Here is a 72,089-nt window from a genome sequence, read left to right as displayed (position 1 = left end):
ATATCAGCAGCAAAAACAAAATTAAAACAAACAGTTATAAGGAGTTAGAGATCTTTGCAACCACACACCTCAAGTCAAAACACCCTCTGACTTTGCAGGATTTCACACACACTTACAAGTTTATGAAAGTACAATTACAAGAATCATTAAAGGAATAGAAAACACCTGAGATTACAGAAATCAGGAAGTCCTATGATGAGATCTTGTACTAGTGCAAAGCTAAACAACAATCTTGCAAACTTTGAAAAACTTCTTTCAAAACTAATCTCAATCTCACTTTGTTTGATTTCAAACTGTGTACAAAACTTGTGTATTTTGTTTTGAAAGAAAGACTATATTTATAGCACTTAAAAAGTGGTCGTTCAAAGCAACATTTATGAGCCAAAGCGGTTTTGATCACACCCAAAACATATTAATAGGTTTTCAAAAATCTGGTAGGAATGGTTGAAAAGTTGTTTTAACTTTCTCTTTACTTAGAAAAACTTTTCTTTTTAAAAAAAGATTGGGCAAACTTTGTGCAAGGGTTTACGTAGATTCTAAACCAAAAGCAACACAACTTCAAATTTTATCATGGATTTAAAACTTCAAAACTCTCATGCTTTACAAATTATACACGAAAATTTGAAAAGTAAGATTATTAATGAATAATGTAAGACTAAAAACAAATGTTTTGAGAGAAAGTTGTGGTTTTGGATTCTTGAAGTGCCATAAATATATTTGGGTGATGCAATGATTACTTGAATATGATGTAATTTGATGAAGTGATCCAGCACGTGCTCTCAAATCATGATAGACAACCCTAGTTGATTCATCCTTAAGTTATAGATTAGTTGGTTCCAACCAAACGAAAAGAAACAAAAAAAGAACAACAATATCCATATAAAAAGAGGATTTTATACGGAAAAGAGAGAATGGACTTACCCAATTTAATTAAAACCATTGATGTTTTATCCACTTCAATATCACATGCAAGCTTAAATTGACGAATCAGTACTTTAGAGGGTATACTATTTCAACATCACAATGTTTTATGCACATATAACTTATAAGATAAAATATTAATTTATTGAGAAAATGGACGAGTGAGAGTTTACTATTTAAATTTAATCAATTCAAATTTATAATATGTAATTCAATGAATTTATATCAAATGCATGTTTTACACGTCATTATAAATTATGTTTGGAGCAAGATACTACATAATGTAATCAAAACATTAAATTAATTATCCAAAAGAAATAATTTCTACAATATAAAATAAATAATTCAATAAAATATATACTTAAACAATGGTAATGGTGAAATAATTCATTTTACTGCAATGTCAGAAGTTTATGAGGTTACAAGAAATAAAGGCATGAATGAATTAGTTTCAAAGTTTAAATTTGAGTAAAACAAAGTTGTATTTTGTGAAGATTTGGGCAAAGATAAGCTTTTTAAAATTCTTGTATTTTTAAAATAGTAGAAAACTCACCCACATAAATCTAGAAAATATACGAGATGTCAATTCTTTGTTAGTTTTACGAGACAATCAAGTCAATTCGTTGTTAGTTTTACGAGATAATCAAGTCAGTAGAGCTTACTAAAATAAGATAAGTATTCAGTTTCTAGTACTAAAAAACAACATTCATTTACCTGAAGTCTTAATCCCTTTTATAGTTTACTTGTTTAATAACTTTCACTCATGAAAATATAATCTCTACTAAAAGCATTAAATAATAACAGAAAATCACTTATCTTCAGGTGTTAACAGAATAAGAACATTATGTTCAACATATGCACCATTATTCTCAGATGCTCCTCTTTTATTCTCAACAACTATTAACTAACATGTATAAATTAATATATAAATAACTTGCATATTATCACAAGAGATAAAATATCTCTTTATCTTTAGAATAATATGATAACAAATTTAAATAATAATAATTATATCTTTGATCTTCAAATAATAACACAATAGATAAAATATTTCTTTATCTTTTATCTTAATTACCTTTCCTGGATCGATCCCTACCTGGATCGAGGTCTCGAGCATTCTTGTCCAATAGACTTTCAAATTTAATTAATATTTTTCTTGAATTAATATTATGTTTTTATAGTAAATACCGTTGTGATATAATCAAAATCAATTTTAAAAACTTAAATGAGTTTTATTTTGAAATCTTTAAAAATACTTTTCCTTTATAATTGAAAATCACTATTTTTAATTCCTAGTATAATATGCGATATTAATTAACTACTTAATATATATATATATAAAACAAAGATAAATAATAATTTTAAGTGATACATATTCTATTGTACAATATCGATATGTTCTAGGTGAGTTGAGAACCTTTTAGATTTCTGGATCGAACGATACTCCAACCCCCTAACCAAGTATACCTTGACAATTTAGGATTAAAATAACTTAAGCAAGAGGTTAACAAAGAATTTATATTTTATGTCAGACTAATACAAATATCAATTTTGATATTCGCGCTAATCTAGTCCCACCACCATGAAGACTTAACTCATTTATAAATAGATTGACCAATGTCAACTAAGGTACACATTACTACTATTTATTATTTTAACAAACAAATTTTAAGTACTTGAGAGTCGGAGAATCTTTTATAGATACTCCCTCCAACTTTGATCAAACACTAAATATCAAAAAATGTTAAGAGGCAACATCAATAAATTTGAGGAATAGGTATAACGTTGGAGAAATAACCTTCTTGACCCATACAAAAAATAATGTTAACATTGAAATATAATATTAAGATGTACATCTTAAAAAAAATCCTAAACTCAGTAAAATAATTATATGTTTCTATAATAAAAAAAATATTATACATTAAAATTAATGATTTGAAATTTTTGAGAGGCGAAAATCAGAACTTTTTCAACAAAAAATTGGAACTTTTAAAGATTACAAACAATGATTTTAAATTATAGAAATAAAAAAAAATGTAAAGTGTAAACTTAAAAGTCGGTAATTTTACATAGACTATAAGATATTTAAGTCAAACTTAAATAGCAAAGTTGATTATTAGAAAATGTAGTTGAACAATCTTTTCAATTCATAGTAGTATTAAACTGGTATAACCAATATATGTGTATAAAGGGAGGTAAACGCGTGTGACTTACTAGGGCAAGAAAAAATTGATAATATTCTTTTCATGGGTTTTAACAGACGATCTAAAAGTTTTAAAATTAGAAAAAATAATACATTTATTTTTAGGATACAAAATATTGATATCAGTAAACTATATTTAACCAATTTTATAGGAATTAAATTAATACTTTTATAGGTAAACATGTATACATTGTATAGGTAAATATTTTGATTGAATGTGGATTAATTTTACATATCAGTGTATTAATATTTATGCATATTCAATCTTTACTTCTCACTAAAATAAAATATTATATATAGATAATTTTTTTTTAAAAAAAAAACACTTTTCTTTCTTATATCTTATTTTTGCCTTTTCGTTTCTATTTTTCAGATTTACAACAGTTTCATTCGAAGTTTCTTCCATTATTTTTCTAAATCTATAGACAATTATACACTCTTTTGATTTGGATAGTAATTTTAAAGATTAAAATGCTAATATTAGCATTATATATATATATATATATATCAAGTTTCGCTTCTAATCTGTCTTCTCCTGTTGCACTGGAATAATTAGAGACTCTACCTGTTGATCACACTCTGACGATCAAGTCAGTGAGAGCATGCAAAATAATAATCAATTTCAGTTTCTAGTACTCAGAAACAACATACCTTTACTAGGGTCTCAAGCCCCTTTTGTAGTTATCATTTTAACAGTTTTCTCTCATGAGAATATAATCTCAACCGAAAGCACAATAGAAACAATATTTTGCCTATGTAGAAACTAATTGAAGAAAATAACAGAAGACAAAAAGTTGTAGAAACTGATTGAACGTAATTGCACGAAATTGCAAAACTGTTGAAGTGATATCTCCATTTTGATTTACTTCAATAATATATATAATAAAATTACAATTACTGGAAGTTATAAAATAGGAATACAACAACTCTGTAAACCGACCACTAATGCAATACTAACGATAAATAATTTAAGACTAATAAAATCCGAATTAATAACCAACATCCTCCCTTAATTCTGATTTGGAACAACCTTCATGCCCAATAGATCTCTTAACTTGATGAAAGCATCGATCTTTAATGGCTTATTGAGAATATCTGCAATCTGATCTTCTAATCTGGAGTATTCCAATTTGATCATGTTCTTCCCAACTTGGTCTTGCAGGAAGTGATATCGAATATCAATGTGTTTACTTCTTTGATGAAAAACCGAATTCTTTGCAAGATTAATTGTAGAAACATTGTCAACATAAATCTTGATTGGAACATCTAGATTAAAACCAATTTGAGTCATGATATTGCTGAGCCAAACTAATTGACAAACACTTGTTATTGCTACATACTCAGCTTCACAAGTAGATAATGCAACAATTGACTGTTTCTTTGATGACCACAAGCAAACAGTCTTTCTGATCATAAAACAATTACCACTTTTGCTTTTCCTCTTGCCTGAATCTCCACCCCAATCACTGTCTAAGTATCCGACAATCTCAATCTTCTTAGATGAAGAGTAAAATAGATCAAAAGTTGTAGTACTTTTGATGTAGCGCATAATTCTCTCTACAGCTTGTAAATGAACTTGTCGAGGTGACTCCATGTATTGACTGACCAATCCCACAACATAACATATGTCGGGTCTAGTACATGTGAGATATCTAAGGCTCCCAAAAATCTGCTTAAAGTATGTTACATCTACAGTTCGCCCATCACCTTCCTTCATAAGCTTAATTCCAGTTTCAATTTGAGTCTTAACTGAGTTTGAATCCTCCATCTTAAACTTCTTTAAAAACTCACCAGCAAATTTCCACTGATGAATGAAGATTTCATCGTCTCCTTGGATGACTTTAATGCCCAAAAGGTAGGACATAAGACCGAGATCAGTCATCTCAAATTCCTTCATCATGATATGCTTGAAGTCACTAATCATTTTGATATTACTTCTTGTAAAAATCACATCATCAACATAAAGACATAAAATTAGCAAATCTCCATAATCATTAGTCTTTACATAAAAGACCATGATTTGAGGCACATTTTTTGAATCCAATGGCATGAAGAGCTAAATCAATCCTTTTGTTCCAAGCTCTTGGTGCCTGTTTAAAAACATATAAGGCCTTAGTTAGTCCGTACACCTTCTCCTCTTTGTCAGATTGTATGAAATCCGACGAATGCTTTACATAAACCTCTTCATCAAGTGGGCCGTTTAGAAACGCAGACTTGATGTCTATTTGGTGAATTTTCCATTTCCTTTGTGCAGCTAAAGCAATGATTAATCTCATTATTTCCATTCGAGCTACAGGAGAAAATATTTCTTCGTAATCATAGACTTCTCTTTGCTCAAATCCGTTTGCCACCAACTTTGTCTTGTATTTATCAATCTCACCATTTGCTTTCACTATAATCTTGTACACCCACTTCACATCAATTGCTTTGTGTCCTTTTGGAAGATCAATGAGCTGCCATGTATTGTTTTTCTCAATCACCATCAATTCTTCATTCATAGTCTCTTGCCATTTGGGTGTTGAATGGAATATGCAAGTCTCACGGGTTCTGAATCTGTAATAAAAGCAAAGTGAACCAATTCTCCATTGTCATCAACTTCATCATCAAGATTTACTTCGTAATCTTGAAAGTCTACAAGTTGTCGTTGCGGCCTTCCTGGTCGCTCCATCATAGTTGCAATTGGAGTTGCAACTTCAGGTTGAATTACAACTTCAGGTTAAAATGCAGGTGCTTCAAGAGTGACTCCATCTTCCACATTATCGTTCAAAATGTAAATATATCATTTTTTCGAATCCATTTCAGTTGTTGCATTCCATTGTTATTCCTCATCTTCGACAAATGTAACATCACGACTGACAATCACTACCTTATCATCCAACTTCCATTTTGCTGCCTTGGGTACATGAGCTTAAGTAATTGACCCAAATACCTTCAAGTGTTGCACATTGGGTTTGAATCTGCTCCATGCCTCAATCGGAGTTGTGTTAGGAACACTTCGAGTGGGTGATCTGTTTATCAATTATACCGCACATGTTACAGCCTCAGCCCAAAAATAATTTGGCATACCTTTTGCTTTAAGCATACTCCTTGCCATGTCCATGATTGTTCTATTCTTTCTCTCGGCAACTCCATTGTCTTTAGGTGTGTAGGGACAAGTTATGTTATGTTGCAACCCAAGTTCTTCACAGTGCCTCTTGAACTCATTAAACTTGTACTCACCCCCTCCATCACTACGCACCATCTTAATTAGTTTGTCACTTTGTCTTTCAACAAATGCTTTAAATATTTTAAAGCAGTGAAATATATCATCCTTGCTTTTCAATAGATAAATCCAGGTTTTCCTTGAAAAATTATCAATAAAGGTTAAAAAATACTTATTACCTCCAATTGACGATATGTTCATCGAGCCATAAACATCTGTATGAACAAACTCCAAAGGAAATTTCGCACGCCAAGACTCCTTAACAAATGGTATCTTGTGATTCTTTCCAAAAATGCAAGCCTCACACAATTGATCAAGGTGATGAATATGGGGTAAATCATTCACTAAATTTTGTTTAGAGAGATTTTCTAAACTCTGAAAATTTAAGTGTCCAAAGCGTAAATGTCATAACCACGATTCATTATTCACTATTGCATTCAAGCTCTTGAAATCACCCATATGAAAATCTACTGGAAACATGCGGTTTTTTTATAAAAAGGTTTTAAGAATCAAACTACCTTTTTTATAAAAAAATGATAATTGACTTTCGACTATGTGCATCACGTAACCCTTTTCGACCAGCTGTCGCATACTCAACAGATTACTTTTCATATGAGGTACATAGAAAACATCATAGATGTACCTGTGATCACCATTCTTCAATGTGATAAGAATTTGCCCTTTTCTAGTCACTGGAACGAACCTGCCATCATCGAATTTCACTTTTGTGCGAAATGAGTAATCCAAATCTGCAAACAGCTCCTTCTGACAACACATACGATTCGTGCAACTTGTATCCAAATACCAAGTCTGATTGTTTGGAGTTTCATTAGATGTGGCTGCCATTAGTACTGCATGATCCTCTTCATTTCGTTCGTGATTGCTATCTTCTTGAGCACAATTGGCAGCAAGATTATCACCTTTTGATCTGCATTCATTTGCATAATGGTCGTTTTTATGACAGTTATAACACTCCACATTTGATTTATTATACATGCTTCCTCATCCTCCACAACCACGTCCTCCGTGCCAAGAGTTATTTGAACTTGGATTGTGATTGGAACCAATGTTGTTTTGCTCAACGCCTCCATGATTCTAGCCACCACGACCTTTGCTGGAATAGCTATCACCACGTCCCCGTCTTCTGCCTCATGAACTACCATGTTTATAATAAGAGCTACCAATTGAGGCTTGTGCTTGTAAAGCCTATTCAATTGGTTTTTCAATCTTATTGTCATCCATCCGCTGTTCATGCACTCGTAGGGAACTTGACAATAAACTTATTGTCATTGTTGAAATGTCATTGGCCTTTTCAATTGCGGCAACAACATGTTCAAATCTGGGAGTTAAAGACCTCAAAATCTTGTCCTCATTTGCCTGCTCTGAATGTGTTTCACCATTGGTCTTCATCTTATTTGTCAAGGCAAGAACTTTATTTATATAACATCAACAGTCTCTGTGGTTTCCATCTATAGCATTTCATATTGGCATCTTAGGGTTTGAAGACGAACCCTCTTGATCTTGTCATCACCTTTATAATTGGTGGTTGACAAAATGGTTCAGGCCTCACTTGTAGTCGTTGCTCCTTCTATCTGCTCAAACGTCTCGTCATTCATCCCTTGATGGATGAGATACAAAACCTTTTTGTCCTTCCTCTTCTGGTCATAATGCGCTACTCGTTGGGCCTCAGTTGCATTATAGCTAATGCAAACACTCCACTCTCAACAACATACCATAACTCATGATAATCAAACAAAACTCTCATCACACCACCGATAGTAATTTTTTCCATCAAGGATGGAGACCGATAATTGGGTTGAGTTCATGATAACAAACTGACTCTGATACCAGTTGTAGAAACTAATTGAAGGAAATAACAAAAGGCAAAAAGTTGTAAAAACTTATTGAACGTAATTGCACAAAATTGCAAAACTGTTGAATTGATACATCCATTTTGATTTACTTCAATAATATATATAATAAAATTACACAATTACTGAAAGCTATAAAATAGAAATACTAACAACCCTGTAAACTGACCATTAATGCAATATTAACGATAAATAATTTAAGACTAATAAAATCTGAATTAATAACCAATAGTCTATGAGCACCTTTACTCACAAATCACGGTGCTAACGACAAAAGAAAATTTCATGCATCTTTATTCTCGAGTGCTCGTCACTTAATTGACAGAGCTTTGTATATTCAACTAAAAACTTTATGCATATATTTATTTAACTAACCGCTCTTTGTATATTCACATATATTATATTATAACAACTTAATATATATATAACAACTTTATATATTAACATATCACCAAACTTATTATTTTTTCTATTTTAATTATTATTCATCAGATTTACCAATGAAATTGGACCGAAGATTCGTCTTTTGAACCCAAAAACCGAGCTTACCATAACGAGATATCAACACACGAATACTCTTGTTCAGTTTATTTATATATATATATATATATATATGTTCCGTCCGGTTGACATGGGACGTCTTCGTGCGCGACCTCAACCGTCAGCTAGGGACTCCTTCCCACTGGTTACCCGTGGATTCCTGCAAAGAAGGACAAAAGGGCGCCCTAGCGGCCGTTTGCACTCCGACGCTCAAGTCAGCCAGCAAGAAACACCAAAAACTATGCACCTCCGTATCGGAGCACCGCGTATGGCACTCTGAAGGTGGTAAAAAGGAAACTGTATCTAGTGTGTATTTCTCCCTCTAGCAAAGATCTTTCCCTAGTCCCTTGTGCGTAACCCCAAGGCTCGAGCAAGCAACTAGAGAGTTTCTGGGAAATTTGCCAAAAGTTCGAACCCTGCTCTCAACATTCTCGGTGCTATTTAAACTACCCTAGCATTTAAAGTGCCTTAAAGCGCTTTTAATCATAAAACGTAACGTACTTAATTAGCGCGTCTAATTAGAAAACATAGCGCATTTAAGACGTTGAAACGCTTGGGAGCTTTTATAGTACCTTAAACGCTTAAAACAGAAACTGTATTAAATGACTTTAATTACCTGGTACCTAACTAAATGGTGTTTCTATTCCGACCTGGTTGTCGTACACGTGGAGGGTCTCACAGCGCCATGACCCCATCTGGGGACGTCTCTTCGTGTGAGTCCTCCTGCTTGGGAGTGCTACTGCGCAAGGGGTGACCTTTTGGGTGCCAACTCATGCCCCCAATCCTCTAGTCACTCACTTTGAGGGCGTATCTGCCTTCCTCTCGTACCCTGCGCCTGGCTACCCTGGGCGTGACCCTCCTCTTGAGTCGTATCTGTCCCAAAGGCGTCTCTGGGGCGGCAGGGGTACTTCACAAGTCAGGCTACCCTACATTGGCGCTGCCACTATGGCCTTGAAGCCACCTTTCTCTTCTCTTTATCACTATCCCGGATCATCGGGACCTGAGGCCTTCCCACGGCGTTGCTCCCTCCATGGTCTTTCCTACCCATGGGTATCGGGGAACCACACTGTGATTGCCTCGCCTTAATGATATTTGATCTTGGCGACGCCCTGGTGGGACGACGCCTTCACCTAGGCGACGCCTCGCCTTGGCGACGCTTCCTCTTAACGACGCTGGTACTTGGCGTCTCTTCACCTAGGCGACGCCTTGTGTTGACTTTGACTCCAGGCGTTGACTTTGACCTTGACTTTGTCAACGCCCAGATACAGGACGGTACAATATATATATATATATATATATATATCAGCAATATAGCAGTATATATAATACTATGTTTTAATTTCCGACTAATATCATCTCCCTTTCTGTCCCTTGTAAATATAAAATATAAATACATTAAATTTTGATTGACTTAATAAATTGAACGGTTTTTTCGAAATATGGAAAGATGATTTGTACCAAAAAGTATAAAGTAATGTAGAGAGTTTTTGTTTTATATTAATTATCAATAACAAGTTATTTTTTTTACATTAACGAAATGCATTAAAGTTAAATTCTTAGAATATTGATCTACGCAATTAGTTAATTTAATTTAATTGACTGCAATGGCGCTTTCTCTTTCTTCCTGGCAGCGTGTAAGCCGTACACACGTGGCTCGTGTAACTAGTTTCCCTACATGACGTAGATTTAAGAAAGGAAGAAGGCGTAGGATGAGAGCGTGGTTTACAATCGCTGATCCATAAGGTGTGGGAAGAGGAGAAGTTGTCCTCCCCAGTACTTGAAAGGTTTGGACCAACCATTTGCTCTAACTATATGTATCCAGACCTGTTATGGCAGTTTTTAACACACACCCAGGGAGAAAAAACCGTTGAACCATTCCCATTATAATTTCCCTCCCTCAGTCACTCACCCCCGGCGGCGCCACCGTCACCGCCACCCCTTCATGACCCAAACATCAGCCCAACCTTACCATAACCTCTGAGACAGGAATCTCGTACAGGCAAATAAATTTATTGATCAATCCCAAATATTGTTTGGTCTCTAGCGAGCGCGTGAGGGTCCGCTGCAACCATGTCGAGCATCGTCAAGGAGATCCTGGCGAGCCCGATACAAATGGCGGACCAGGTATCCAAGATGGCGGAGGAGGCCCAGAATTTCCGACAGGAATGTCTCGAGGTCAAATCCAAAACGGAGAAACTCGCAGGGCTCCTCCGTCAGGCCGCGAGGAACAGCAACGACCTATACGAGCGTCCCACGCGCCGCATTATCGACGACACCGAACAAGTCTTGGACAAGGCCCTCGTACTAATCACCAAATGCCGCGCCAACGGTCTCATCAAAAGACTCTTCACCATCATCCCCGCCACCGCCTTTCGCAAGACCAGTATGCAGCTTGAGAATTCGGTCGGCGACGTCCAGTGGCTCCTACGCGTATCCGCGTCCGCCGACGAGCGTGACGACGAGTACCTCGGGCTCCCCCCCATCGCCGCCAACGAACCCATCCTCTGCCTAATATGGGAACAGGTCGCCATTCTCCTCTCTGGCGCCTCCTTGGATGATCGCTCCGACGCCGCCGCTTCCTTGGTTTCGCTCGCTCGCGACAATGACCGGTACGGGAAACTGATCATCGAAGAAGGTGGTGTGCCCCCGCTGTTGAAGCTTCTCAAGGAAGGACAAATGGAAGGGCAGGAGAACGCTGCCAGAGCCATTGGGCTTCTCGGGAAAGACCCTGAAAGCGTGGAACACATTGTGAATGCCGGTGTTTGTTCCGTGTTTGCCAAAATCCTGAAAGACGGTCACATGAAGGTTCAAACGGTGGTGGCCTGGGCTATTTCCGAACTCTGCGCCAATCATCCGAAATGCCAGGATCATTTCTCCCAGAACAATGCCATACGCTTGCTCGTTAGCCATCTCGCCTTCGAGACAATCCAAGAGCATAGCAAGTACGCTATTGCGAACAAGCACAAGTCCCTTCACACGTTAGTTTTGGAGAGTAATGCACAGAACGTGCATGACGAGGATGATGATCATAAGCACATTGGCATTAATCAGCTGGGGGCTACGACAGGCACTCAGATGCAAAACGTGGTCTCCAACACCATGGCCATGAAGGCCATTGCCCAAGGAAATAATGCCACTGCCACTGCCATTGGTAACCCCAACAGCACCGCTACAAACGCCAAAAAACAACAGCAGAGTGGGGCCCCGCACGTGTCAATCGCTGGGACGAGTATCAAGGGGAGGGAATTCGAAGACCCGTTGACAAAGGCAGAGATGAAGGCGATGGCAGCTAGAGCCTTATGGCAACTGGCGAGGGGGAACTTGACTGTGTGTAGGAGCATAACCGAGTCAAGGGCTCTTTTGTGTTTCGCGGTTTTGCTCGAAAAGGGTCCTGAAGACGTGCAATCTTATTCCGCAATGGCGTTGATGGAAATAACTGCCGTGTCGGAGCAACATTCAGAGCTGAGACGCTCTGCTTTCAAACCCACCTCCCCCGCTGCAAAGGCTGTTCTGGAGCAGCTTCTTAAAGTGATAGAAAATGAACAAATTGACCTGCTCATACCTTGCATCAGATCCGTTGGTAATTTGGCGAGAACTTTCAGAGCTACGGAAACAAGACTGATTGCGCCATTGGTGAAGCTCCTTGACGAAAGAGAAGCCCATGTATGCATGGAAGCGGCCATTGCGCTCAACAAGTTTGCTTGCACGGACAACTACCTCCACGAGAATCACTGCAACGCCATCATAGATGCTGGTGGCGCCAAGCACTTGATTCAACTGGTTTACTTTGGGGAGCAAATGGTTCAGATGCCTTCTGTCACTCTCCTTTGTTACATAGCGCTTCACGTTCCGAAGAGCGAGACGCTGGCGCAAGAAGAGGTTCTGATAGTTCTGGAGTGGTGCACGAAGCAGGCACATCTGGTGGATGATCACAACATTGAACAACTGCTACCAGAAGCCAAGAGTAGGCTCGAACTGTATCAATCAAGAGGAAGAGGATTCCGCTGAATTAAGAAACATATATATACCTACCTGCACAACCATGAAATCTGTAACTCTCTTCCGTCTTCTTTTATTTTTACGGATTGCATGAGTGTATGTATATATTCCAGGGTGCTTGCCCCTCAAATTAATCTAGGCACGTCGTCTTTTTGTATCCAATAGAATATATCTATAGAAAACCTTTTTCTATATTCTTTTCAAAAATAACTCTTTTATCGTCTCTTCTTTCCTCCACCAACTTTATTTTCCTGCATCACCTCTTTTCCTGTTTATTCTCGATCATGAAAATGGGACTAGGATCAATTTTCAGATTTCTAGTTCTTTCATTTTTGGTCCATCCAGATAAAATTAAAGATTTCTTCCTAAGTTTTCTATAAAATGTTTTTTTAACCTTCTAGTGAAAAGTTCATTCTGTGTCGTGTGGAATTTTTTAATAAAAATTTAGATAATCAGAATTGAAATATCTAATCTAAATTGTTTTTTTCATTACTACTATATATGTAGCATATATGTAGCACGGGTAAACTGTATGTAACGTACTCTTGGACAAACTATCTTGAAGAGTAATCATCTATTTAACACATCTATGTAACATAGATACTCGTACAACACATATACATATACGTATAATTCCTAAAATGTAGGATACAGGAATACGAATTATATAATTTATTAATAAAGATTTATGTGCACAAATATGTTCCAAATTATTTTTTGGAGCAGAAAGATGTTTTTTATGACTGGTTCACAATGATTTGTTTCTTATTTTTATAATCATAATAAAATTTATACAATAAGTTTAAGTGTTTAGAAAATTAATGTATTTTTCCTTTTTAAAATTGTGTTAGAATTGTACTAGAATTGTCAAAAATCCAACAAATACTTTTGGAATTGGACACTTCACGGATACGTGTCCTACAAGTGTCATAGGAGTGTCGATGTCCGATACGAGTATCTGACACCGACACGCCATTTAAGAGGAGTGTCTGAGCTTCATAGGTAATCATACTTCAACATTTTCACTTAAAAAAAGAAGTTATAATATTTTGACATCCTTCCACTACAAGAAAAATTGGAATTACATACAGTCAAAATCCGTATGTAATTACATACGGATATTACATACGGATTTATCCGTATGTAATGTAAAAAAAAAAAATTAATTTTTTCATTATTACAAATTATTATTTATCACTATCTATATTTTTTTAGTCTGAGCTTCATAGGTAATCATACTTCAACATTTTCACTTAAAAAAAGAAGTTATAATATTTTGACATCCTTCCACTACAAGAAAAATTGGAATTACATACAGTCAAAATCCGTATGTAATTACATACGGATTTATCCGTATGTAATGTAAAAAAAAAAAATTAATTTTTTCATTATTATTTATCACCATCTATAGAACCCAAGCCCCAAATAATGTTACAAGCAAGTTGCAGCAACCAGGATTCGAACCCAAGTCATTCCAGTGACCCAGGAAAGCATTAACCACTAGACCAGACATGTTCTTTGATCATATTATCATTTTTATTATACTTATACATATTAATATAATTTATACATGTTAATATAATTTATACATATTAATATAATTATTATTAATAATAATAATAAAATAAATTATATTTATATTATTATTATTATTAATATTATTATTAATATTATTCATATTATTAATATTTATTAATGTTATAATTAATATTATTATTAACATTATATTCATATTATTAATATTTATTAATATTATTATTAATATTATTATTAACATTATTATTAATATTAATATTATTAATATTATTATTATTAGTATTAATATTCATATTATTAATATTATATTCATATTATCAATATTATATTCATATTATTAATATTAATTTTGATATAAATATACATTTAGATATTTATTGTGTGTGTATAGTAGTTTTATTTGACTTGAGTAATATTACTTTTATCCGGATATAGATAGATAGAGAGAAAAATGAAAAAATTATATAATATTAATATAACTTTAATACTATAAATACATATATATATTGATTAATATATTTCTTTATTTAATCATTAATTTTTTAAAACTCATGGTTAAATTTAAATTTACTTTCATATTATATATATATATATATTAATATAAAATTATTTGATATCTTATTTTCAAATATAGGTTATTATAGGTAGTTGTGAAGTTTTTGTTAGATGGCTATATAGGTGCTTGTATCTTACACTTCTTTTTCTGATTTGAGATTCTTGTATAAGGATTGAAATATCCTTAAAATGTTTTGTTTAATTTTTTTTATTCTTTGTCGATAAAAAAAATCTTATTTTCAAATATTTACTTACATAGATTAAAATTGATATAATGTATAATTTTTAAAATATTTTAAATTATAAATTATTTAATCACTTTGTCATTATGATTTACATATTAGTAGAAAGGGTTATTTAGTAACAACTTTTTACATAGATTTATGGAATAATTAATATAGTTTAAACTATAATGATATGCTAACTAGTAATCTGTATTAGAGATTTAATTAATAGTTAATGTAAAAGTCATCATTTTATGTTAAAAGATAATATTGTTTGTTGACAATATTCTTTACTACATATAACACACAAGTAAAACCAACTACCTATAATGAACTTAATTAAGTCAATATGATCGTAAAATAATAATTAATATGATAGTTGATTTTAATGTAATAGGTAATATGATGACTATGAGTATGACATATATTAAATTTGATTCATACTAATAGATAATATAATAAATTATGTTTAGATTCAAGTAGATTATAGATAAATTAAATGTGATTCATATGTTAATATTGTTAGTATCATTAATATTGTTAGTATTATTATTATTATTAGTATTATTAATATTTTTAGTATTATTAATATTGTTAGTATTATTAATATTATTAGTATTATTAATATTGTTAATATTGTTAGTATTATTAATATTGTTAGTATTATTAATATTGTTAGTATTATTAATATTGTTAGTATTATTAATATTGTTAGTATTGTTAATATTATTAATATTGTTAGTATTGTTAATATTGTTAATATTGTTAGTATTGTTAATATTGTTAATATTGTTAGTATTGTTAATATTGTTAGTATTATTAATATTGTTAATATTGTTAGTATTATTAATATTGTTAATATTGTTAGTATTATTAATATTGTTAATATTGTTAGTATTATTAATATTGTTAATATTGTTAGTATTATTAATATTGTTAGTATTATTAATATTGTTAATATTATTAATATTATTAATATTGTTAGTATTATTAATAATAATAAGTATAATAAAAATCATAATAAAACTAGATAATTTGTTTAGTGTAGTGGTTAAATTTTACTTGGTTGCTGAAAGATTGCTGAAGGAACCTGGCTTCGAATCCCATTCACTGCTAATTTTATTTTATGGTGCTAATATTTACATACGGATTATATCCGTATGTAAAAATCCGTATGTAATATTGATTTTACATAATTTTACATACGGATTTTGATCCGTATGTAATAATCTGTATGTAATTCGCGTTTTTCTTGTAGTGTTCTCCACCTTACACCCATAATAAAATATTAATATTTATAATAAAAAAAATTAAAAAAAAAATCTTAATGAAAATATAAGCAAAATACAAAATGTTAAAATAATTTTCAAAATTAAAAAAATTATAAATTTTTATAAAGAATTAAAATATTAATATTTATTGAGTTGTAGGATGAAGCATGGAAGTAAAAAAACATTTTTGTTAGAAAAAAAAACTATTTTCACAACTTAACAACTGTATATATTAATAAAATATTAAATTAAAATATAAATTAAATGGTGAGTAGGATGACCTATCAGAAAATCAGAAGGATCAACTTTTTTTATAGAAAAATGATAGTGTGACAACTCAAAGAGAATTGTATACAACCCTGATGTGATAGGTTTAGAAATAAATATATATAATAATGAGTAAATTTGTAATTAAATGATATAAAAAAATATTGAAATAATAGTATTGAGAGTTGTAATGTGGTTGTATAAAAAAAGATGGTTGTCCATGTATCATTATTTTTTTTTTTATCGGAATTTCAGAGAAGCAAATGACTGCCCTGAAAAAGGTCACACATAAAGAGTTAGAAGCTAGCTAGGACTCACACAGAGTTAGAAGCTAGCTAGCTGGAAAGATATTTGGTTGACATTCGAAATGGTTATTCTTTTTAAAATAAATACCTGTGGTTATTGTTTTTTTAATAAAGAGGGGTTGATGTTTTAACAAAAATAAAAAAGAGCTTTAGTCACAATATGAAAATTTATTCTCATGTTTTCTCCTTCTCTCATGTATATCGTCTTTCCCTCTTATATGTGATCTCACTTCTTCCTGTTTCAATTAAATATGGGATGATTTTTGTTGTGGTGTGCAATTATTGTATGTAATTTCTGCATGCATTCTCTCCCTCTCCTTTAATTCCTCTGCTATAGGGTTATTTTTTGATTCGGATTGAGCCAAAAGTCAAGCAGTGTCCTTCAAATTTTTATTGAATCACAAGTCAAACACTTCTCCAGTCAAAACTCAAACACTTCTTCACCCAAATTCGTAAAAAAATCCTTAAACTAAGCTTCGTGTCTTCAATATTTACCCAATACTGTTTGCATGTTTCAAAGTTTTAATTCTTCAGAGACAAAATTACTCTTCCCTACATAAGTACCACGTGCCATATCACAATTATCAAGAGGGAGTATTTTGCTTACATTTGTGAAACTAATATTTTTCTTAATATTTTTTAATAAATTATTATTTTGTTATAATGTAATATTTTATTTCAAAAAACAGTTGGAAAGTAGTTGTTTTTACTATATTTGCAAGTCTCCAACAAACTTTATTCTAAAATCTTTTATCTTTGTTTGTATCATTGGAGATATTTTTTATCATAAGCATTGTTTGGGTTGCAAAACTTGTTTTGTATTTCTACACGGCCTACTTTTATTGTTTATTCAGGAAGATTTTTTTTATATATCGGACAGTTAGTTTGTATTTATTTTTAAAAGAAATTATTTTTCATAAGTTAAGTAGAATTTTACTGTGTTTCTAATGTGTTTATTTTGAAAATAAGTAGTTTTCTGCTTATTTTAATAAATAAATTCTATCCACTTTATAAAAATAGTGAATTTTAAGAAAGTAATTATTTCAAAAACATGTAATTTAAATTTAAACAATGCTATGCTTTATTAAGAAAACATATTAAGAGACTATGCATGTTCTAGTTTAAAATAACGGAGACATGCTATTTGTAGAGTAAAATATCCACAGTAAATAGTTGAAGATTTGATTAACATTATGTCATCACTAGAATTTTAATTTGTTTTTGAAGTGGGGTTATGATAAACTTCAATAATAAATTATGAGGCTTGTTATGTCACAAATATTTTTCGGACTGTTTGAGCAATTATAGTAAGTAATACATTTAACGAGATTTAAATCGTTGTTAACATTACTGATAATTTTTGTGTGAGATAAATATAATTTTATATAAAAGAATTAAAATTTATGTTAGGATTCTAAGCATAAATTTGACTCTCACGTTAAATAAAAATAAACAAGTTCTTATCTCCTATATAATTTTTTTACAATTCATTAGTGTTGAATTTCTCCATAGTTTTCTTATAAAAATTTAATAATTTATAATAACCATGTTAAAGAATATATATATTCAATAAGAGATTTAATTAATTATTTTAGAAATTTAATGTGTCCTTAAAACCCCGAGTCCCATTAGTTTTTTTACATTGTTTTTGGGCACATGAATGAAAACACATTTTGTTGCATTAAGGGTTGAAACAAATTGAGTCTCCCACATAAACGAATGCATGGTGTTCCAACCATGAGACTAGAAATAGTGAGCCAAACAACCTTTCTTAACCTTCAATTACATAAAAACCACTCCACCTTTTTGTACTTCCAAGATCACTACCTTTTAAAGTTTACTTATATTATTTAATTATATTTTTAATGGATGTAATTATGAAACAAAAAATAATTCCAACTATAGAGACACTAAAATTGTTTTGCTTGAACGTTTACAATCAATACATTATTATGATTTTTACTATGTTTATCTGTTTTATAATTTAACAAAATACATATTAGTAAATATGTAATTATGAATAATGATATATATATATATAATCCAAATAATTGTAGATTTTATAAATATATTTGTATTTGTATATAACATATAGATATAGAATTCTTTAAAAAGTATTTATCATAAAAAATCATTGAAATTACATTTTGGCAATCGTTGGTTATTTAAATATGTATTTGTCATAAAGAAAAGAAGTGAACAACGCTGATTAAAAAAATAAAAATAAACATGTATTCTTTAAATCATATCATACATGATAAACTAGAAAAATAGTAAAGACACGTTGACGCATTTTTCTTAATTATCCATTTTCAGAATTAAAAATATAAAAGTCGCCATTCATAAAAAGAATTGACAAAATTCTACGGGATTGACATGTGACATTTACTTAGAAGTCAAAAACCTTCTTCACACACATTTTTCTATTATTTTCCGTATTACAAAAGGTCATGCTAATAGTTAATTTATATATGTATTTTCTGGAATCGGGTAGGTATTTGGTTGAGTTCACTAAAGCTCATTTAGGGAACGTGACAGCGTGAAAGTTTAGTATGGCCGCGAACTAATCTAATAGACCCAAAAACACTACCTGGCCTTGGCTAGTATCGTGCAACACCAGCAAGGGATAAATTCCACTAAAAGAAAGTATAACGTTTTTCCTACACGCATATTCTCGATAGCATAATAAATATAAATACATATTCCCAACAGCGTAATGAATATAAATGTCATATCTCCGATAACGTAATAAATATTATCCTCAGTATCCCTAATTACGTTGTTTAACTATTCCGATTTACATGCTTTATATCCATATAAGTTACTGTAAACTGACACATGCCTGGAAAGACCAGGGTCAGAAATCCAAGCTCATGGACGCTTATAAATAGACAAACACCCATAGAGAGTATCTCAACTTGCATCTTTGTCGTATATTTTACCATACACAATATATTTTGTGCTCTCACTGACTTGAGTGTCGGAGTGTAATCGCAGGTGGAGCCACCCTCATCCCCAGAAGATCGGTTTGTTGAAACCTGGAGGTCATTCCTAAGCACCTCATCCACTAGCTGACCGACCACCAAAAATGAATCCGAAAAGAGTTCATCCATACTCCGACAGACTTCGGCGAGAACAATATATAAAAGAAAATGACTATAAAAAAATCGTGATATATATTTTTATTTTTGGATGACTTAGAAAGATCATCTTTCGAATTCTAGTATGTTTGGAAGTGAATTGGATCTCGACTCTAAAATATTAGATTAAGTCGTTAGAATCAGAGAAAAGTATATATAAAAGATCTCTAAACTTAAGTCATTATACTTGATAGTTAAAATGATAAATATTACTAAAATGATAAATATTATTATGCTCAATTATAATTTTTGGATAATTCGGACCACTAGTCTATGAATTGTGTCCACTATTTACAATACAATTTTCACAATTAAAAAGTATTTCATAAATCGTCTTAAATATATTTTTCATTTGTGAAATAAAAAGAATCATACAAATAAGTCGAAGAAAATAATAATAAAGGGATATTAGCATTGGTAAGAATTGAGAAGGTGTATTGGTATGGGCGAGACCGAAGATCTGGTCATCCTGACCGAGACCCGGGCTTGCTGACCAAGGCCGGGGAAACTTGGCCAAGACCACGAGAACTTGGCCGAGACTACGGAAACTTGGCCGAGACGAGTGAAATTGTCACGGTCGACCTAGCCGACCGACCCATACATCCATCAATGCTCAAATCAAGGTCAATAAAACTAATTTGTCATTAAGGATTAGGTAATACACCATAAGTGAGATCCATTCCACTAATCAGGCCCAATAAGGTAACCCCATTAAAATAATATAAATAGCACACATCCCAAGGAGAAAGGTACGTCATTTATTATTGTGCACCTACCTGAATACTGATCACCCGCTTTACTGACTTGAGCGTCGGAGTGCCTTCTGTAAAATATGCATATATGTCCTACGTGGCATATATGTGATTTAAAAAAAAATCATAAAGTTGAAAGGTAGTTACTTTTGAAATTTGAAATTTGAAAGGTAGTTACATTTCAAATTTGAAATTTGAAAAGGTATTTTTGAAAAGTTTTGTTTCTATATTTAGGCACATTGATGGGATGTGTTGATGATTGTTTTTTATTAAGTGAAAGAAATTGGTCCTCCTTCAACCAAGTACGTGAGACATTTTCCTCTCCATCAGAAAGTCTTGTAAAAGTGAGAAAAAGGTAAAGAAGGAGAAACCAGTTTTGTGATCATCTTTTATCAACATATTGAAGAACAAATCTTCATGGATCAAGGTACGCATATTTATATTAATGATATTGTGAAAATCATATAGTTCTAAGATTAAACAGATTAAATAAATTCTTACATGTGGTATCAGAGTCGGGTTTAAGAACGTATGATTTTCCATTATTTTTGTCAATTATTTTCACTAATTGATAACCCTAATTTTGTTGATGAGAAAATTGATAATTTTATCAATTATATATTTCCACTGCTTAACAACGCCTTTAAGGGTTCGTCAAATTAATAATTTATTGCATTTGAAAAGTAGATTATTCTTCTTTATGATGATTCAAGATTTATTTGATTGCATAGATATAAAAGTAATAAATTGTTCTTCAATAGTATAGTATGAACGAGTTATATATAATAGCACTAAAGACTAAAGTACAATCATAGAAGTGGAAGCATAACAAATTATACTTTGTTATTGCAAACAGTGACATGAAATTGGAGTCATACTATGTAAATTTTGTTAATGGTTAGTATTGTTTTCTCAAAATCATGGTAGTGGGATGAAAGTAACACAAACAAACTTCACAATGAAGAACATTGTTCTTCATTAAATTATGTGTACATTACAAATAATTTGTTAGTCACCAAAGTGGCCAAATTAGAATGTTTTGATAAATGTAAAATTAAATAAAATTGAATTACTCATGATTATGTGATGTTATTAATGCGATGACATGATGATTCATACATGTTTATATTTTATAATGGGTATATTGAAGTTCATTGATTATAAAATGTTTAAGGATCACCCAAAGGTTGATTAATTGTTTTATAATCATGAACATGATAGTAGTTAATTAATATATTTGATCAGATGTGTTTAGTAAATCTAAAGATTGCAAACATGTCTAATTAAAGTATATCTAATTATCATTTACGTAAGAAAATATATGTATATATATTTTATTAGCATCAATTATGTTTATTGAAATGCATTGTTGGATCACCCAAAGGAGAATTTCAATGTACATTTATTGTCTATATGAATGTTATCTGAATTTGTATTATATGTTTATGTTCATAACTCAAAGCATTAAACTTCGAACATTATATGTTTTATGCAACATTTGATTCTGTCTCTCTTCATTTGCAAGCATCGTCTATTGTGAAGTTCAATGGGCTTAATTTTCCTGAATGGTCTGAACAAGTTCAGTTTCACTTAGGTGTTCTGGATCTTGATTTGACACTCTTAACTGATAAGCCCGCTGCTATTACTGAAACTAGCAGTGCTGAACAAAGATCTTTCCATAAGACTTAGGAAAGATCAAATAGACTATGTTTAATGTTGATGCTAATGACAATGACTGAAAGCATTAGGTCAACAATTCCTAAAACTGATGATGCTAAGAAATTTTTGGAATCTGTGGAAAGTATGTCTCAATTTGATACGGCTGATAAGTCAATTGCTGGGACATTAATGGGTACGTTAACTACCATGAAGTTTGATGGTGGTCGTACAATGCATGAGCACCTCACTGAAATGAAAAACATAGCAGCAAGATTGAAATCCATGGGATTGGAAGTGAATGAAAATTTCCTTGTACAATTCATCATGAATTCCTTGCCTCCTCAGTATGGTCCATTCCAAATAAATTACAACACTATTAAAGATAAATGGAATGTGACAGAATTGCAAAGTTTACTTATTCAAGAGGAAGCAAGACTCAAGAAGCAAGGAAATCACTTTGTCAATCTTGTGGGAAAGTCAGGATTAAGAATAAACCAGAAAAGAAGAATCAAAGGGGCAATAAAGGACCGTTAAAGGTTAATGAGTCATCTGCCAAAATCCACAAAGAACAAAAGAAGGACATGTGTCATTTTTGTAAGAAAATTGGACACTATAAGGAAGATTGTCTGAAACGTAAGATATGGTTCGAAAAGAAAGGTAAGCCTAGTGCTTTCGTATGTTTCAAATCAAATTTGGCAGAAGTTCCTTATAATACTTGGTGGATTGATTCTGGTTGTACCACTCATGTTTCTAATACGATGTAGGGAATTCTTATGACCCGAACCACAAGCCCAAATGAAAGATTTGTGTTTATGGGAAATCGAGTCAAAGCTTCAGTTGAAGCCATCGGAACTTATCGTTTAATTTTAGATACTGGACATCATTTAGATCTTTTCCAAACTCTTTATGTTCCTTCTATTTCTAGAAATTTAATTTCTTTGTCTAAACTTGATACAGTTGGATATTCTTTTAAGTTTGGAAATGGATGGTGTCGTTTGTTTAAACATAATCATTTTATTGGTTCTGGTGTTATTTGTGATGGTTTATACAAATTAAAACTTGATAATTTGTTTGTTGAGACTCTGTTAACCTTGCATAATAATATTGGTACTAAACGCAGTTTAGTGAATGAAAGTTCAGCTTATTTGTGGCATAAACGTTTGGGTCACATATCCAAAGAATACAAAGATTGGTAAAGAATGAAATCCTACCTAATTTGGATTTTACTGATCTTGGTATTTGTGTAGATTGTATTAAGGGAAAACATACAAAACACACAATTAAGAAAGCAGCCACAAGAAGCACACAACTCCTTGAACTTATACACACTGATATATGTGGACCTTTTGAAGCTTCGGCTTTTGGTAGAGAAAAGTATTTTATCACATTCATTAATGATTTTTCACGTTATGGATATATCTATTTGTTGCATGAGAAATCTCAGTCAATAGATGCCTTAGAGGTATTTATTAATGAGGTTGAAAGACAATTAGATAGAAAAGTGAAAATTGTCAGATCTGGTAGAGGTGGTGAATACTATGGAAGGTATGATGAAATGGGACAACATCCTGGTCCATTTGCTAAGTTCCTTGAAAAGCGCGACATAATATACAATGCCAGGAACACCACAACAAAATGGTGTTGCAGAAAGGCGTAATCGTACTTTAATGGATATGGTTAAGAGTATGTTGAGTTATTCTTCTTTACCCTTGTCATTGTGGATGTATGCTTTGAAAATCGCCACGTATTTGTTGAACATGGTTCCCAGTAAGGCAGTTCCAAAGACACCTTTTGAACTGTGGACAGGAAGGAAACCCAGTTTGAAGCACTTGCATGTTTGGGGTTGCCCGTCAGAAGTAAAAATATATAATCCACAAGAAAAGAAATTGGATTCAAGAACAACTAGTGGTTTTTTCATTGGTTATCTAGAAAAATCTAAAGGGTATAGATTTTATTGTCCTGGCCATAGTACGAGAATTGTTGAAACTGGAAATGCCAGGTTCATTGAAAATGGTGAAATCAGTGAGATTGTCGAACCACGTAAGGTGGAAATTGAAGAAGTTAGAGTGAAGATTCCTTTACCTAAAACTTCTTCTCAAGTTGTTGTTCCTACAGTTGTTGAAACATTTGACAACATACAAGAACAACAAATAAATGATGAAACACCTCAAAATGAAGTTGTCACCAATGAACTTGTAACAAATGAACCATATGGGGCAGTATTGAGAAGATCTGAAAGACAGAGAAAACCTGTTATTTTTGATGATTATGTGGTTTATTTACAAGAGTCAGATTTTGACTTAGGTATTGATGAAGATCCAATTTCATTTTCACAAGCCATGAAAAGCAATAATTCTATTAAATGGTTAGACGCCATGAAAGAAGAGTTGAAATCAATGGATCATAATGAAGTTTGGGACTGATAAGTGTCTAATTTCAGTAATATTTCATATTAAAATATAGGCACTTATGAGGATTTATTGCTAATTTACATATAAAATAATCCCTAATTTATGAATTTATACCTTTTTACATTTTTATGATCTTTATTTGAATAAGAGTATTTTATTCCCAAATTTGGTGTTAATTGCAGATTTCTAAGGAAGATTGGAGATTTGGATTAAAGATGAATGATTGGAGCTAAAAAGATAAAGATATAAGGTCCCAGAATGGAAAAGATGCAAAGAAAGATTGTGCCTTTTTTTATGTTTTATCATTTAGCCCATTAGCGCGACATAGGAAACAACCTAACCCTAGAAAACTAGGATAAATAGAGGGCTAGAGGCTCAACCTTAGTGTGCCAGATTGAGAGGAAAACACCATAGAGTGAATTGTAACCAATTGGGAGAATGGAAGGTGCTAGAAGTATGCGTGGCTAATTCTACCCTTTGGGATTGGGAGTAATCTGCTCAAACTCTTATGTATTGAGGTGATATATTATATATTAATATTCAGTTCTTGATTGATTATTGGTAATGTTGTTTTACTTTTAATTTTCCGTGACAAATTGAGAATCTTAAATCTGACCGGGAGGTATTTTTAGGGTTCGGACCTAAACAACAATACTTAACATATTTGAGTGCTAGGAATAGACTTGAAATGTTAATTGCTATTAAACGTCTGAGCTTCGTTCTAAGTTGTTCTTATAATTATGCGAGGGATCGATAGTTAGGGGACATTCTTAAGGATTTTATATGCGAGGAATCGATATAAATGATATTTATACGGGCATCAATTTCAATCAAAGAACTTAATATTGACATGCTAATCAAAATACTTGAGAGTGAGAGAGATGAAACTAATCCTTATTTTTCCAATTGAAACAACTAATTCTTTGTTTGTTTTCTTATTGATCAGTGTCAACACAATTAATTCAAAACTCTTTTAATTGTTCTGTTTTTATATTTAGCGATTATTGTACTCGATAGTTCACTGTTCCTTGTGGGATCGATATCCGTCCTTAGGGACAATTATTACTTTTGACAAACGCGGTGCACTTGCCGTAAAAAGTCATCAGGGACCTTGTGGAATTGCCTGAAGGATGTAAAAGAGTTGGGTGTAAGTGGGTCTTTAAGACGAAGCGTGACTCTAAGGGTAATGTTGAAAGACACAAGGCTAGACTTGTTGCTAAAGGTTTCACTCAGATAGATGGTGTTAATTACAAAGAGACCTTTTCTCCAGTTTGTAAAAAGGATTCATTTAGAATTATCATGGCATTGGTAGCTCAGTATGATTTAGAACTTCATCAAATGGATGTGAAAACTGCTTTTCTGAATGGGAATTTAGAGGAAGAAGTCTATATGGATCAAGCTGAAGGTTTTGCAATTAAAGAAAAGGAACACATGGTGTGTAAACTTAAGAAGTCAATATATGGACTTAAACAAGCTTCCCGACAATGGTATCTTAAGTTTAATGATATTATCACTTCCTTTGGATTTACGGAAATCATTGTTGATCGATGTATATATCTAAAGGTCAGTGAGAGCAGGTTTATAATTCTAATTTTGTATGTTGATGATATTTTGCTTGCTACTAATGATTTTGGCTTATTACATGAGACCAAGAAATTTCTCTCAAAGAACTTTGAAATGAAAGATATGGGTGAGGCATCCTATGTGATTGGAATTGAAATTATTCGTGATAGATCACAATGATTATTAGGTTTGTCTCAGAAAGCATATATTAATAAAGAGATCTAGAGAGATTTAAGATGGAAAAATGCTCTGCAAGTGTCGTTCCAATTCAGAAAGAGGATAAGTTTAGTCTTATGCAATGTCCAAATAATGAGTTGGAACGCAAGGAAATGGAACGGATTCCTTATGCATCTGTTGTTGGCAGCTTGATGTATGCTCAAACTTGTACCAGACCAGATATCAGTTTTGTTGTTGGAATGTTGGGCAGGTATCAAGGTAATCCAGGATTAGATCATTGGAAAGCTGCAAAGAAAGTATTGAGATATTTGTAAGGAACAAAAAATTACATGCTCACTTATAGGAGATCCAATCACCTTGAGGTGATAGGATATTCAAATTCAGATTATGCTGGAAGTGTGGATACAAGAAAATTTACATTTGGCTATTTGTTTCTTTTAGTTGAAGGAGCAATCTCATGGAAGAGTGCGAAGCAATCTGTCATTGTTTCATCCACTATGGAGGCTGAGTTTGTGGCATGTTTTGAGGCCACTGTTCAGGGATTATGGCTGCGAAACTTTATTTCAGGACTTGGAATTGTCGATAGTATTGCCAAACTGCTGAAAATTTATTGTGATAATATCGCAACAGTCTTCTTTTCTAAAAAACGATAAGTATTCAAAGGGTGCTAAACACATGGAATTGAAGTTCAGAAACAAAGGGTGTCAATTGAACACATTAGCATCAATCTTAAGGTTGCAGATCCTTTGACGAAAGGTCTGCCACCAAAGACATTTAATGAGCATGTTGAAAGAATGGGTGTATCTAAAAACCCTTATTGACATTATGATTGAGTATTATGTTCTTCATGTATTGGCACTCTAAGCTCATTAGATTATTGTTTCTGATATTTAATGCATCCTATTTATTTAATTAGTTGTTGTATATACATAAAGAGTTATGTTGATATAACAGGATTTTTCTTTGACTAAGACATTATAGTTGGACCATCATGAGCCTTTCATTTATAGGTCATATTAAGTAGAAAACTAATATTGTAGTACTTAGAAGGAATTATGTTGATCCAATGACATAAAACCGTTAAGACTCATATTAGCCTATACTTAATGATGATATAATGATACAACCAATTCTTCAGATATTTCAACTTTATATTTATGGTTTATTTTCAATTAATGTAGTTCTTCCATATTGGCCAAGTGGGAGAATGTAAAATATGCATATATGTCTTACGTGGCATATATGTGATTTAAAAAAAAAAATCATAAAGGTGAAAGGTAGTTAGTTTTGAAATTTGAAAAGTAGTTACTTTTGAAATTTGAAATTTGGAAGGTACATTTCAAATTTGAAATTTGAAAAGGTATTTTTGAAAAGTTTTATTTTTATATTTAGACACATTGATGGGATGTGCTGATGATTATTTTTTATTAAGTGAAAGAAATTGGTCCTCCTTCAACCAAGTACGTGAGGCATTTTCCTCTCCATCAGAAAGTCTTGTAAAAGTGAGAAAAGGGTAAAAAAGGAGAAAACCAGTTTTGTGATCATCTTTTATCAACATATTGAAGAACAAATCTTCATGGATCAAGGTACGCATATTTATGTTAATGATATTGTGAAAATCATATAGTTCTAAGATCAAACAGATTAAAGAAATTCTTACACCTTCCGTAGGTACCCCATTTGGTGCTCACCCGAGACTGAGAGCTGAAGGAGAAGCACGAAGACGAAAAAGACCTCAGTCAAGCACCCAGCAACCTGCCCGACCGAAGGAAGAAGACGAAGACTTCAATAGTTCAAATTTTAATCTACAATTCAAATTTTTTATGTACAAAATAGAGAATAAATTTTTACCTTCAATATAATTATGGCATTGAAATCCAAGCATATACATACTTTGCCTATGTAATGCTCCATCATTTTCCTGTCTAATTACAAGATAATAATAATAGTAACTAAAACAGTACAACCCTTTTCATAAGTACCTTCTGGATTAAAATATTAGCTTTCCAAATGTGAACGTATTTGGTAAAGAAAAAATAAAATAAAAGAGGACAAATATTTAAAGACATGAAATATTTTGATCAGATTTTTAATATATTATTTATTTATATTTTTACCTTTATACTTTTAATTTTCTCTATTTTCCTAGATGATATAATAATGTATTCCTCTGCTTTTCTTTCTAGAATCGGTCCCACCCTAATCCTGAAGGTACCAGCTATGGCTTTTCATTCCTATTAATGGCATACCTCTATTTGTGGAATTGTCCTTCTCAAGGTCACAGGTCATGGAAGACATTACTATGTCTTAGAAAAATACAAACAAATCAAATTAATATTTATTACTCCCATCCCATGGACCAGATCACCAAACCCATATGCACAACTAAAATTTATTTCTTCCAAAATCCACTTAATTAAATAAATTATTATATGTTATTTTGGTTAAAAAATTTAAATGTCTCTTTTTAAAAAAATCATGGTTAGATTACTCATAAGTTGGTTAATTTAGGATTATTTATAAAGATTGTTTTTATTGATATAATAAGTTATCATCTACATCTAGTTTGTTTTTAAAATTCTTTATGAATATGTATAGTCTAAGTTGATTAATTTAGGATTTATTGAGAGATTTTTTTATTGGTATAATAGGCTACCATCTAGTTTGTTTTTAAAATTTTGTATGAATAGGTAAGACAACTTATGTATCATTTTTGTTAACATGAGTTTTGGTCTAGTCTCTCATGTTTTTTTTCTTTTTTATTTTAATAATACTTTTTTTATGTGATTTCAAATGATTGTTTTTACTTGAAGTGTCAGCATAAGGAAGATGTCAAATTGCATAATGATATCTGACATGAAAACTTTTATTTTAAAAAATTAAAATATTTTAGTCTCCTTCGTATATAAGTTCAAGTTAGTTGTTATCAATATTAATTACTGTGAGATATGTATATATAAGTTAAAGTTAATTATTCTGAATTGTAATTAATATTATTTAATTTTTAAAGTAATTTTAAATAATTTATATTTTTTATTAATAGGAAATCAGTTGAGTTATAGGTGGGACAAATCAAAACATTTTATAGTGATCTTAATAAAAAAAAATCATGTAACAATCTTTTTATGTGATTTCAAAGAATCGATCTTACACTTTAATTGTTATTTTGTCCTATGGGTAGCTTCTTAGTTTTTTAGTTTTTCCTTCCGCTAAGTATATTGGTCTTATACTTTTTAATTTTTGCGACCACTATATTAATTTGGTCTTACACTTTTTAATTTTTTTAGTCATGTCGGTGTTACACATTTTAATTTTTGTTGCTGTTTCATAAGTTGGTCTTATATTTTAGAATAATCAAGTCCTTTCGACTAACAATGTCAGAAATTGCACTGAGATAAAGTCCTTGTACCAGGAGTGTCAAAAAAATATTTCTAGATTGATAGTACTAGAAAATTTTGTATAGACTAAGAGTGTGAAATTCTTTCGTCAACTAAGAGTACTAGAAATTTTTTGAGAAGTTATTGAAAGACGAGGGGTGACCTCGTTAAAAGCTCCGCAACAAATATACTCCTTCAATCAATATATGTTTTGTAATTTTAAGTCAAATCATATTTTTGGAATGAAAGAGTTTTATTCAAATTAAATACAATAAATTAAAATTATCTCTTTTCACCAGAATCCAAGATTTTCAATTAAAATAATATAATGTATTGTTCTCAAACTTGTTATATTATTAAAATTATAATATACCCTTTTTTATTAGTTATAATTTAAAGAAAATATTGATGAATTCATTTAGTTGAAAATATAATTTTTTTATAACTTTCAATTAAAATAATAAACTGAAAAGGAAAAATATTATTAAAAAGGAAGTAATTAATACTATATTTATTATAAAACACATAAAGAATAATAATTATATGAAACAATTATCATCAAAAATAAAAAATTTATAAAAGTTAAATTTATATTTATTCTAACTAGATCTTCTAAATCTTAACTACTAGATATTTTCTTTTAAGATTTTGAATAGTTTTATAATACCTGTATACTTTAAAAAAATTGAAAACTTTGAAATGACTAACAACTTTTCTTTCAAATTAATGGGCATAGTTTAAAAGGAGATTATAAACTATTTATATAGTTTCCCTTAATTTGAATGGACAAAAAAAATCCCAGTAAGCCTCCTTATATGTACAAAGATAGGCATAAAATCCATAGCCACTAGAGATATAACATGAACTGGATATAGAATTTTTGCCATCCACGTTCTCATCTCAGTGCAAGTATAGATGCAGAAATCAGGTGATTGTTAGTTAATGCAGCAATCCGTTAATGAAAGTTGTAATAGTAACAAAACATGTAATACCAGTTTTTCATCTTCACATTCTTATGTGCAGTCATGAGTTTATAAAGATTTCCTAATTAGAAAAAGATCCCCAAAGATATAATAATTGAGTAGACATAAAAGCTATGGGAAGAACAGGGGCGTGATAAATGCAAAGCAGGCATTTAAAGATTGGAACATTAAGGTAAGGCAGACATATTACGTTCAAGCGCATTAAACAGTAGGAAACAGAGTATTCAGCCGATGATTTCAGAACCTCACCAAAACAAACCCTCCTTTCCCTAACCCCAAAAACATAGCAATAATAAACCCAGCAACTAAATCGCTTTTAATGTAAAAAAAGAAAAAAAAAACGCAGATAAGCCACACCCTAGCTAACCCTAATTCTAAAGGGTAATCTTCAGAGTAGAATAAAAAAGAAAAAGAACCACAAAACACAAAAGCAAGGCCCCACCCATCATGTGCTACTACATCAACGCTCATTCGAAGGGCAGTCCCTTGCAAAATGGCCAGACTCGCCACAGTTGTAGCAGCTACCGCCGCCTCCGCCGCCACCTCCGCCGTACCTTCCACCACCACCACCTCCACCTTGACTACAGTCCCTCGCTATGTGACCCGTCTCGCCACACTTATAGCAACCCCCTCCACCACCACCTCCTCCACCATAACCACCACCTCCGCCGTAGCCACCTCCACCATATCCGCCACCGCCTCCATATCCACCTCGCCCTCCGCGACCTCCACCGCCATAGCCACCTCTTCCACCGCCGCCACCGTATCCACCTCTTCCTCCTCCTCCGCCTCCGCGGGTGCCCTGCACGGGTGATTCGTCAGGGCCGGTGACGTCGACGGCCTTGGTGCGGCCTTCGGTGTCGGAGTCAATGAAGAACTCGACGGACTCTCCGAGGGCGAGGCTGCGAAAACCGTCGGATCGGATGGAGGACTGGTGGACAAAGAGATCTTCGCCGCCGTCGTCGGGGGTTATGAAGCCAAATCCCTTCTGGTCATTGAACCACTTCACCTTTCCGGTTATCCTCTGCTTCTCACTCTCGCTCATCTCTCTCTCCCCTTCGGATCTGATCTCTCTCTCTCTCTGTCTCTCTCTGTCACTGTCTGCTCTACGGCTCAAACTGCTCTGCACCTTCTGCCTTTTATACGACACAATTTTGACCTACACTTAACTTTCACGCAGTCCATCATCCAACGCTTCTGCTTTCTTCTTCTTCTTCAATTTTCTTTGTTTTCTCAATTTATTTAAATTAAACCAACGGCTGAGATTCATTTCTTCCAATCGGACTCGGGCAATCCACGTCTCTCAATTTTAACCCGCGTTTATTTCAATCCTTATATGTTTCTAACAAGACAACATCAATTAATGAACTGTTAAACTAGATTTACTTCTATCATTCTTGTCTTTTACTTTTTTACTCTATATGAAATCACAAATACTATATTTATTTTCCATTTCTAACAACTTTTTTATATTTTAAATCATCTAGTGATTTGTACATGTGATTTTAAATTTTGTTAATCTTTATACATATTATTCTCAATATGTTTTAATATTTATCATTTATGCTCCATCCAATTTTTTTTTATATTAATGTATTTTCAAGTTGTTTCCCGTGCATTAAAATATTTAATAATTTTTTTAATACAATAAATTAGTTTAATAAGTTTTCATTTCATAGTTTTACTAGATAAGGATTCGACCCATTTTATCCAAAATGTTCATATGTTTGAGAAAATTATACGACTTAAAATTGTACCGACCAGTCATGGGCGTCGTTGATCACAGGGAATATTGGTGTCACGTAAGCAGGATCCCACGAGCAGCGTGAGCCAGTATCTCGCGAAGCACGTGCGCCAAGGAGCCAAAGAGTGGTCAAACATCGGTCATCAGAATGTACCGACGTGCCATTAGACAATGTGGAGAGGTCGGGTATCGGGATCCGAACAGCAGAGCTGGGCCACGAGAGGTGGATCCCAAACCACACACCAGTTATCAGAAAGAGAGAAGCCTAGGTCACGAGAGTCCATGCATGTAGAGTGGATGACACGTTTAGGCGTAACACAAGTATAGAGCCACTGGAAATATATGACCTGTGAGGGTCGCGTTCCAGGGATGAGCTGCATGTATGACACGTGAACAGCTAGGACACTCCCAAAGGCGGGTGACCCCAGAGATCAGGTGCACGAGGAGGCACCCAGGTGGTCACCCTGTCAGAGGTCGCACTCTAATTAGATAACCCACGCGCTAGGTTATCCTAAGGGTGGGTAACAACAGTGTTGGGCCCACCCCCTCAGAAAGCCCATTTTGGGTAAAGAGGAAACCCTAGTTTAGTCTATATAAAGGAAAGCAACAAACTTAGCAAGGTACACTATTCATTTGCGTCACTTAACACACACAGTGACAATTATACAATTTTGGTGTCTCCTAGCCCTAAGATTGACTTGAGCGTCAGAGTGCAAACGACCTCTAGGGCGCCCCTTGTCTTTGTGTTTTCAGACATAAAGCACGTGTGAAGCGCAGGGATTCTGGACGTGAGAGTGACGTAGGCGCACGAAGACGTGTTTGGTCAACCGGCAGGAACAAAAATTAATAATAGAATAGATTAACAAATTGGTTATTTTCTTACCGATTGACTTTCTCGTCAGTTGATTTGGATAAAAAGTTTCGCCGCTAATTTGTCTCCTCTAAATTTTGTTTTGCATCTTCTCATTACATTGGAACGTGGCTTTGTTATAACAAAGGTGACTATACCTGCTGATTACACTTCGAGGATCAAGTCAGTGAGAGCATATAAAATAAGGTAAGTATTCATATTCAGTCTAGTATTCAGAAACAGCGTATCGGTACCAGGGGTCTCAAGTCCCTTTTATAGTTATTTCTCTAATAGTTTTCACTCACGAGAATATAATCTCTAGCATAAAATAGTAACAAAAAATCACCTGCTCACATGCATCTTTCATACTTTGGTGCTAACAAAAAGAAAACATTCTGTCCACGAGCACCTTTATGCATATATTTATTTAACTAACAGCTCTGTATATATTTACATATATTTTATTCTAACAACTTAACATATATCAACATATATATTTACTTAACAACTTTATATTATTATATGACCAAACTTATTATTTTCTCTATTTTAATTATTCTCCACGGGCTTACCAACAAAACTAGGTCGAGCCCATGACCCGCTTTTGGCCCAAAGTCGAGCTGACCATACCTAGATCGAGGTACCAAACACTTTTGTCCAGTACACAAGCCCCTCAGGCTCGAGCTGAACTTGGCTAACCGAAGAGGCTTTCTAGTGCTTTGGCGGCTGATGCAACGTGTTTCCCAGCGGGTAGGTGAGTTATGCTAAACAAAGCGTTTCCGAGGTGACGTCTCACCACACTTTCCAAATCACACACGTGGCATCCTCATCAACAGTGGGAAAGTGGCCGTTTGGCATTCCCATACTCGTAAAAGCCAACGTTAGAAAACTTATTCTCATTTTACTGTTTTATTTCTTTTAAACCTCTAAAACCCTCTCAGAATTCTCAGCTTCTTCTCCATGCTTCCACTTCCTCACTCCAGAAACTCTCGCGCACTCAAGATCTTCCGTAGCAAAGAAACTCCTTCCTCTTAATCACTTATCATAACAGATATTTTCTCTTTACCTTTCTTCATCGTCGAGCATTCATCTTGTCGATTATACTGCCTGAGCTGGGATTCTCTCAGGATTTATCATTTTCTGTCGATTATTGTTGCTTACTTGTTGATTGCATTGTATGACTTTAGAATGTGCCCTTATTTTACTCTTAAATTGCTCATACTGCTTGGTCTGAACAATGCTTGTGTTTGTTTCGTGTTTGTGATTGTTCTAGATATAATCTGCAATGGATTACAAAACCTTGTACCCCTGGGCACCCCCAAAACCTTTTAAATGAAACCTCCTTCTATATCTCTCGTGAAATTGTTGTAGCTTTAAGAAAAAACGGTTGTCATTTTGGAAAAGACGATGATAGATTGAAAATAGTTTCGTGTAGGGAGGATGAGCCAATATGTTGCGATGAATCCTTGGACCCTAAGGGTCCATTTTGTTTCTTTTACACCACCGTTTTCAAAAAAGTCCTTTTGCGCCTTCCCTTAACCATTTTTGAAAAAAAAGTTGTTGACCGAGCTAAATGTAACTCCTGCCCAGCTACACCCAAATAGTTGGGCATTTATCCGTGCTTTCTTTATTCTTTGTTCCCAGCTCGGTATTTCACCGAATGTGAAAGTTTTTCTCTACTTTTTTGAGGTCAAATGCTTGGGCCGCCAATTGTGGGTGTCTTTCAATGGTGTATTTGGAAGAGTTTTGCTCAACCTTTTTCAGTCTTCATATAAAAACTTTAAAGTTAATTTCTAAAATTCCGATGTAACAAAAGGAATTTGACCCTTCTGGACGGGTTCCCTTTATATTGGACCAAAGAGCCACGATTCCAAGGTGCTAAGTGTCTGGATGACCTGCCCCCGTTAGATCAGGAGGTCTTCAAGTTTCTAACGAGCCTGAAGGTTGTCTTTGACACTGCCTTCCTCCTAAGCAAAGAGTTCTCTCCTGATGTCCTAAAGGCTTACATTGGTACTCCTCATTTCTTACCCTTAGGGAGATGAACCTTTGCCTTCTGTACTAACCGTTCACTTGTTTTCTTTACATGAAGGATGTTGTCCAAATTCAACAAGGAAAAGCTAGAGGAGATGACCAAGAGGTGAGGGTTACTGCCAACGTGCCCAAGGATCCTTAACGCAAAAGCTTAAAATTGTTGCCACCACCACCCAAGCCCTAACTGACAACGAGGAAAGCACCTCGGGGCTGATCTTTACAGGAAAGAGGAAGGTAATCATTGCCCCTACCGAGCATTCTCACTCAGATGGGTGTGCTTCCTCTCACCATGCTGCTTCTTTCGAAGGTCAGACTCTGCCCCCGAGATATGATGGTTGTCCAAGAGAGCGAAGGAGAGAGCTCCAAAGGAAAAAAAATCTATGGGACCCAAGCCTTGACACTCCCACATTCCTTGAGGAAGCCCTACTGCTTGCCGAAGAGAGGGAAAGGCTTATGGCTCACGATAAAAACCACTTGGTTCAGGAGGCCATAAGACAATTTGGCCAAGCCCTTGCCACAAGCTGCTTGACTGGTACCAAAATGAAAGAGCGGAAGGTGGCAAAGGACTTAAAGGCCTAAGAGATCTCCGAGCTCTGCAAAGAGATGGAACACCTGCAAAGTGAGCTTCAACATACCAAAGATTAACAACAAGAAGCTGAGCGACACTTGGTCGAGAAGACCAAGGAGGCTGCAAACCAAGCCCAAGAGGCTGTTGCAGAAAGGAGCAGGCTCTTGGTTGAGGTCGATAAACTCAAATGATAGTTGGCTAAAAAAGATGAAGAATTTGACAAAGAAACTGAAGCATGCAAGCAAGATGTCGCCCAAGCCTACCTTGTTGAGGCAGTCGTCGAACAAGCATCAGGACTCTACCCTGGCATTGATTATACTCAACTTGGCCCGGGTAAAAACCGTGGTCGATGGTCAAATAAGGGATGAGTAGTCTTACCTTTCAACTGTCTGTAAATTTGTTAATATTTTTAACAATGTAACGCTTTTTATTTATCAACATCTTTACCTCATGCACGATAATTGTGACTATCTTTGCAAATGTATGTCTCGCTATTTAACTTAGTAAACCTCAACTAGCTTAAGCCACTGCATGCCTCGTCATTTAACTTAGTAAACTTCGACTAGCCTAAGTATAACAACTATTGTTAACATATCAATTTAACACTTAGGTTAACTCTCTGAGCTTGAAGTAACCAAAATAACAAAAATAAAATGCACAAACTGAGCATGAGAAATCATGGGGTTCTCAAAGAACTAACCTTTTGATAAACTATACCCCACAGCCGCAACGAGCCAATGCTCATTCTCAACGTATATAGGTGTATTTCACAGACTTGGGCAAGGGTCACATACCTTGACCCTGCCAAGCATTGCTTCACATATCGCATACTCGGATAGCTGCACCTTTCTAAGTTTGGTCGTCTCATCCTGCACCAAGAATGATTCATTTATCTCTTAGGGTATCTAAACTCGGATACTCACTCGTACACCGAGTTAAACCCAATTTATCGTAAACATAATTGGACCATTCCATTGCGCATTACTTAATCATTCCACAGAGTGCTTGAATTCAGGTGATCATTCTCTCAACGAGTTAGGTCGACTTACCATGCACTTAAACAACTTAGTCACAATACTCATTCGCAGCGCAGGGCACCTAGCTCATGTGATTTCTCGCATACCGAGTTAGGTCATCTTGCCTTGCCTTCAGTCAGACAACTTAAGCATAGCAAATCAAACTGCAGAGTGCCTGAACATGGGTGGTCATATTGACACCGAGCTAGGTCGTCTTATCTGCCAATAGATAATCAATTTACACACAGGGCGCCTACTCGGATATTCTTACTGAGGCAAGTCGTCTTATCTGTTAATAGATAATCAATTTACACACAAGGCGCCTACTCGGATAATCTTACCGAGATAGATCGTCTTATCTATCAATAGATAATTAATTTACACACATGGCGCCTACTTGGATAATCTTACAGAGACAAGTCGTCTTATCTATTAGTACATAATCAATTTACACACAAAACGCCTACTCGGACAATCTTACCCAGACAGGTCATCTTATCTGTCAATAGATAATCAATTTACACACAGGACGCCTACTTGGATAATTTTACCGAGACAGGTCCTCTTATCTGTCAATAGATAATCAATTTACACACAGGATGCATACTCAGATAATCAATGTGTTAATTCTAAACAAATAAACAAAAATAATGCATCATCTTTCAAGAATAAACGCATTATTAGATGACCTCGTTGAAAAACCTCTTTTAGGGAAAAAAAGCATCACCTTAATCATCACATTGTTCATAAAGAAAAAGCATTAAAACAAAATGTCTTAACTGAAATAAAACTTGAGGTTTGACGTGTTCCACCTTCGAGGAATGGCTCCCACCTCTAGGGTTTCTAACCTGTATGCTCCACTCCCGAGCACCTCAACTATGCGAAACGGGCCAGTCCACTTCGGAGATAACTTGTGTTCTAATTGGAAAGGATGAGCTTTTCGCATTACCAAGTTGGTAACCTTGAACTGTCGAGGTCTCATCTTGGTCTTTTGCCTCAACTTTCACCCTTCTCTTTAAGGTATCCGAGTTAATGCAGGCATAAAGTTCTCCCCTTTTATCTCCCTTTCTTGAACCTCTCCAGCAGGTCCAGGTCGCCTCTTATTGACGACTTCTGCCTGCGCAATACATTCTGGCTCCCCTGTCTAAACAGTGATTGAGTAAGTTCTCCTATTCTTCAGGATACTCTTGTAGCACTTTCGCGTCGTCTTTTGGTTGAACTTTATGGTAATAACTCCTCCCTCAGAAGAAGGCAGCTTCATCTTCATATGGGTCGTTGAGGCCATCACACCCAATCTGTTCAGGGAAGGTCGCCCCAAAAGCAAATTGTAAGCGGAGGATACGTTAACAACGATGTACCTGATGGGGATTGTCCTTGTCGCGATACCGTTAGAGAAGGTCGTCCTTAGCTCATCGTACCTTAGTACTTCTACCTGATCTCTCATGAAGCTAACCAAGCACCCATCGTATGACCTCAATTGATCGGGGGACAACTGCAGGCTAGTAAATGTTCCTCAGAACATCACATCAGCCAAGCTCCCTTGATCAATCAGAACTTTGTGCACCTTCCTTCCTACTATGACAACAAATGTCACCATCGGATCATTTTCGTGATGAACCACGTCTTTTGGGTCGGAGCTCGCGAAGCAGAGAGTGGCCTTTGGGAGATGATCAGGTCTCTTGGCCTCCAGAGACAAACTGCTCACGCATATCGCTTACTTTTGGAAGCAGAGTTTCCTTCTTCTGAAAATCCTCCAGAGATGATGTTCAGCTCTCCATGGATCGATATCTCATGCGCTTGGTCCTTGAGAGCGACCTCTCCTTTTGTCTTTTCCTAATAAGCCTCGAAATACTCCTTCAAGAAACCTTCCTTTACTAAACTAGTGAGTTGGTGACCGAGAGCTATACACCGCTCGACGTTGTGCCTAAATGCCTTGTGGAACTCGTACTAGACATCTTTTCGAGACCCCATATTCTGATAAGTCTTCTGGGGAAACTTCAATTGGTTCACTACCCCTAGCATGCTTAACAATTCCTTGTATGATATACACTTTCAATTTTTTTGATATTTTTGTTTTAGATATATTTAGTTGGTTGTAATTAATAATAATATTTTTTAATAATAAAAAAATAAGAAAAAACAATAAAATAAAACAATATTTTAATATTTTAATTACAAAAAGATTTAATATTTAATAAAATTAAAATAAATATCAATAATATTTTAATAAATAAAATAATATATAAAAAAATATTATAAATAAAATTTCATATGAAATATTAACAACCACCAATTACAAAATCATTATATTTTTCTTTAACCCAATGATTGGTTGGCATGAATATTTGGTTTGTGATCCATGAAAGTTTTCAGCATTGCACGAGATATTTGTTATCCAAAACAAAGATGATGTTAATTCTATAAAATTACATTATTTTAAATTAATTATAAGACCACATATTATTTAAAATATTTTTACTTTTTATATAATTTAAATGGTTCAACATAAAGTATTGGTTGATGACGTCAAAAACTATTTGTCAATTTTTTTTAATTAGAATAATTTTCAGGTTAAAAAATGTGTGGTGTGATTATTCATATTTATATTAGTTATAATATAAACATAACATAATTATTATAATATATATTTTAAATATTTTATATAAAAGACTTATTTTATATAAAAAAAACTAAATTTATTTTACTCCATAAATTTTCATGCTAATATGGACAATATTAATTATTGATATGAATATTATAATATATTTTATGTTGAAAGTTTGTTTTTCACGTAAAAATAATTTAACGTCATTTGCAGTCAATGAATCGTTTCAATAGTTTTTCTACTATGTACCCAAATAGTCTAAAATTTCAACTACGAACAAAAACTAATTTTGTGTGAAGGTATAAGAATGGAAAATATATTTAACTTTTTTAAATTTTGTTTCCAAATTAATGGTGATAAAAAAAAGAGTAAGGGGTACTATTTGCACAATCGATTACCTAAGATTTGTATAACCAATTATATGTGAAAAAAATAAAGTTATGATCGATTAAGTATTTCTATAATATGTTATTCTTCAAAATGAAGTGCATAATCAATTTTGCCCCAAACATAATCGATTATATACTTCATTTTAAAGTATAATCGGTAATGCAAGTAACTAAGTGATTTTTCTAGTTTTATTTTAATTGCATGCTTGGTTATTATTCACTCGTACACGAATATTTGTATGCGTGAAGGACAATTTCGTCTTATCATTCAAGTTCAGCTGACTTTTGCACAATTTATTCACTCATGAGCAAGGTACTCCTTCACCAATTTACTTATTTTCACACTCGTATTTCGTCATTGATGAACGAATTCAAACAACAAAGACTCCCTGAAATTAAAATTGTTTATTATTGACTAAGAAATATAATAAATCTTCTTTATTATAATAAAATAGTTGTAAAAGTTTTTATTTTACCATTTTCTCTCTCTTCCACTATCATGCATGCATATTTAAGTTATTTAAAGATTAGAATATAAATAAGAATATAATTGGATAAAAATTAATTAATATGATCTTAAATTTTATGAGTGGTAAATAATTAAATAAAAAAAATCTGGAAAATTTGTCATTTGAAAAAAAATTATTTAGTATATATACATTAAAAATAGTACATTGAAATAAATAATAATGTGTTATATACTTAATACAATTTGATAACCTAATTTATTCGTATATGGTCGGATCTCTCCTTACAATTTTCGCTCTAACTCCAAGGTCTTTGATCTTTTCGGATCATCAGTATTCTCGACAATAGTACATGCAATTATACTCCAACACTTAAGTCAGTTTGAGTTCGAGTAAAAGATATTAGTTTAGAATCAGAATTATATTACCATTGGCCTTAGTGTATTCTCCTATTTATGGTAGTTGTTTTGAACTTTTTGTTGAACAAATGATTAAGTTGGGCCCAATTGAGTTCAATTATCCTTTAATCATATTCATGTGTGTTTACTATGAAGTACTGGTTAATGACGTTGTTAAATATTGTGTGCGGTTTGGGAGGTTGTTTGTGTGATGTGCTGATATGCCAAATATGTCTTAGTATTATGATACTTGACAATGCAAAAATGTTGTTGGACGGTCAAATTTCTCCTTATTATGCTCACTCTAAGTCTTCGATCTTCTCACCAAGAGTATATGTAGTTTGTGATAACCATTGCCGTTTAATAATATGTATAAATCTTTGATGTTGTCATTTTGAATTGTCTGCTTCAGCCGCAGTTTCACCTCCCAAAATACAAAGCTCAAGTCAGTTTGGGTTTGAGTAAAAGTATTAGTTATGGATTAGAATTGCATTGCCTTTGATCTTAGGGTGTTCTTTTATTTATAGTATTTGTGTTGGACCTTTGAATGTATGGATGATTATATTTGTCTAATAGAGTCCAATTGCCCTTTAATCATGATTTGTGGTATGTTTACTATGAAATACTCGTTAATGACGTTGTTAAATCTTGTTCGTTTTTTGGAAGGTTGTATATGTGACGTGCTAAGATAATGAGATGCCAGATAAGTTTCTCTATTTGAATACAAAAATGTTATTGCAGGATCGAATTTCTCCTTACTTTGCTCACTCTACATCCAAGGTTTTCGGTCTTCTCGACATGGGTACCTCCTATGATTATATTTTGACACTCAAGTAAGTTTAAATTTGAACAAAGAATATTGATTTTAGATTAAATTACACTACTTTAATTTCAGGGTGTTTTCATTTTATAGTAATTATGTTGGACCTTTAATTTTATATATAATTAAGTTGAGTATAATAGAACTCAATTATCTTTTAATCATAATTCATAAATATTTATTATAAATTACTCATTAATAACCTTGTTAAATCTTGTACAAGATTATTAATATACCGAATAAAGTTCGGTGTTTGATACTCGACCGTACCCTTACCATGCTCGAGTAAAAAAATAAAGTTAGACACAAATAAAATTTATAGTTCAAATTTTAGAACATCATAGTAATAAAGTAACTAATATAAAAAATATAATTCTTAATAACTATACATGTTGTTAAACAAAAGATGAGCAACACAATTTTATATAAAAGTTAAAAATAAATAAATAAACAATTCGCTACCGGAATTAAGTTATCAATTTTTTATATGACCTAAGTGAGTCAAACCGATTAACCAGGTTACACCTAATCAAATGTCTATTTATTTTTCGATCTAAACATTAATTTGGGTCAATCTACCCTCCACATTTTATCAAACTGTTAGACTAATAATGGTTTCACAACAATAACTAAAAAATACTTTTTTTTAAAAAAAATAGGGTGTTTTTTCCAACATTCCAATAAATATACGAATAAAGTTAAGTTTAATTAATTCTTTACTCACTATGGTTTGATAAATTTTACATTTTATTTCTATACTTTATAATTATACGTTTTATATATTGAAATTACCATTTTTTTAGTTTATTTGCATACATTATTAATTTTTCTAGTTCTAGTTAATTAAAATAATTAAAACTAGAGGATATCAGAAATAATAACATATATATATATATATATATAAACTCTATTATCTAAATGTTTAATCAAGCGACTAGATTAATTTGGATCGAACCGTAAAATAATTATATATTTTTTAAAATAAATTTAAAATGAATATTGTAATTTAGATATTAAATTATTATATTTAAAAATTAAAATGAATTTCATTGTTATAGTTGAAAATTTCAAACTATTTTTATTTAAATTCTACTTTTACGTTTTAAAAATGATCCATTAACCTAAAACCGTATTTAATGGAAAAATCACATTCAAGATTTTCAAGTAGTCGGAGATTTTTTTTTTTTTATAAAAATTTGTATGTTAGGCATTATTATGCAACTTTACATATCAGACTGTGATTTCAAGTAACAACAATCATCTCATATGAAAATAGTATTATTAAAAAAAGAAAAAAAAAATTTAGAAAAAAAAAAATCAATGATTTTCTTAAAAGATATATCAGTGCTTTAAAATATTGTTTATGTCAGTTATTTCTTTGTTTAACATTTACTTAAAAAAAATCGAAATGATTGTCAGTTAAAGGAAAACAACATCTATGAATAAAAGTTGTAAACAGTGAACAATAATTTATTACCGTTATAGATTATATAAGTTACATGGAGGATTAAACAGTAATGAATAAAATACTAAAAAGGTAAAAATAATGTTAAAGCAAAAAAGAAGTAGGAATTAAAGATTAAAAAATGATTAATTCTAACTTTATTCAAGGTAGCAGTAGCATGAGTTTTATGATCGGAAGCAAGACTCCGACGTAACAACACCAAACAGAAATGTCTAAAGCCATCCACAAATCCAACAGACTAAAACAAAAATAAAATAAAGCACTAAAACGACACCGTTTGGATGAGTTTGTCTAGGACAGTTGCCCGCAGTCACTGATCATAACCTGCCCTTGTGTCTTGCCGGAGCTGGACCCAATCTTCTCGATCTCCTTCACCACGTCAAGGCCCTCCACCACCTCCCCGAACACCACGTGCTTCCCGTCCAGCCACTCCGTCTTAACGGTGCAGATGAAGAACTGCGACCCGTTCGTGCCCGGTCCCGCGTTAGCCATCGATAGAATGCCAGGACCTGTGTGCTTCTTGATGAAGTTTTCGTCCGCGAACTTCGAGCCGTAGATGGACTCGCCGCCGGTACCGTTCCCGGCGGTGAAGTCGCCTCCCTGACACATGAAGTTGGGGATGACGCGGTGGAAGCAAGATCCCTTGTAGTGGAGGGCCATGCCGCTGCGGCCGATGCCCTTCTCGCCGGTGCAGAGGGCACGGAAGTTCTCGGCAGTGCGAGGAACGGTGTCGGCGTAGAGCTCCATGACTATGCGACCTACGGGCTTCGCTGAAATGCTCATGTCGAAGAAGACTCTAGGGTTGGGCATTGTTGCGTTGCAATTGGGAATTGAAGGTCTGAGAGAGATTAAACGCCACTTGCTGAGTTTGAGTTTGAGTTTGGGAAGCGGAAGGAGTATAAATAGGGCGATGCTCGTTCCATTCGGACACGTGGCGTTCACTGAATAGGGGAACTCACTTCAGTTAAGATCGGATCCGTCCTATTCCTCGGTTCCTTTCTCGTATACTCCAAAGACCCGGCACCTTTTTTTCTTCCAAATAAATACTTTTAAATATTACTTTATTCAAATTACTTATGCTAAAAATAAACACTTTTTTTCATACCTCCTAATTTTTAGGAAAATACAGTTTGAGATTTTTTAGAATTGTATATAATTTTTAATGTTATAAGTTTAAAAACAAATATATATAATAAAAATTAAATTTATAATTAAATAATATAAAAAAAATATTAAAATAATAATGTTGAGAATTATAAGTGATTGTATTATTAACCTAACTTTTAATACATATTTTCAATTCTCCATGCCCACATAAAGGAAATAGCATAACATGGATCGCCTGAAAGGTTTTCGAAATAAACATTAAAAACGTAAGTATACGTTTTAAAATTTGTTTCTTGAAATAATTTTCTAAAATGAAATGAATTTTTTATTTTTATTTTACATAATTGATGATATAAAGAAATAAATTTGATGAGATACAAAAAAAGAAACATCCTTTCTTTGGCAATCTCTTTTTTACCTCTACATTTTTCTTCCTACACCCCTATATTTTTCAAAAATATCGAAATTATCCTTTAGAATTTTACGTGTTTCCAGAAGAGTGGTTTCATAAGCAAAGGTATTTCCATAATAGAAAATCCAATACAAATTCGGAATTCCTAAAACATGTTCTAGAAAAGATATTCTGAAAATATTTCAGAAATAATAATCCGAAAGTCATTTTTTAAAGGGGTAAAACAGTCTTCTTCGAAAATGATGGGGTGCAGGAAGGAATTTGTAGAGGTGCAGGAAAAGGTTGCCCCTTTTCTTTACACAATCGTTCATAGGCTTCTTGGGCTTAAGCCCATCTTTCCGACCCAATTGTAAGACTTCATGAAATGATCAACCTCAATCTTTATATATAGCAAAATTTACAATTTAAATGGTGAAATTTAGGAATTATTAAAGTAATTAAATTTATAAAGCAAATAAAATATTGTATAAAAATAAACAACGTAATATTAAATTATGTAATTAACATGGAATTATTTTAAAGTATTTAGAGTAAAATTTGTAAATTTTAATTTATTTATGATTATTTTAAATGATAAAAACTATATAATTCCAGTTATTAAATAACATGTAATTTAGGTAGTAATGTTTTAGATTCTATATTAGTTTTTAAAAGACTAACAGAGATTAATTTTAAATACAAAATAATTAGTAATTAAAATTTTGGTATTTAATGGTTAGATAACAATTTATAAACTATTTTATAAATTTATATTAATAATAGAAATTATTTTAGATAACAATCAAATTTTAGTGTATAATAAAATGATATCTAATTAGTCAATGAAGTAACTAATTATTTTGGTCTCAAATTATTTTGTATTTAATTATTTTATTGTAATAGAGTATGAATTAGATAAATAAACTCATTTATTAAATACCTTTATTTTAATTAAAAATGCCAACCAATGAATAAATTTTAGCATTTTTTTATTCTATTTATAACAATAACTATCCTTTTTAACTTTTCCAGTTGATTTAAGTCAGTTTTGACAGTACAACTTAATGGTTTAGGTGAGATGAGATTATGTTATTTAAATAATCAAAATATTTAAGGCATCTGCATAATCAAAATTCAATCGAGATTAAGGTGAAATAATCCATATAGTACTTAATTCATACATCGGGAACTTGAATGAATATATATACGCATTTGTGTATTCCATTAGGCTCTCTAATTACTATTCTACGTAGGGATGACCTATTATACTATGGACAGTTGGAGAATTTTATACAAATTTTAATATGATATTTGAGCTATTATGGAGAAAATACCAAAATATTTTTTTAAAAAAACTAGGCAAATGAAAATTTAGAAAAGTCTTTGTTCTCGATATGAAGTTTAGACACTCCTCTTAAATGGTGTGTCGGTGTCCGATGGCACCTGTAAGACACATATCCGTGAAGTGTCAAATTCAAAAAAATATTTGTTAGATTGCTGACAATTCTAGTACGGTTCTAACACAATTTTAAAAAGGAAAAATACATTAATTTTCTCAAAATTCAAACTTTATTGTATAAATTGTTATTATGATTATAAAAATAAGAAACAAATCCTTGTGAACCAGTCATGAAAAACATATTTCTGCTCCAAAAAATAATCTGGAACATACTTATGCACATAAATCTTTATTGTCAATTTATATAATTCATAATTATATAATATATAGATTTGTGTCCCCATGTCCTACATTTTAGAGATTTTACTTATCTCCGTATCTGTATCCGTGTTATATCAGTGTCCGTGTCAGTATCCGTGCAACATAGGTTCTCTAAATTTAGGACGAAATAGTATAAGCCCAAAACAACGCAAGACCCACTATAAATGAAAGCTAAAACATAATTCAACAAAAAAATAAATTTGGAAAACTACTCACTCAATTTGAAGCCTACAAAGTTTGCATAAAGCTCGCTCGCACATGAATACTTTAGTAACTTCTAAGATATTTAGGGTGTAAAAATAGTTTTTCCTTACAAATATAGTAACTTGTAAGATATTTACTGTAATGCTCGTAGACTATTTCCCTTAAACTATTTTATCACAAAGAATGTGAAAAAATATGGATTAAGTTGAATGAATTAGAGTATCTATTAAGCTACATTTGTGATTTCAGATCTCTCATTTGTGAACCAAGTTTGTTGTATGCATCTGAAAAATTAGACACTCTGCCACTACAAGGATCATAAAAAATTACTTTAAAAGTACTTGTACAAGATTAATTAAAATACAAATCTTTACTTATTAATTAACTCCTCACATTCAAATTCATCAACAAACCCAAACTTTCTCAAACAACATTGCTCCATCATTTGTTTTTCTCTGCTCTCATTCTCCATCCACTGGCATGGATTTTATTTGAACATAATCAACCCCAACGTCACTGCTAACACAAAAATAATCAGATAGAAAACAAACACGTATCTTGTAAAATGTTACTCCAAGCTAGTGCAACGACAGTGGTCTATGAATGAGAGGGAGGCCAATTTCCAAACCATGGGTGTTGAAAGTAGTTTGGAGGGTCCATCCTTGGCATTAGAGGTGGGCACGGCTTCTTCTTGAATGGGAAAGGAGGAAATAATTTGAAAAATGGTGGCTTAGTTGGAGAGGGCTTGGAAATGGGAGTGGGAGAAGGTGTCTTTTCCTTTGGCGGGTCTGGTTTCTTGACACCGGGAGATGGAGTAGTAGTAGGAGGTTTCTTATATGTTGGTGTTGGAGATTTCTTATACACTGGTACTGGAGGAGGGAGAGGGTCTTTTGGGTGGTCTTCTTTAGGAGGGAAGGGGAATTTAGGGTGTTTGAAGAAATGCCAGAAGAAGGCTGAAGTGCACATAGCTGATGAGAATGTGAGTTTCCCAGAAGCAGGCCCAAGGGTGTGTGTATCTTCAGATACTGACTTAGTTACAATTTTGGAGTTTCCATGCGAAGGGCAAGGTTCAGCTGAAGCACTGTGCAGCTGAGCGTAGCAATCATCTTTTAGCTCACCATCTTCTACCATGTCCTGTGGAAGGGATACTTTGAAGTTTCCATATTCATCAAGCACACCCACCCCTCTTGTTCTGAAGTGTCCATGAGGTGACTTGCAATTTACCGATACACGTAGCCCTACATAATGCACAGGATTCTTATATTGTAGAGTTTGGCTTCATACTAGTAGTATAAGTAAAAGCTCAAAACCAATGTAGTTTATTGTATGTATAATATATGAATGAATGATTGAAGAATCAAACAAAGTTATAGCATTGCTATTACATTAAGCATATATATATATGAGACAAGGTACCTGAGAAAGCGCGACCAGTCTTAATATTGTTGTGGCTGCAGTCTGCGCACTCTCCTTGGCCAACTACCTGGACTGTTCTGTGGTCTTCATAATTGGAGCCTCTTACCACGAGAAACACAGACAACAAACAGAAGCAGACTAGTGGTCCTTGGAGGTGGATGAAAATTTGCATTGGGAATGGCAGCAAAGAACACCAGATGAAAGAAGAAGGCAGAGTTGGAAGGTGAGAGATGAAAGGATGAAGCAGATTGAGATTGGAGAGCTTAATTTATAACAAATGGATGGCTTACTGACTGTGAAATTAAGCACCTCACGCAGTCACGTTCTACACTCTGTACAAAGAGAAATTTCATTAACGTGCAAGGAAAGCAGCCAAATGGCTTTATCTATCATTGAATGCATCAGCCCTCAACCAAATGTTTAATGCATCTTTATGTGAATATCTGTCTCACCCTACCAAATAGCTCCAATAAATCACTTGTACCCCACTATAATGTTGTTCATATTTTCTTTTACCACAATCAACTTTTGGCTATGTTACCATTACATGGTTCCGGAGCTCTGGTAATAAGGTGACATGTACTTTACATTTGTATTAGGATTTTATTTTATATAATACAATTATATCATACCTTTTTAAAATATTAAAATTGGATTATCAAATAGTCTCATGTTCATGATCTAGAAAAAAGAAGAAGCAAGAATACTGTGTAAATACTGAATATTCATATGAAGTGCGGAAAGGAAGAAAAATGTGAGTAACCATCTATCCTTCCTATGTTTCTTGATTATCTTTCTCTGTACTTTTGTTATTGCCACTAAATTCATGCATATCCTCTCGTAATATTAATTGATATACTGTGAATATTTCTTTACAGGCTCTTAATAATTATTACTAACGCATAGGAGGTGTTTGAACAATTATCAATTTGTTTGAAATAGTTTCTGTAAAACGAAGAAAAGGTAGAGTGAAAGTACAAGTTTATTTTCCACTTATTTAAGATAAACCAGCATGGATCCCCTTTGAGTGAGCCACTTTCATACATCAACCAACTAAAATTTTTACGACAACCTGTGAAATTTAGAGATTTAATTCGTTCCCATATGACCACACATGCATGTATTGTCCAAACTTGATGCCAACAGACATTAGTTAATCTTTAACTGTCGTCTCATTTAAACCATGTGAAGCGCCACATGCTGGAACTATGGAGTTGTAGCTAATTATTTTGCCAGAATGCATAAACAGTGTAATGGTTACCATGTGATTGAATACTGAGATAAACAAGTTAAGCTGTTGGTTTTAGTCACGATTGTCTTACAATTGCGATAAATTTTTATCCAAGATATTGTTAATCAATAATTTAGTAATGGAGTCTCAAATTTAGAATCGAATTTAAATAATAAAATATTATTTAATATAACTAAATATAGTATCATTTTTACAACTAATATTTTTTACGATTTGTGATTCTCATTACTTAACCATGCACTATAAGAAATTTGTTATTTACATACCCATTATCACATACGGATTCAGATTCGTATGTAAAGTGAGCATTATATATGATTTTTACATACGGATCCAGATTCGTATGTAAAGGAAGTGTTATATACCGATTTTTACACATGGATCCAGATCCGTGTGTAAAGTAATAGTTACAAATTAATTTTTACATACGAATCTAGATCCATATATAAAGTGAGTGTTATATACGAATTTTTACATACAAATTTCGACTCGTATAGTTCTTGATAGGAATTAAAAGCAATGAACAAACTAAAATAAAAAAAAATGAAATATGAAAATATAAAAGAAGGTTATAGGGAATTGAAATAATTTTAAGATTTATTACGTTAAAATTAAATTAGAAAATTAATTCGAGTTTAATTATTTTTTTAATTTAATTAAAGAAAAAATTCTAATATTAAAATTATAAAAAAAAATTAAAAAACGAAAAAATATAAATATTAGTATCAATAATAATATCTCATATTGATTGACTCCATCTAAATCCAATTAGAATTATAACACCTTTTTTTCTAATTGGTTTAGGGTTTAGGGTTTGCAACTTGTTCTTTTCGCTATTAATTGATTGAAAACACTTGTGATATCTTTGAAAATCAATTTCATGTGTTCAAATTGTGTTTTGATATGTTTAATATTTCTTTTACAATCTTAGTCTATTAATTGATTGAAACACTTATGAATATCTTTGAAAAACAATTTCACGTGTTAAAATTGTGTTTTCATATGTTTAATATATTTTTTACAATCTAAGGTCTATTAATTGGTTCAAACACTTATGAATATCTTTGAAAAACAATTTCATGTGTTAAAATTGTGTTTTCATATGTTTAATATATTTTTTACAATCTAAGGTCTATCAATTGATTCAAATACTTATGATACCTTTGAAAAACCATTTCATGTGTTCAAATTGTGTTTTGATATGTTTAATACTTCTTTCATTTGCAATCTAAGGTTTTGTAACCTAGGAAACTATAAGAAAGTGAATGTTCTGTATAATAATAGTTTAAAAGTATCTTAACTATTGAAAACAAGCGTATTACTTAACTAAATGTTTGCAACTTGTTCTTTTCGCTATTAATTGATTGAAAACACTTGTGATATCTTTGAAAACCAATTTCATGTGTTAAAATTGTGTTTTGATATGTTTAATATTTCTTTTACAATCTTAGTCTATTAATTGATTGAAACACTTATGAATATCTTTGAAAAACAATTTCACGTGTTAAAATTGTGTTTTCATATGTTTAATATATTTTTTACAATCTAAGGTCTATTAATTGATTCAAACACTTATGAATATCTTTGAAAAACAATTTCATGTGTTAAAATTGTGTTTTCATATGTTTAATATATTTTTTACAATCTAAGGTCTATTAATTGATTCAAACACTTATGATACCTTTGAAAAACCATTTCATGTGTTCAAATTGTGTTTTGATATGTTTAATACTTGTTTTACAATCTAAGGTCTATTAATTGATTGAAACACTTATGATATCTTTGAAAAACAATTTCATGTGTTAAAATTGTGTTTTGATATGTTTAATACTTCTTTCATTTGCAATCTAAGGTTTTATAACCTAGGAAACTATAAGAAAGTGAATGTTCTGTATAATAATAGTTTAAAAGTATCTTAACTATTGAAAACAAGCGTATTACTTAACTAAATGTTTGGAACTTGTTCTTTTCGCTATTAATTGATTGAAAATACTTGTGATATCTTTGAAAACAAATTTCATGTGTTCAAATTGTGTTTTGATATGTTTAATATTTCTTTTACAATCTTAGTCTATTAATTGATTGAAACACTTATGAATATCTTTGAAAAACAATTTCATGTGTTAAAATTGTGTTTTCATATGTTTAATATATTTTTTACAATCTAAGGTCTATTAATTGATTCAAACACTTATGATACCTTTGAAAAACCATTTCATGTGTTCAAATTGTGTTTTGATATGTTTAATACTTGTTTTACAATCTAAGGTCTATTCATTGATTGAAACACTTATGATATCTTTGAAAAACAATTTCATGTGTTAAAATTGTGTTTTGATATGTTTAATACTTCTTTCATTTGCAATCTAAGGTTTTATAACCTAGGAAACTATAAGAAAGTGAATGTTCTGTATAATAATAGTTTAAAAGTATCTTAACTATTGAAAACAAGCGTATTACTTAACTAAATGTTTGCAACTTGTTCTTTTCGCTATTAATTGATTGAAAACACTTGTGATATCTTTGAAAACCAATTTCATGTGTTAAAATTGTGTTTTGATATGTTTAATTTTTCTTTTACAATCTTAGTCTATTAATTGATTGAAACACTTATGAATATCTTTGTAAAACAATTTCATGTGTTAAAATTGTGTTTTCATATGTTTAATATATTTTTTACAATCTAAGGTCTATTAATTGATTCAAACACTTATGATACCTTTGAAAAACCACTTCATGTGTTCAAATTGTGTTTTGATATGTTTAATTCTTGTTTTACAATCTAAGGTCTATTAATTGATTGACACACTTATGATTTCTTTGAAAAACAATTTCATGTTTTAAAATTGTGTTTTGATATGTTTAATACTTCTTTCATTTGCAATCTAAGGTTTTGTAACCTTGGTAACTATAAGAAAGTGAATGTTCTGTATAATAATAGTTTAAAAGTATCTTAACTATTGAAAACAAGCGTATTACTTAACTAAATGTTTGCAACTTGTTCTTTTCGCTATTAATTGATTGAAAACACTTGTGATATCTTTGAAAACCAATTTCATGTGTTCAAATTGTGTTTTGATATGTTTAATATTTCTTTTACAATCTTAGTCTATTAATTGATTGAAACGCATATCAATATCTTTGAAAAACAATTTCATGTGTTAAAATTGTGTTTTCATATGTTGAATATATTTTATACAATCTAAGGTCTATTAATTGATTCAAACACTTATGATACCTTTGAAAAACCATTTCATGTGTTCAAATTGTGGTTTGATATGTTTAATACTTGTTTTACAATCTAAGGTCTATTAATTGATTTAAACACCTATGATATCTTTGAAAAACAATTTCATGTGTTATAAAAGGGATACAATTATTAAGCCCACTCACTAAACATGGTGTTTAGTCAGCCCAACCCAATTGGTCTTGACTTCATACCCAATAGTTCTTTATTTATGAAATTTTCAAAAAAATCCTATATCAAATATACGAGTTCTAGATAAATTATGCGTGAATAACATTTGCAAAAAATCACATTTGATTCATATAATTTTAATTTGCAAATAGAAAATAATTATGATGAAATTGTACATGTGAAAAATAATTTTGATAAAATGTTGTGTAACTCGTATTTGGCTTATACAACCTTCATTATATCAAATTATACTGGAGTCCTTCTTATTATTTACCATCTATGTAACACTGACATGGACACACTGATACAATACAAATACGAATATGGACATAGAGATACATATAATTTCTAAAATGTAGGACACAATGACACAAATTTATATATTATATAATTATGAATTATATAAATTGACAATAAAGATTTATGTCAAGTGATTCTTAACATGAAAACTTTTACAAAAAAATATGAAATTGGAGCTGAAATATGTTTTGTATGGCAGGTTCATAAAGATTTGTTCATTATTTTTATAATCATAATAAAAATATATACAAGAAGTTTGAGTTTTTAGAAAATTAATGTATTTATCATTTTTAAAATTGTGTTAGAACTGCATTAAAATTGTTAGAATCCAACAAATATTTTTTGAATTTGACATTTCACCAATACGTGACCTACAAATATCGGTGTTCGATATGTGTTTCCGAAATAAACATGTCATTAAGTGTCCGAACCTCATAGCTTATCATGTACAACTTTAATATAATGATTTTTTTTTTAATTTTGGAAAAAAATTTGGACCAAATTGAAACACGATGTGGGCCTTGTCGGCCAATTATAGGTGAAAAGACAAAAATACCCTTAAAAAAATGGGGTACATATAAGATTACATTCTGGATCCCCTTTTCTGGAACACAATAATCTCTTCCGGATCTACTTTTTCAGAATGCATTATTTTTAATTTTGGATTTTCATTTTCAGAATAAAGAATATTTTTGAAAATTTGAAATTATGTTGGGTGCAGATTCAAAAGTTTAAGTTTTGGATGCAGGAAGCAATTGCGGGCATGGTCGCCTAGCCCAAGAATGGTAGACCCGAACCCGAACCCGAACCCGAGCCCCAGTCCAGTGCCCCAAATAGGGTTTCAAGCCTCTTTATATAGAAAGAAACCCAACTTTGATACATTTCTTCGTATCGCCGGACTGAGAGGGAGGGTGTGTTGCCATCTCAGAAATGGTTTCGTTCAGGGTGCGTATAATGCACACTATTTGGCCTTTGATCTCGTTTAACTCTGATAATGATTTTCATGGTGTAATGTTTGTTTGTTTTTTGCAGTTTCACCAATACCAGGTCGTTGGGAGGGCTCTCCCTACGGAAGCAGATCAGCACCCAAAGATTTACCGCATGAAGCTTTGGGCCACCAACGAGGTTCGGGCAAAATCCAAGTTCTGGTAAACTCATTATTCTCTTGTATCATTTCTTTTATTTTCTGAGATCCTTTTTGCAATATTCCCCTTTCACTGGATGTGTACCGATTTAGTTAGATTCGGGCAACTGAGTTGGTTGTCTCTGTTCCTGTTTTTTTTCAATTGTTTAGGTTTTAAGGTTGTTTATTTTTCTCTATTGATTAGGTACTTTTTGAGGAAGCTGAAGAAGGTCAAGAAGAGCAATGGTCAAATGCTCGCTATCAACGAGGTACTATATATGTCTTTTAGACTCTTTTTTTTTTTTACATTTAAATTCGTATTATGCTGATGATTAAGATGTTTTACGAGTTGTTGAAAATAATGATAAAATGCCACGATTTCATGGAAACTTTCGATGTTAAACTTTTTTGTTTCCTTATATAACAATTTATAATTTAGTTAATGCTAATTATTTGCTAGCTTGGATGGTGGTTAATGGTATCAAGCCAACTTGTTCTATGATTTTTGCTTGTTGTTGATATGAGTATTGTGTAGAGTGTCTGATGGATTGATGTTGAGAAAGGTAATTGAGTTATTGGCTTGATAGTTACTACAAGGATGTCATGTTCATGACATCGTTACGCTTTATTAGAATAAAGGATAACTCTTCGTATACCAAGTGAAATGTATAACCATGGCTAAATTTTCCTCTGAAAGATTGTTTTGTAGACAAAGATGGGAATTTCTTTATTTTCAACGTATGCAATGTATGATGGAGGGATTGAGCAGTATTCTTTGTACTTATTTTGTATAATAAATTACTTCAAAAAATATTTGTTGCTTGCTATGGTTTTATATTTTACTTTTACAGCGTATATTTTTGCATTTATTTTATTTTTTAATTGCTGAGTCTCTGATTCTTACCGATTCTGATTTGTTGCATTCATTAAAGTTTGTTTTTTCCCAAACTATCTTTCCGTTTAGGAAAACCTGTTTTTATTACCTGAATTTGACTTTCAGAGTGACTGTAAAGAAAAAAAGTAACCTTCAATGGAGGTTTTGCTGTTTTGAAATACTTTCAGTGATTCTGTTTTCTTATGCACTGCCTTGTATAGTTCAATGAATTCATAGTGACTACACAGAAGTTCTGTAATGTTAAGTTTAAATGCTTGTTTTGCTTAGTCTATAATCTGTTAAATTAGTTCATATAATGACATTATTTTGGACATCATTTATGTGGTTAATATGTTAAGTTCATAATCTTTATGCTGAAATTTCACTCTGAAATTGGCTTTCAGAATGACTGTTTAAAAAAAGTAACCTTCAATGGAGTTTTTGCTGTTTGAAATACTTTCAGTGATGCTGTTTACTTCCTTTTATAGTTCAATGAATTCATAGTAGTGACTACACAGAAGTTCTGTAATGTTAAGTTTAAATGCTTGTTTTGCTTTGTCTATAATCTGTTAAATTAGTTCATTATTGGACATCATTTATGTGGTTAATAGGTTAAGTTCACAGTCTTTAAGCTGAAATTTCATGATGTTTTTGGTCGGATGCTTTTCCTGCTCTATTAATAATTTTTTTTAACTATTTTTGTCATTACATTTATTAAAGGACCTCCTTGAGTTCTTTTTTGGCAAAGTTGCGTTTGGATTTATATTCATCTACTTTGTTTGAAATACATTTTGTACTCCCAACTTTCTGTTGCCATATTGTGTTTACCCTTCATAATATTTTGTTGTGCAGATTTTTGAGAAGAACCCAACCAAGATTCAGAACTATGGGATATGGTTGAGGTATCAAAGTAGGACAGGATATCACAACATGTACAAGGAGTTCCGTGACACGACTCTAAATGGTGCAGTTGAGCATATGTACAATGAGATGGCTTCTCGTCACAGGGTCAGGTTTCCATGCATCCAAATTATTAAGACTGCTACCATACCAGCAAAGCTTTGCAAGAGGGAGAGCACCAAACAATTTCACGACTCCAAAATTAAGTTTCCATTAGTTTTCAAGAAAATTAGGCCACCATCAAGGAAGCTGAAGACCACATACAAGGCCAAAAAGCCAAACTTGTTTATGTAATATCAGTTTAGTCTTTTGTCCGACAACGATAATCCTAGATTTTGTTTATCATAATTTAAAATTCCTTTTGATAAATTAGAGAGATTCTTACTTCGACATCATTTTATAAAGAGTATTTTATAGACGACAATGTTCGAAATCTTACAGCACAAGTTTTAACTTAAAACTTCATCCATATTAGTAACGTCGTGTAATTGTGTCAATTTTTCGAGAGTCCTATAATATTTTATTGCATAGATATAATGGTTAATATTAAAATCGTAAGCAATAGATAAATGTTAATATATCAATTTTATGTAAAATATCTTGTACAAAATTGTATTAAAATTTGTTCTGTGATATTATTTTACAATTATGCCTTTTTTTTCTGTTTCAAATTATTAAACCTATATCTTAGTTTTAATTTCAGATTGAAGAGATAGAAGATTTATTTTTAATTCTTTTTTTAAGATATTTATAGATTTAATTCTTTTATTTCAAATTTCGTTTCTTGTTTACTTAGACTAAAAAGATAGAGTTAATAGAAATAATAATTAAGTCCTAAATAAATTTAATTAGAGGAATATTTTAAAAAAATAACTTTATTTTTATTATATTTTTTAATTTAAAATACGATTAAAAAGACATTAAATTTGAATAAAATTAATGTTCACCAAATATGTTTCTAAATCGCGGAAGATGAGTGGTAGCTATGTAACACGAACACGAAGATATATAAAATTTTTAAAATGTAGGACACGGAGATACGAATCTATATATTATATAATTATAAATTATATAAATTGACAATAAAGATTTGTGTGCATAAGTATGTTCCAGATTATTTTTTGAAACAAAAAAGATGTTTTTCATGACTGGTTCACAAGGATTTGTTTCTTATTTTTATAATCATAATAACAATTTATACAATAAAGTTTGAATTTTTAGAAAATTAATGTATTTTTTCTTTTTAAAATTGTGTTAGAACCGTATTAGAATTGTCAGAAATCTAACAAATACTTTTTAAATTGCACATTTTACGGATACGTATCCTACATGTGTCATACGAGTGTTAATGTCCGATACGAGTATCGGACACCGACACGCCATTTAAGAGGAGTGTCCGAGCTTCATAGGTGGTAAGTGATATTAGACACATAGAGGCACGAGTTTGAATCTCATTTTCAAAATCTTCCAATTTTCTCGACACATAGTATAAAAGGATCTTAGGAAATTTTTACCACTACTTTTATGTATTTCCTTTCCTTTAATGCTTTCTTTTTTATTTCCTTAATCTTATTTGGTCGTTTTTCTAATTTAGCGGTTAATTTATTTATTTTCCTAATATCTCGAAAAAAATTTGAGAACACTAGTTGATCTCAGAATGGACAAGTTCATCTTCTGATTTGTCTTCAATTAGTGCTTCGAGGTACTTGGTACTCCATTAGGACAAAGAGGCTCTACCTATTGATCACACTCTGAAAGTCAGTGAGAACATTCAAAAATATCAAATTAGTTTCATTCTCAAGTATTCAGAAACAACATACATTTACTTGAGGTCTCAAGTCCCTTTTATAGATATCCCTTCAACGATTTTCTCAAATCTCAATAGAGCAAGATTTCAACAGGAAAATATAATCTCAACAAAAACATATAATCATAACAGAAAAACATATTGCTTAGGTGTAACTTTATTCTCGGGTGCTTAACAATAATAACACATTATGTTCACATGCACATGTATTCTCGGGTGCTAACTACTTTATTCCCAACAATTTTTATTAATATTTAATTGTATATATTATAAATAATAAGAATATTTCTTTTATTTTAGTTGTCTTTTTCTAGCTGTCCACCAGTGTCTGGTCGACCTCATGGCCCACCCTTTCAGCCCATACTTGCCCAAAACCGAGTTGATCATACCTAAATGCTTGAACCGATGTCCCAAGTGTTGAACCAAGTGGTGTTCATGCTTTGAAGAATCCAAACCTTTTGAAGGATGTTGAAGGCTTGACTGTGCTTGCTATTGCTGAGTTGTCTTAGTTAGGATCTGGGGTAGTTTGAGTTTTGTAATCCACTCTAGATTGAATCCAAAGCATAAGCATTCTCAATCTTTTAAAAGAAAAAGTGTTTTTCAAACTAAGTGAAAAAATAACCGATTGTTTTGTCGAAATAAACCAATTGTTTTATACTTAGATGTCTTGAGAAAAGATTGAAAACTGTTTTTCAAATGGTTGAGTTGTTAAAACCAAAACAACCGATTGATTCGAGGAAACAACCGATTGTTTGTTTTGGTACCATAACAGAAAAACTGTTTAGCTTTGACTGAGCTTTAAATGCTTTAACTGTTTACGCTCCAGTCTTTAAATGCTTTGACCAATAATTAAATGCAATGAATAAGTTTGTTAAGATTTGATAACAAACAATATCTTTGAATAAATTCAGAAAAATAGATTTCAGTAACAATCTTTTGAACAGAAGTTTTTGAGTTTTTCAAAGAGTTGAGATTGCTTAGAGTTTGTGATTGATCAAAGAGTGTGAGATAGGATTTCTGCTTGTATTGATTTCAGATTTGCTTCTGTAACGAGTGTAATCCTTGTATTCTGTAGAACAAGTTTGTTTGTGTGTTTGCTGAGAAGTGTTGTGTGTTCTTGAGGGGATCAAGATCAGCATTCTTAGTGTTGGTGTGTTGGCCAAAAGAAGTGTGTGTCTTGAGGGGATCAAGGTCACTTTCTTGGTTGTGTTGTAAGTGATCTAGGGTTGATTGCTTAGTGGAATTCCTCAGTGGTTCCTGAGAAGACTGAATGTAGCTCTGGGTTTGGAGTGAACCAGTATAAACATCTGTGTGCATTCTCTCTATCCTTAAACTCTTTAAATTCAGTTTTGTTATTTGCAAACTGGTATAAACAACCGATTGTTTCTGTGAAACAACCGATTGTTTTTCTGGTGCTGTTGTTTTTGCTTGTTGATTTGGCAAACTGGATTCCTTATCAATTGTTTCTTGAAGTAATTTCATTCTTGACTTAAAAGTTTGCGAAAACCCTCTTTAAACCATTCACCCCCCCTCTAGTTTAAAGCCATCCATTCTAACAATTGGCATCAAGAGCTTGGTTCTTGAAATTTATTCAAGTTGATCCTAAAACTGTTTTTAAATGGCTAATAGACTACCTTTTGGGGAAGGTGCTTCAATCAACAGACCACCTTTGTTTTGTGGTTTGAACTACCAATTTTGGAAACTGAGTATGAAAATCTTTATTGAATCACTTGACAAAGGAATTTGGGATGGAATTGAAAATGGTCCTTTTGTCCCAAAGTTTGAAAAAGATGGATCTTTCATTGAAAAGCCTTAGTCTCAATGGACTGATTCAGAAAGCAAGAAGGCCAAATTCGATTGCATTGCCTAAAATATAATAACCTGTGCTTTAAATTCTGATGAGTTTTTCAGGGTCTCTCAATGCAAATCATCAAAAGAAATGTGGGACACCTTAGAAGTAACTCATGAAGGTACAAATGAGGTAAAGAGAGCTAGGAAACATGCTCTAATCCAAGAGTATGAGATGTTCAGAATGCTCTAAGGTGAAACAATTGCTGAAGTGCAGAAAAGATTCACACACATCATTAATCATCTCATGAGCCTTGACAAGACCTTTGAAAAGGAAGAGCTAAACATCAAGATCTTGAAGTGCTTGATTGAGCATGGCAACCCAAGGTAACTGCTATTTCCGAATCTAAAGATCTAACATCCTTGAGTATGGCTTCTTTGTTTGGTAAACTTAGGGAACATGAGTTAGAGATGAATCGACTCAATGTTCAAGAAAACGAAGACAAGCACGTAAGGAGCATAGCCTTAAAAGCTTCCAAGCACAAAGGAAAGCAAGAATCCAGTGATGATAGTGATGAGGAAAACCTTAGCTTGCTGTCAAGAAAGTTCAACAAATTCTTGAAGAGGAACCGCAACAAGGACAACAACAAAGATAGGTATGGAAACAAGAAATCAAATGATTTTAATTCCAATAACTATACTTGCTTTGGTTGTGGTGAGCAAGGTCATATAAAGGCAGATTGTCCAAACAAAAGCAAGGAGAAAAAGCCTAGCAACAAGGAAAAGAAAGGCAAGACAAAGAGAGCCTACATAGCTTGGGATGAAAATGAGGTATCATTATCAAGTTCTTCATCAAGTGAAGATGAGAAAGCAAACATCTGCTTGATAGCTAAAGAAGATGATGAATCTTGTAGCTCAAGTGAGGAATTCTGAAAGAAGTGTGAAGGACTGAGTCATCTGATCAAGTTCTTGGAAGGAACAGATCAACATTGAAGCTGAATCAATGATTTATCTGTCCACAAGCCCTCAACAGTCAAATTAAAGCTTCTTGATCGCAAAGCACATGGCTTATTGAAAGAACAACATAAAGGATAAGATTTTCCTTTCTCTATTCTTAATTTCTGTTTTTAAGTTCTTTATCATGCTTAAACATCTTCTTTAAAATGCTTAACTTCATCTGCTTTGAACTCTTTATGCTCATGGTTAAAATTCAAAATCAGTTTAACTGTTGCAGAAAAACAACTGATTGTTTCTTCGAAACAACCGATTGTTTTGAGCCTGACAGCATTGTGAAGAAATCAATTTAATTTCTATTTTGAATTTCTATCCATTGCAGATCAATTTAAAGAGAGAATCTTTGGTCAATGAACCTGTGTTGAAAGCTGATCATGTTCGGAAAGAAGTTACAACAGTCATAAAGGAATATATTCCAAAATCTTGGAAATTCAAGAGCCTTAATGACTAGTCAAAGATCACATGTGAAGACCATGTGATTTTCAGCTTTTTCTGACGTTTTCTGTGCAGTGCAGGGTCAAGTCCTCTCTCTCTGAAAATCTGGTACCCACTCATAACATTGAATGCTTTTTGATTCTATTACTGCTATAAATTCTATTGCAGCTGATCTCTTCCACAAGAACAACCAATTGCAACATCTCTTGCAAAATCTGTGAGTGAGCTTTTCTCTGTTTTCTTCTCTGCCATCATGGACTCAACTCCTCCCACCTCAAAGAGAGTCAAAACCAGAGCTGTAAGGTCTGGAGGAAGGCTAGAAGGATGGTTTTCTGGAGACAATGATCTAATTGAGAGGTATAGGTTTGAAACAAGCACCAAAATGATAAACAACCCCAAGGTTGTGTGCTTCGATTGGCTGAAAAGCCAAAAGCTTGATAATGTAAGGAGGTTGCTCAAAGATCAATCTCTCAGAAAGTTCTTGGAGTTGACGGGAAACATCTACCCAGATTTGATAAGGGTGTTCTACACAAATCTCAAGTTTGAGGGAAACAACCTAGTTTCTCATGTAAAAGGTGTAGAAATGGAGATAACCCATGAGGTATGGGCTGCTGTTGCTGGTCTCAAGTTCTCTGGTCTCAGGATTAACAAGGGAAACCTTGGGGTAGTGGAGGATTTCAACAAAATCCAATACTACAAAAGTTTCTTGAAGAACCAACATGCTCAAGTTAGGACATGCTCGGTTGGAGGCCTAAAGCTTGATGAAAGGTTGCTAGCCCTCATTGTGACTTGGATTCTAACACCAAGGGGGAGCAATCATTCTGTTCTTACTGAGGAAGATCTTGTATACATCTTCTGCATCATGAAGAATATCAAAGTCAATTGGATTCACATCATCAAAGAGCACATGCAAAAGGCAATGAGGTTAAGTGACTATCGCTATCCATATGCTGTTTTGGTATATAAATTTCTACTCTATTTTGAAGTGAACCTAGAAGATGAAACATCTGAGTTGGTCAAGTCAACTCAAGAGTTGAACAATGGATCACTCAGCAAAATGGGTTTTACCAAAGTAGGTGGCAAGTGGATTAGCAAAGATGGTGACTTTGGTGCCTCATCTAGTGCTGTTGCTGATCATGAACAAGATGAACCTGCTGATATGGATTTTCAACATGAAGATCTACCTGAAGCACATCAAGATGCTGGACCTAGTGCTGATGCTGGGAATCAAGAAGAAAGGATGCAAACCATGTCTCCTTTTGAGAGACTCATGATTAATAGGCTTGATAGCTTTGAAGAGAATCAAAGGAATCTCCATGATCTCTGTGTCAGCAATTTCCAGAGGATTGACAACAGGTTTGACAACATGGATGCACACTTCATGACTCTAGATGAACAGATTGAGGTTGTCCAGAACCAAATATTTGACCTTCAGTTTGCTGATGATGATGAATGAAGAAAAACAACCGGTTGATGTATCGAAACAACCGATTATTTTTGTTGGCTATATCAGTTTTTCGTTTTTGCTGCTTTTGCTGTTTAATTATGATGTAATCAAAACAATTATCTTGTTTATCTCTTCTCTTTATCTATTTGTGAATACAAATAGGGAGAGATTTATGCTGTGTTTAAATTTCAGTTTTTATTATTGGTTTACTCTGATATTATGCTTTGAATTTCTGTATTTGTTTCTGTGTTAACCAATTATCAGAAGTTCTATATGCTTTGCTTAAAACGGTATCTTGCAGGAACTGCTTCAGATTCAATCAGGTACAACACAAGTATCAAGGATTTGTCTTCATCAAATAGGGGGAGATTGTTGAACCAAGTGGTGTTCATGCTTTGAAGAATCCAAACCCTTTGAAGGATGTTGAAGGCTTGGCTGTGCTTGCTGTTGCTGAGCTGTATTAGTTAGGATCTGGGGTAGTTTGAGTTTTGTAATCCACTCTAGATTGAATCCAAAGCATAGGCATTCTCAATCTTTTAAAAGAAAAAGTGTTTTTCAAACTAAGTGAAAAAACAACCGATTGTTTTGTCGAAACAACCGATTGTTTTATACTTAGATGTTTTGAGAAAAGATTGAAACTGTTTTTCAAATGGTTGAGCTGTTAAAACCAAAACAACCAATTGATTCGAGGAAACAACCGATTGTTTATTTTGGTACCATAACAAAAAAACTGTTTAGCTTTGACTGAGCTTTAAATGCTTTAACTGTTTACGCTTCAGTCTTTAAATGCTTTGACCAATCATTAAATGCAATGAATAAGTTTGTTAAGATTTGATAATAAACAATATCTTTGAATAAATTCAGAAAAACAGATCTGAGTAACCATCTTTTGAACAGAAGTTTTTGAGTTTTTCAAAGAGTTGAGATTGCTTAGAGTTTGTGATTGATCAAAAAGTGTGAGATAGGATTTCTGCTTGTATTGATTTCATATTTGCTTCTGTAACAAGTGTAATCCTTGTATTCTGTAGAACAAGTTTGTTTGTGTGTTTGCTGAGAAGTGTTGTGTGTTCTTGAGGGGATCAAGATCAGCATTCTTAGTGTTGGTGTGTTGGCCAAGAGAAGTGTGTGTCTTGAGGGGATCAAGGTCACTTTCTTGGTTGTGTTGTAAGTGATCTAGGGTTGATTGCTTAGTGGAATTCCTCAGTGGTTTCTGAGAAGACTGGATGTAGCTCTGTGTTTGGAGTGAACCAGTATAAACATCTGTGTGCATTCTCTCTATCCTTAAACTCTTTAAATTCAGCTTTGTTATTTGCAAACTGTTATAAACAACCGATTGTTTCTGTGAAACAACCGATTGTTTTTCTGGTGCTGTTGTTTTTGTTTGTTGATTTGGCAAACTGGATTCCTTATCAATTGTTTCTTGAAGTAATTTCATTCTTGACTTAAAAGTTTGCGAAAACCCTCTTTAAACCATTCGACCCCCCTCTAGTTTAAAGCCATCCATTCTAACACCAAGCACTCCTGGCCAATACACAAGTCCTCCAAGCTCGAGCCGAGCTTGGCTAGGCGAAGAGTGAAGAGTCTTGCTAGCATTGGCAACTGACATGATGCTTTTGCGGAGGGTAGGTGAGACGCAGTTATCGAAGCGTTTCCTGATGAGACATCCCACCACACTAAATTTGGAGCGTCCACGTGGCACGTGCATCAACGATGAGGAAGCGCTGCTGCTTCATCTCCTTCTTCCAAATAATTAAAAACTCATTTTCTCCTCCCTCACTCGTTACGCAAACTTCAACTCTCAGAACTTCTCTTACTCAAAAACTTTCTTTTCACTTCTTCTCATCGTCGAGCTATCACTACCTCCGTCGCACTAGGTATTTTTCCCCACTAATCTCTATTGCCAATTATTTGTTTATCTTACCAATTGCATTACCTGAACTATAATCTTATTTTGCTTCGCTTTTTCTGCCTGGCCTTAATTGTGCTTGTATTTTTTATTAGGCCCAAGGGGAGAGGGCGCCTACCCATGATGAAGACCAAGCCTAATCCATGACCTGAACACCCACCATACCCCAGAACATAGACTTTGGGTGTTGAGCATCAATTGGTCTCTCTTTTTGTAATTTCCATAGAGTAGGTCTATATAGCGTAATTAGGAGCTGAAAACATAAGAATGGGCCTATGAGACGTCCATTAGGGTAGGAAGGAAACCCTATCTTCTAGAACAGTTCGAATGGTGCGACATTAACCAAGGTCAACACCCTAGCCGCACCATATTTTGTTCATTCCCCTTCTACCCTCTTTTCTTCTTTTTCAAGGCTCCTAAATCTATAAATAGGAGGTCTTCCCCTTTGTAAACAGAAGTTAGAAGTTGAAATTATAGTAAAGAAATTATGCACAATTTTTGTGTGAGTAATGAGTGAGTGTTCTCCTCCAAATTTGGTCTTATCTTGTGAGATATGAAGCTCTCAAGTGGCGGCCTCCTTTCACTCATCTTGGTGATTCCATCCCAGCAAGTGGTGTGATTCATCCTTGCTTCACCATCCCTAAGTTCTTCTTTCATCATCTCTTCCATTTATCCATTTCCATTCCATTCTATCATAAACATGTTCTTAGTTTTGTCTCTTTAAATTCCATTTGGTCCATTCTTTTGTGCTTACGTTGCTTGTTCAATTTCGCACCATAATTGTCATCATTCTCACCATATACTTGTGTTTTCCTTTTGTCTTTGTGAAATGAACCTTCACATCTACTTAACCACTTGGTTAAGTTAATGTCCAATGGGGGTTTTCCTTATGTTATCACCTCTAATTGTTTAAATCCAAATCTAAGTAAAGTGTCACCATAAAAATGATCAATCATAAAATCAACTCACATCATGTGGTTATCAGAGCTGAGGTTCTTATGCTTAATTTGTTTGAGTTGATTTGACACTTTACAATTTCTTGACATTCAAGTACCTTTACTTTCTTGTCTTTAAATTCAAGTATGTTTAAATTCTTGTCATTATTTTCTTGCTTTTTATTTTCCAGACCTTTAATTCTTGCATTTTTTTTTCTTTCGGCCATTAATATTCAAAACATTTTTCGTTTTGAATATGTTTCTTGTTATGCCTTTTATTGATCTTGCCTTTTACTTTGAGTCTTATGTTCATTAGTGTTCTAGGAGTCATTGTTTTGAATCTACTTACTTGCTTTTAATTGTGAAGTTTGCAGAATAATTAGAAACTTGTTTTTAGTAGAAGTAGATTTAAAGTTCCAAACACTTGATTTAAAGTGTTCAATTATATTGAATCCAACCATAATTTTTTTTGTGAAATTGCAAGTTCTTGACATGTGCATGATGCAACCTATGTTCATTCTTTGCCATAAGTCACATTAGTATAAAAAAAACAACAAAAAATAGTAACGGTTTTCAAAGAAAAGTGACGTTAAAAACAAAAACAATAAAGAATTTTTTACAAAAGCATCTTTGGTTACCACTTGGTAAAGAAAATATTTTTTCCAAAAAAAATATGGATTCAACTTGATTGAGAAATTGTTTTCAATTTTGTAGAATTTTTTATCCTTTTGCTTTAGCATTTTTCTAATAAAAAAAGTTTCATAGTTAATAGTTTAGTGAGTTTCTTAGAGTCTTCTTTTGTGTCTTTTTTTGCTTGTCATCATTTTTTAAAAGTTTTGTCACCATCTCTTAATTCAAATTTGGTTTAGCCTTTTCTTGTTTGTCTTTTCTTTCTTTCCTCAAGTTTTGTGGTGAATTACCTTGAGCAAGTGTTGAGGCTTTGACCTTTTTCACTTGAGAGTTTTCAACCACAAGAAAGACCTTGGTTAAGGGAAGAAAATTTTCTTTGAGTGGTTGAGTGTTTTTTCTTCACATTGTCGCAAGTTTTCTCTTCCTACTAACTTCTTTTCTTTAATTGTTTGTTACTTGTGTTTCTTGTTTGTTTTTTGTTATGACTCATATTTCAAGTGGAGAATCATTTAAGCCCCAATCTCCCCAAAAAGCTTTTCTTATGGGATAATTGCGACGACCAAAAGAACTATTGCTAAAAAAGATGAAGAGATGAGGCAAATGGAAGAAAGACTCCAAAGGCTAGAATTGGCCTATGAAAGACCCCAAAGACGAAGACGACATCATCAAAGGCATGATTCAAGAAGTTATCAAAATTATGGTGGTCATGAAGAAGAAGACGAATGAAGGAGGCATCATTTTGAAGATAGGCGCCAACATGTGACAAAGCCTTTTTTACCATATGTAAAATTGCCTAGTTTTAGTGGGAAAAGTGATCACAATGTTTATTTAGGATGAGAGGCTAAGGTAGAACAAATCTTTAATGTGCATGAGGTCCAAGATAACTAAAAGGTTAAAGTAGTCTCCTTAGATTTTTTTGGATTATGCCATGCAATGGTGGCACAAACTTATAATGGACGTTGGTTTAAACAAGAAGCCAACCGTGGTCTCTTGGGAGGATTTGAAAGAATGCATGCGTGCTAGATTTGTGCCTCCACACTATAAGAAAGAGCTCTTGTTGAAGCTCCAACGGCTTGAACAAGGAACACAAAGTGTGGATGCTTATTTTAAGAAACTTGAAACAACCTTAACAAAAGTTGACATGCATGAAAATGAGGAATCAAAATGGCTAGATTTATAAGTGGCCTAAGAAGGGATATCCAAGATGTGGTAGAACTCTATGAGTATGCCTCTTTAGAAAAGTTGGTTCACCTTTCCATCAAGGTAGAATCACAAATTTCAAAGAAAACCTCTTTTAAAAAAATCTCATAATGATGACTTTTACCACTCTTCTTAAAAAAACAAAAACAAAACTTCAACTTTTCCCTCCAATTTTAAAGGGTCCACTTACAAACCTAGAGATTCTAGACCCTGACCTTCCACTCCTAAATCCCCAACTAAAACCTCAAGTAAAAAATGCTTTAGGTTTTGGTCACATTGCTTCAAATTGTCCCTCCAAACGTAATATGACGGTGCATGAAGGAGTAGTTCTAAGTGACGATAGTTCACAAAGGTCTAGGTCTCCCAATCCCTCTAGATCCCCAAGTGAAGAAGAGAGTGAGAGTCCATGTGAAGGCGACTTATTAGTAGTGAGACGAATGCTAGGCCAAGTGTTGAAACCCTTTGATGAAAGTCAAAGAGAAAATATTTTTCATACTAGATGTCTCATTAATGATAAGTTGTGTTCTTGAATAGTGGATGGGGGGAGTTGTGCTAATGTGGCTAGCACAAGAGTAGTAGATAAACTTGGCTTGTCTACTACTTCTCATGCCAAACCTTATAAGCTTCAATGACTAAGTGAAGAAGGGGAGATCATAGTTAATAAGCAAGGCCTCATAGCCTTTTCTATTGGCAAAATACAAGGATGAGGTCTTGTGTGATGTTGTACCTATGGAAGCTACTCATATTCTTTTAGGTAGGCCATGGCAATATGATAGAAAAACTCTTCATGATGGCCTTACCAACAAAATTTATTTTAACTTCCATGGACATAAGGTCACACTAAAATCTCTCTCACCAAAGGAAGTCCATGAGGACCAACTTAAAATGAAAGAAAAGAGAGAAAGAAAAAGAAAAAAAAAGAAATCCAAAAGAAGCCTTCTCATTTCCCACCAAGAGGTCGAAAAGGTAATGCTTTCACAAAAGAACATTTTCATAGCTTTCCCTAGGGCCCTTGAGAGTGAGTTGGCGTTAAATAGTCCTCATTGTTTGGAAAATTTGGTAAAGGAATTTGAAGATGTTTTTCAAGACCCCCCAAAAGGATTACATCCTCTAAGGGGCATTGAGCACCAAATAGATTTCATACCCGATGCTTCTTTACCAAATAGGCTTGCATATAGGACCAATCCAACCAAGGCCAAAGAAATTCAACAAGTAGAGGATTTAATAACTAAGGGGTGGGTGCAAGATATCATGAGTTCATGTGCTATGCCTGTGATTCTTGTCCCAAAAAAGGATGAGAGTTGGAGGATGTGTACGGATTGTCGCGCAATAAACAACATAACCATCAAGTATAGGTATTCCACTCCTAGATTAGATGACTTGTTAGATGAATTACATGGGTCTTAAATATTTACCAAAATTGATCTTAAGAGTGGTTATAACCAAATCCAGATTAAATCAGGGGATGAATGGAAAACTACCATTAAGATCAAGTTTGGTTTATATGAGTGGTTAGTCATACCTTTTGGCTTGAATAATGCCCCAACTACCTTCATGCGAATCATGCACCATGTTTTAAGGCCTTTCATTGGCAAGTTTGTAGTGGTCTATTTTGATGACATTCTTATCTATTGCTTGTCTTTAGATGATCATGAGATGCATGTTAGGCAAGTGTTAGAAACCCTTAGAAAGGAGAGTTTGTATGCTAATCATGCTAAGTGTATGTTTGCACTAGATCATATAGACTTCCTAGGGTTTGTTGTGAGTTCTAAAGGGGTGCATGTAGACAAGGAAAAAGTTGCAGCAATTCAACATTGGCCAACACCCACCATTGTTAGTGAGGTATGGAGTTTTCATGGACTTTCTAGTTTTTATAGGCGATTTGTGAAAGAATTTAGTACCATTGCCACACCTCTAAATGCCATAGTAAAGAAGGATGTGGTGTTTAAATAGGGACAAAACCAAATTAAAGCTTTTGAAAGTTTGAAAGAAAAATTGATAAGGCCCCCATTTTAGCCCTTCCTAACTTTGCTAAGACATTTGAAATAGAATGTGATGCCTCAAACATAGGCATTGGGGTTGTTCTCCTCCAAGAGGGCCACCCCAGCTTATTTTAGTGAGAAACTCAAGGAGAGTCATCTCAACTACTCTACCTATGTAAAGAACTTTATGCTCTTGTTAGAGCCTTGCAAAATTGGCAACACTAGCTTTTTCCAAAGGAGTTTGTGATACATAGTGATCATGAATCCCTTAAATATTTGAAAGGCCAAAGCAAGCTTAACAAGAGACATGCTAAGTGGGTGGAGTTCCTTGAGCAATTTCCTTATGTGATCAAACATAAGCAAGGGAAAATAAATGTGGTTGCGGATGCTCTTTCAAGAAGATATATGCTAAATGTTTTGGATGTTCAATTCTTAAGTTTTGATAACATAAAGGAAATCTATAAAGATGACATTGATTTCTCTCTCATCTATCAAGAGTGCTTAAAAGGAGGGCACAAAGACTTTTTCATCCATGATGGTTTTCTTTTTAAAGGAAAAAGACTTTGTGTTCCCCAAGGGTCTTTACGACAATCTCTTCTTAGAGAGGCACATGAGGGAGGTTTTATGGGACACTTTGGGGTAGCTAAGACTTTAGATACATTGCATGAGCATTTCTTTTGGCCACACATGTGCAAATCCGTACATAGCTTCTGTGATAAATGCATAGCATGTAGGAAGGATAAATATAAAGTGTAACCATATGGTTTATATACCCCTCTTCCCCTCCCAACTATGCCTTGGGTAGACATCTCCATGGATTTTATCTTAGGTCTTTCCAAGACATCAAAGGGTATGGATTCTATCTTTGTGGTCGTGGACCGCTTTTCTAAAATGAATCACTTTATTCCATGCCACAAAGTAGATAATGCTTCTTTTATTGCAAATCTCTTCTTTAAGGAAGTAGTTTGTTTGCATGGGCTTCCTAGAAGTATTGTATCCGACAGGTATTCAAAGTTCTTAAGTCACTTTTGTAGGACTTTGTGGGGGAAAACTTGGAACTAAACTCTTGTTTTCTACTACTTGCAATCCCCAAACTGATGGTCAAACAGAAGTGGTTAATAGAACTTTCGGTCAAATGTTAAGGTGCCTTATTTACGGGAAACCAAGGGTGTGGGAGAATTTACTACCTCATATTGAGTTTGCTTATAATAGAGTAGTAAATTCTACTACTCCCCACACCCCTTTTAAGGTTGTCAATGGGTTCAATCCCCTCACACCTCTTGACCTCCTTCCTATTCCTGTACTTGATGAGGTGTTGTGCAAAGATGGTTTTTAAAAAGCTTCTTTTATTAAAGACTTGCACCACCACATCAAGCAACAAATTGAAAGGAAGGTCGGTAAGTATGCTGAGCATGCCAACAAAGGGCGCAAGGCATTGATCTTTGAACCTGGGGATTGGGTTTGGCTACACTTGAGGAAGGATAGATTCCCTACTCATAGATTCCCTTTTCAAGTCATCAAGAGAATTAATGACAATGCCTATGAGTTGGACCTGCCTGATACGTACTTAGGTAGTCATTCTTTTAATATCAGTGATCTAACTCCCTTCTCTACAGGTCTTCAAAATTTGTGGACGAATTCTCAACCACCCAGGGAGCATGATGAGGCCCAAGGAAAGAGGGCGCCTACCCATGATGAAAACCAAGCCCAACCCATGACCTCAACACCCACCATACCTCAGAGGATTACTAGGAGCAGAGCATAGACTCTGGGTGTTGAGCATCAATTGGTATCTCTTTTTGTAATTTTCATAGAGTAGGTCTATATAGTATAATTAGGAGGTGAAGACATAAGAATGGGTCTATGAGATGTCCATTAGGGTAGGAAGGAAACCCTACCTTCTAGAATAGGTGCGACATTGACCATTGTCAACACCCTAGTCGCACCATATTTTGTTCCTTCCTCTTCTACCCTATTTTCTTCTTTTTCAAGGCTCCTAAATCTATAAATAGGAGACCTCCCCCTTTGTAAACACAAGTTGAAATTATAGTAAAGAAATTCTGCACAATTTTTTGTATGAGTAGTGAGTGAGTGTTCTCCTCCAAATTTGGTCTTATCTTGTGAGATATGAAGCCCTAAAGTGGCGGCCTCCTTCCACTCATGTTGGTGATTCCATCCCATCAAGTGGTGTGATTCATCCTTGCTTCACCATCCCTAAGTTCTTCTTTCATCATCTCTTCCATTTATCCATTTCCATTCCATTCTATCATAAACATGTTCTTAGTTTTGTCTCTTCAAATTCCATTCAATCCATTCTTTTGTGCTTATGTTGCTTGTTCAATTCTGCACCATAATTGTCATCATTCTCACCATATAATTGTGTTTTCCTTTTTCCTTTGTGAAATGAATCTTCACATCTACTTAACCACTTGGTTAAGTTAATGTTCACTGGGGATTTTCCTTAGCTTATCACCTTTAATTGTTTAAAATCCAAATCTAAGTAAAGTGTCACCATAAAAATGATCGATTATAAAATCAACTCATATCAATTTTCTTTGCGTTTATGCTTGTGTTTTAGCTATATCTGCAATGGATTATGGTTCAATTTATCCCTCAGCCAAAAAAGAGCTTCTAAAAGAGGTTTCCTATTACACAATCCATTTACGTCTTAGGGAGTTGAGAGAAAATGATTGTACCATGAGTAAAAAGTACGAGGGGTGTGTCAAAACTGTGAAGTGTAGGGAGGGAGAACCTATTTTTTGTGACGAGTCGTTGGACCCCGATGGTCCATTTTGCTACTTTTATATCACCGTTCTCCTTCGTCTTCCCCTATCCATTTTTGAAAAAGAGCTATTGACCAAGCTCAATGTAGCTCTTGCCTAGCTACATCCAAATAGTTGGGCATTCATCCGAGCTTTTATTATTTTGTGT

At 33.2% G+C, this 72,089-nt stretch overlaps 8 protein-coding genes across 8 annotated transcripts; 4 read left to right on the top strand and 4 right to left on the bottom strand.

Moving 5' to 3' along the window:
- Positions 1 to 4,133: 4,133 nt before the first annotated feature.
- LOC137822164 (secreted RxLR effector protein 161-like) lies at positions 4,134 to 5,048 on the bottom strand. The gene is made up of 2 exons (XM_068627067.1): positions 4,465 to 5,048; positions 4,134 to 4,239 (listed from the first exon to the last, which is right to left on the bottom strand). Exons 1-2 carry the CDS (start codon positions 5,046 to 5,048, stop codon positions 4,134 to 4,136), a joined length of 690 nt encoding a protein of 229 aa, XP_068483168.1.
- A 5,514-nt stretch (positions 5,049 to 10,562) lies between these two features.
- LOC137821341 (uncharacterized) lies at positions 10,563 to 12,933 on the top strand. The gene has a single exon (XM_068625889.1). The coding sequence runs from the start codon at positions 10,808 to 10,810 to the stop codon at positions 12,743 to 12,745; it is 1,938 nt and encodes a 645-aa protein (XP_068481990.1). The 5' UTR covers positions 10,563 to 10,807; the 3' UTR covers positions 12,746 to 12,933.
- Positions 12,934 to 22,517: 9,584 nt separating this feature from the next.
- On the top strand, positions 22,518 to 22,979 carry LOC137822163 (uncharacterized). The gene has a single exon (XM_068627066.1). It carries the CDS (start codon positions 22,518 to 22,520, stop codon positions 22,977 to 22,979), a length of 462 nt encoding a protein of 153 aa, XP_068483167.1.
- A 3,676-nt stretch (positions 22,980 to 26,655) lies between these two features.
- On the top strand, positions 26,656 to 27,249 carry LOC137822162 (secreted RxLR effector protein 161-like). Its single transcript, XM_068627064.1, has 2 exons — positions 26,656 to 26,846; positions 26,940 to 27,249. Exons 1-2 carry the CDS (start codon positions 26,656 to 26,658, stop codon positions 27,247 to 27,249), a joined length of 501 nt encoding a protein of 166 aa, XP_068483165.1.
- A 3,838-nt stretch (positions 27,250 to 31,087) lies between these two features.
- On the bottom strand, positions 31,088 to 32,097 carry LOC137823204 (glycine-rich protein 2-like). Its single transcript, XM_068628374.1, has one exon. The coding sequence runs from the start codon at positions 31,999 to 32,001 to the stop codon at positions 31,417 to 31,419; it is 585 nt and encodes a 194-aa protein (XP_068484475.1). The 5' UTR covers positions 32,002 to 32,097; the 3' UTR covers positions 31,088 to 31,416.
- Positions 32,098 to 43,416: 11,319 nt separating this feature from the next.
- Positions 43,417 to 44,205, bottom strand: LOC137822864 (peptidyl-prolyl cis-trans isomerase-like). Its single transcript, XM_068627878.1, has one exon. The coding sequence runs from the start codon at positions 44,117 to 44,119 to the stop codon at positions 43,601 to 43,603; it is 519 nt and encodes a 172-aa protein (XP_068483979.1). The 5' UTR covers positions 44,120 to 44,205; the 3' UTR covers positions 43,417 to 43,600.
- Positions 44,206 to 47,082: 2,877 nt separating this feature from the next.
- Positions 47,083 to 48,402, bottom strand: LOC137822899 (proline-rich protein 4-like). The gene is made up of 2 exons (XM_068627922.1): positions 48,148 to 48,402; positions 47,083 to 47,969 (listed from the first exon to the last, which is right to left on the bottom strand). Exons 1-2 carry the CDS (start codon positions 48,317 to 48,319, stop codon positions 47,329 to 47,331), a joined length of 813 nt encoding a protein of 270 aa, XP_068484023.1. The 5' UTR covers positions 48,320 to 48,402; the 3' UTR covers positions 47,083 to 47,328.
- Positions 48,403 to 53,838: 5,436 nt separating this feature from the next.
- Positions 53,839 to 56,383, top strand: LOC137821796 (large ribosomal subunit protein eL20). Its single transcript, XM_068626550.1, has 4 exons — positions 53,839 to 54,062; positions 54,150 to 54,265; positions 54,446 to 54,509; positions 55,967 to 56,383. The coding sequence occupies exons 1-4, from the start codon at positions 54,048 to 54,050 to the stop codon at positions 56,306 to 56,308; spliced, it is 537 nt and encodes a 178-aa protein (XP_068482651.1). The 5' UTR covers positions 53,839 to 54,047; the 3' UTR covers positions 56,309 to 56,383.
- Positions 56,384 to 72,089: the final 15,706 nt, after the last annotated feature.

This window comes from Phaseolus vulgaris, chromosome 9 (genome assembly GCF_000499845.2).
Source record: "Phaseolus vulgaris cultivar G19833 chromosome 9, P. vulgaris v2.0, whole genome shotgun sequence".
In the NCBI taxonomy this organism is placed as follows: Eukaryota; Viridiplantae; Streptophyta; class Magnoliopsida; order Fabales; family Fabaceae; genus Phaseolus; species Phaseolus vulgaris.
This window is presented reverse-complemented; position numbering and strand designations above follow the sequence as displayed.

Coding starts and splice junctions, on each gene's coding strand:
- LOC137822164 (XM_068627067.1), bottom strand. CDS start 5,048: ATGATTAGTGACTTCAAGCATATCATGATGAAGGAATTTGAGATGACT. Junction 4,240..4,464: donor TTATCTACTTGTGAAGCTGA/GTATGTAGCAAT, acceptor GGAATACTCCAG/ATTAGAAGATCAGATTGCAG.
- LOC137821341 (XM_068625889.1), top strand. CDS start 10,808: ATGTCGAGCATCGTCAAGGAGATCCTGGCGAGCCCGATACAAATGGCG.
- LOC137822163 (XM_068627066.1), top strand. CDS start 22,518: ATGACTGAAAGCATTAGGTCAACAATTCCTAAAACTGATGATGCTAAG.
- LOC137822162 (XM_068627064.1), top strand. CDS start 26,656: ATGGAAAAATGCTCTGCAAGTGTCGTTCCAATTCAGAAAGAGGATAAG. Junction 26,847..26,939: donor GTTGTTGGAATGTTGGGCAG/GTATCAAGGTAA, acceptor GCTCACTTATAG/GAGATCCAATCACCTTGAGG.
- LOC137823204 (XM_068628374.1), bottom strand. CDS start 32,001: ATGAGCGAGAGTGAGAAGCAGAGGATAACCGGAAAGGTGAAGTGGTTC.
- LOC137822864 (XM_068627878.1), bottom strand. CDS start 44,119: ATGCCCAACCCTAGAGTCTTCTTCGACATGAGCATTTCAGCGAAGCCC.
- LOC137822899 (XM_068627922.1), bottom strand. CDS start 48,319: ATGCAAATTTTCATCCACCTCCAAGGACCACTAGTCTGCTTCTGTTTG. Junction 47,970..48,147: donor GACTGGTCGCGCTTTCTCAG/GTACCTTGTCTC, acceptor TGCATTATGTAG/GGCTACGTGTATCGGTAAAT.
- LOC137821796 (XM_068626550.1), top strand. Junction 54,266..54,445: donor CGGGCAAAATCCAAGTTCTG/GTAAACTCATTA, acceptor TCTATTGATTAG/GTACTTTTTGAGGAAGCTGA. Junction 54,510..55,966: donor AAATGCTCGCTATCAACGAG/GTACTATATATG, acceptor TTTGTTGTGCAG/ATTTTTGAGAAGAACCCAAC.